The sequence below is a fragment of the Carex rostrata genome, chromosome 9 (assembly GCF_964058835.1).
Source record: "Carex rostrata chromosome 9, lpCarRost1.2, whole genome shotgun sequence".
Lineage (NCBI taxonomy): Eukaryota > Viridiplantae > Streptophyta > Magnoliopsida > Poales > Cyperaceae > Carex > Carex rostrata.
Window position 1 is genome coordinate 2,076,896 of NC_135926.1, and position 53,060 is coordinate 2,129,955.

Genomic DNA, 53,060 nt, shown 5'->3' on the forward strand with positions numbered 1-53,060 from the left:
CTGCCACAGCTCTCTTGAAGTCTTGGAAGACACCACCTCGGCAAGAATTTGCTCAGAGAGTGACGATCGAAGCCACCCGAGTAGCAATTGATCTTGTTTATGCCATGAGAGGTAGGCACCGTTGATGCATGTAGAAGATTGATCTCCTGTGGTGGTGGTGAGGGTGGGGGATGGTGGAATAGAATCAAGAAATCGAAACAGGCCGTAGCAAAGGGGAATAATCTGCGACTGCCATGCTAGATAGTTGTTCTTCGTCAGCTTTGTAGAAATTGGGAGATTGAGAAGAATGACTGCATCATTTGAATTGGAAGGGGTGGATACAGCAGAAGAGGTGTTAGAGGTGGGATCGTTCTCCATTGGAGAAGCTCTGATACCATGAAACGACTAATACCAACAAGAGAGAATCAAGAGATTTAAGAGGAAGAAGAATGAATCTTGTGTCTTTGTATTATGAATACGCAACTATTACAGAGAGGTCTATATGATATATATAGCCAACTAACTAACTAAACCAAGTCTACTAACTAACGCAAGTCAATACAGCTAAATAATAGAACAGCCCTCTAACTATAGTTATCTTATCACTATCCCAATCATTCAAAATTTTCATGCACGAATCTTAAAGAAAAATATTTTTTATGTGCGAATCTCAACAAATTACGGTTGGAATCAGAATAATAGACTCTTGTTATCCTTGTAGAATAACAGCAGATTTATTTCCGTGCAGTGGTACTGTGGTACATCTTATTTTTCTTGTAGTAAAAGTAGTACATCAGCAAAATAAGATTTAGTTATAATAAATTAATTTTAGTGCATTCATTTTTTGAATGTTTTTTGACCGCTTGACTTTAAACCTATGTTACTCGGATACGGCTTTTTAGGCACCGTACCAGTATCTGATACGTATCGGATACCGATACGCGTCCAATACGGCCACGATACGTATCCGATACGCCAGCTGGCGTATCGAATGACGTGGCGTATCCTTAACACTCTGATACGGTCAACGATACCCCACTGAAACAACCGATACGGCTCCATTACACTCGGATACGCCCACTGAACGCCCGATACGCCTTCAGAAGTCTGTGAGCCGCGCATGGACTGGCCATTTTCCCTTTTGTGTGCACACCGCGCGTAGACCAAGTGCAACCAGCAAATTTGGAGCAACAACCAAGCGTAACCAGCACATTTGGAACAAAATTATGTCTCTAGCTAGAATCGAACCAAGGATATGAGGGAAAGCGGACATAGGCCTCAACCACTGCAGCAATTCACATTTTATGTTGTAATATAGTAACTTTTTTATATAACTTATATAAAGTACTTTATTCAAGATTTTTGATACTTAATTTATATAATACAGATGTTGAATCTATAATATATAATAGGCGTATCGTATCCTAGATTTTTGAAAATTGTCGTATCGCCGTATCCGTATCGTATCCGATACGATACCCGTATCCGTATCCATGCAACATAGCTTTAAACTAAATTAATTTGAATTTTAAAATTTTCACATGTAGACGCATCACTCGTAAGTTAGACAGATGTCAACAATTCGGATTTATCATTTGAAACCGATTTAATAAATTTTGAAGTTAAACTTACTAAACACTTTGATGAGCTTAAAAACACACTAGTTCTACTCCATATTTATTTCCACCATTGTACCCATTTCAGCTTATCACAGAGGACATGCATGCCATGACCTGCAAGTTGTCAACTCGAATTATGCTTCTGAGGTACTTCAACGTAGTCGGGGCCCACGGAGTGGTTCCACAGGGGAGGACCCACACGACATCCCCAATAACTTCATGCCTTTTGTATCTAGTAGCTGCCATTATTTCATTGTAGATGGAACAACGATATAAAAATGAAATTGAGAAATTGAGACTAGACCATTATTCCGTTGTAGTGTTCGGCCAACATAAAAAAACATTTATTAAGGTATAAGCATAGTATTAAATGACTATTTAACCTTATTATTATTTTTATATTTTAGCCATCACGCGCTGTTTGTTAGATGAATATAATGATAACATGTACAAATTAGAATTAGCCGAAATTTTTAAATATACAATAACCCCAAAAAAGATAAATCAAATAACCACGTTTTTTTTAAATTATGTGTAATTTTAAGTTTTAGTTATGATATTTAGACGTAATATAACATATATCCTTATTCATGATATATATGAACTAATTCTACCGAAATTTTTAAATGTACCATATCCCCAAAAAAGATAAACCAAATTACCACGGTTTTTGGTCTTGTGGAAAAAACATCGTTATCTGTGTGGAAAGTCACTGGTTTAAAATTCAGGAGCGGTGCGGAGCCAGACTTTCTAGATATGGAGATCAAACTGAATGAGATTTAATTTTACAATATATGTAGTATTTTATTCTAAACCATATATAAAATTGAGTACAAGTACAAAAAAATTGGAAAAAAAAAATATGGGGTCAATTGATCCCATTTCTAAAGAGCAGGTGATTTTTTTTTGTAGATATTAAATAATTGGATGACTTAACTTCTCCAATTTTTATTAATAAAGCTTAAAATTACAATCAGTGACATGATTAGCTTTTAATAAAAAATATATAAAATTAGTTGTCACTAATAACTTGATAAACACTAAATAGAATCAAATTGGAGATAGCATTCCAAATCTAATTTCTAGGACCCCTTCAATCATGCATTCCAAATCTAATTTATAGGACCACTTTTATTATATCTTGTCCGTCGAGTTAAGTGAACCTCGTAGATTAAATTTAAGAATAATTATAAAAATTCCTTCACCCCATCTCCTCATTTATTCCCGCACTCTCTCTCTCTCTCTCTCAATATTAACTTCCTTAACTATCATTTATCCCCCCATTTATTCCGCTAATAATTTTCATTTATTCCCGCATTAAATTATACTATAATTTAATAACAATCCCCGCATTAATTATATTGTCCTCTAATAACAATCCCTGCTAATAAATGTTTATATGTTTATTGATGTTCAAAAAAATATTTATCATTGTTTCTCACAAGTATTTATCATAATGTCTGAGAAGTATTTATCATTGTCTCTGATATGATGATACTTTGATTTTATTAAACATTACTTATTGACAAGTTTAAGAACAGAGTTAAGAAAGTATTTATCATTGTTTCTGATAAGTATTTATCATTTGTCTTTGACATGATGATACATTGATTTGATTAAATATTACTTATTGACAAGTCAAAAAACAAAGTTAAAAAAAATATTTATTATTATTTCTGACAAGTATTTATCATTATGTTGAGAAGTATTTATCATTGTCATTGACATGATGATACATTGATTTGATTAAACATTACTTATTGACAAGTACAAGAACAAAGCATTCATATTTGTATCATCAAGTATTTATTCATGTAACATAAAATATTCATCTAATATATTTAAGTCACAGATGTTTTACTAAAAGTTGCAATTATATCTGAGAAGTATTTATCCATATAACGTAAAATATTTATCAATGTAACATAAGGTATTTATCATTATGTCTGAGAAATATTTATCATTGATGTTTTAATGAAAGTTGCAATTATATCCGAGAAGTATTTATCCATGTAACATAAAGTATTTATATATGTAACATAAATATTTATCATTATGTCTGAGATGTATTTATTATTGGGTGAGGAGATTGTTTATTTAATGATTTCGAGTTGTGCAGGGATAACTGTCAAGTATTTATGAGAGGGTTGTTTATTTAATGATCTCCAGTTGTGCGGGGACAATTCAAAAAAAATAAAATTTTGTGCGGTATTAACTGATGGATTGATTTATTCTTTCATAAATAGAGATAATTGCATAATAAATTAATGATTAATACTTGCAAATTCAACATAAATAATTTGATGCTTCAAGTTAAACACTAACAGCTTACTAACAACTTATTAATGATTGAGCAGTTCCCATAATTTTTTTGAAAGTTTCTACGAAATTTTTTGCAGATATTATTATCAGGATCCTAAACTTAATTAGTTTATGAGATCCCTCTTCCTTCTTTTCCTTCGACACCCAGGACATTTCCTCTTCCTTCTCCGCAGATTAATTTTTCTTCAAAATTCTTTGAAAATCAGCGATAATTAAACTGGTTTGGTCTAAAATCATCCAAGTTAGCCGATTCTTTCGATTTCTGACCAATTCCGTCAAGTTTCAGGACACAAAAATTGCTGAGCTGTGTAAATCGAATGGAAATTATATCACCTCCGACTGATTTCGGTTCAACTCGCTGATTTTTCGAACCATAGTTTGAATTAAACTGTGATGGAGGACTCTATTGTAAGATAATTTGATTTTTTATAGTAGAACAAGAACCTGATAATCTATATCCGATAATTAGAATTTAGGATAGAGCAATTTCTCTGCCAGGACTTTGGGCCCTCCCCTGCGCGTACAAGCTAGGTTTACAAGCTAGGTTGAATATTTCAGTAGCAGCGTACTTCGCATTGTCGGTTCAAGGGTCTAAAATAGTTTAAAGAATTAGAAATAGAACAAAGGCACAAAGAATCACCTTATAACTTGCTATGTATGCAACTGAAAGTAATCTTCTACAGTCACGTGAAGAAACGTGAGACATTTTGCCATTGAAATTATTTATTCCTAACTACTGAGTTTATTTTTCTAAATAGTGGACTGAAACCACCAGATTTCTTAACTAATATTCTTCCTGACTACTGATTTTTAAAATCAAAAGACAAGAGAAGTGCGTAGAAAGAAAACATCGTCGCAGAGCAGATCTGTATCTAAGTCAAAGGTAATTAGCCCACCTTTGTAACTTTTTTTTTTTTATAATATACATTAAAATTGAATTGAATTGAAATATTTTTCTGTTTCTTCCGTCTTATTTTTATTAAAAGTATATATATGATTCAGTTTTCCTTAAAACCACCTGTACTACATAAATTTTTAATAAAAGATGTCTTATGCTCACCAAAAGAATTTGGTAAGCACAATTTCAAAAATCTATCAAATTGACTTCAAATAACGAATTTAAATAGTTAAAATCGATTTACTTCACGAGTAATGCATGTACGAAGATGCAAAATTTTCAAATTTTCGGATTCATATTGTACATAGTCAAAAGTGAAAATCATATTAAAATTCGTTGCATTTTGATTATCCTTTTATGAGAATCAACGAGTGTTGTAAATAACAGTATGTGCATATCAAATGGACAGATATCGTCAAGTGATTAATTGATATGTAACCGATTAATCACAATTTTGCGGATAATTTTACATTTTTCTTAAATTGATGTATACATATTCATAATTTATTAAAATAGATTAATTCAACTCATCAAACTTATATTAATTTAGATTCCTTATTAGATAATAAAGTTTCATTAAATTGCCATTCAGAAAAAAATCAAATAAAACAAGACAAAGCATATAGCGGATTAACCGGACAAATCAGACGATTTGATAAATTAAACGACCCAATATATACCAGACCACGACATAAAAATGACTAACGAAAAGACCTGTGGATCTTGTAATCACAAAAAATGACTAAATAGAAATAAACAAACGATTAAATAAGAATATACGGAAATAATTAAAAATAATTGACCGATTAATTAGAAAAATTCGTAAACATACCTCCACCAAATCTATTTGTATCGGTTTGAACACCACCATCAACTAAATGGCAGCTTAGCCCGTTTTTTACAACACTAAAATCAACAACTTAAGGAACCATCGTCAATATATTGTTTATATAAAAAAAAATTACAAGTTCATGATGTGAATTAAAATAAAGTGAAAATGTCATAATTTTGTGTATATGAGTATACAAAGTGAAAATTATATTCAACGAATTTAGTTCTTGTTCAGCCATTCACTGTTTTCGTGGGAAAAAAAAAATTCACTTGGAGTGAATTTTTTTTTTCCCATGCGCACAGTATTTCGGCCATTCAAATTGAACCCGTTCCCGCCTGACAGCCGAACAGGGCCTTATTGTGATATATGGGTTATAGATTTTGAATTATAAAAAAATTTAAAAGTGAAAACATTTGAACCACTTATATTATAAAACATACCAAACACTTTGGTGAGCTTAACTCCAAAACCCGTCAAATCGGTTTCAAATGACGAATCCGAACCGTTAGAACCCACCTACCTTACGAGTAATGCATTGCATGGATTAAGATGGGTACAAATCGATTTTAATAGTAAAAATTCAATGGTACAAAATCGGTGTTCTTAATAGTACTTCACGCAATTTTGAACCACTGAAAAACAATATTTTGTCTACTTAATAATTTTTTTTACTATTTAGTAAGTATTTTACAAAACTATTTGTTGTTAGACAATTTTGAACCACTAAAAAACAGTATTTTGTAAAATACTTAATAAATAATAATGCATTGCTTGGATAAAATTTTATATTTTTTTTTACTATTTAGTAAGTATTTTACAAAACTATTTGTTGTTAGACAATTTTGAGCCACTGAAAAATAGTATTTTGTAAAATACTTAATAAATAATAAAAAATTTCAAAAAAAATGTAAAATTTTATCTCCGAGCACATTTTAAGATAGATATCATGTTGAACGGTTTGGATTGACTGTTTGGACATTTAAAATTGCAAAATCAAATTGTTATGAGATGCTGTAAGTCGATATCTAACGGTTCTCGTTGACACCCCTAGCTAAGATTTTTTTTTAAAATATAATTTCTTTTAATTATTTCAACGGAACAAGCACGCATTGCGTGGATTTTCAAAAACTAGCCTCCACTGATCCTACAGATCAGTGTAACAAGAAAAACACAACCTACACCGGTCCTAGGGACCGGTGGAGCTAATTTCTCACCCCGCCATTCTCTCGCCATAAAAGATCCGTTCTATACCTTCATCGATCCCTAGGATCGGTGGAGGATTGATATCCAAATTTGAAGTACTAAATTAAAATACCAATGTATACATTAATTTATGAATAAGTATTTTTTTTAATTAAAATCTGAAAAGTTTAGATTATTATTAAATACTTCTTTAGGTATTCCTTATTAATAAGTATTTTCTCTGATTATTATAAATCTGGAATTTTTTTCTTTATTAATACATATTTTCTTCAATTATATAAAAATCTGGAAGTTCTTTTTATTAGTAAGTATTCTATATTTCTATCTAGATATATTATAATCTGAAATTTTAATCTGTAATTAAGTATTTCTTCAAGTAGACAAAAATCTAGAATTTATTAGTATAATGTAAATGTTAATAATTGAATATCGATGTCAAGAATATTTTTTTATATATATTTTAGTTCACTTTCAACAAGCATATAATATAGATATTCCGTTGTTTAAAGTTAAAAATAAATATTTGATTTTCATATTTACTCACAATTATTATATTTGTATATATAGATTTAAAAATAAATCTCAGTAGTTATAAAGATTAGAAATCACTTTCTAAATCATATATAATAATTGAATCAATGTAACCGTCGGGCTTCAAATTTGAATATCAACCCTCCATCGATCCTAGAGATCGGTGGAGGTATAGAACGGGTCTTCTGTGGCGAGAGAATGGCGAAAGAATAGCGGGATTATAATAATTATATGAAACCCCCCACTCCTATCCCCCATCTCTTAAATCCCCCCATACACCTTTTTAGAGGTGTTTTTTTTTCTTTTTTCAATGCCATCCACATTTCTCACGATTTATGAGGAATTTTGCGAATCTAAAACCACGAACGTATTCTACGCAATTTTATCTTTCAAATGGGATCCATGATGACATACTTTTGGACTCATCGTCACACAAGTATTTATACCTCATCGTCAAGCATTTATACCTATACTTGTAAGTATTTATCCCCAATCGTGTTTAACTTCCATAAATTAACTTAACTAACTAGTTTAATTAAATTTATTCAAAACATTGTGGTTTTCCGAGTTTAATTAAGTTCATAGGTGTAAATACTTGAAAGATAATAAATTAATACTTGCAAACTAAGGTATTAATACTTGCATGTCTAACTTGATATAACTATATTGGGGGACCACTCAAACTATTTGGGGAGAAGAATCATACACATTTTTAGAGGTGAATTTTTTTTTCTTTTTTCAACGTTGTCCACATTTCTCACGATCAATGAGAAATTTTGCAAATCTAAAACCACGAATCTCCGCAATCGTGGACCCCGCATCTCCGCATCAACCTTTCCCAATCGTCCCTGCGTCAACCTTTCTCTAATAAAAATAGTTGACCACATAGGTATAAATATTTGTAATACATGATATTAATACTTTTAAATGTCAGCAGTGTTATACGTGTAAAATACTAGGTTTAAATACTTAAATGACGAGGTATAAATACTTGCGTGATGACGAGTTTGAAAGTATGTCACCATGGATCTCATTTGAAAAATAAAATTGCGTAGAAGACGTTCGTGGTTTTAGATTCGCAAAATTCCTTATAGATCATGAGAAATGTGGACGAGATTGAATAAATAAAATTGGGGGGATAATGGGGTGAGAGTGGGGGGGACAATTATCAGGCCCCTTCGGATTATATGTAGATACGGAGCGGATATCCGCTGGATAATCCGGCTCTATTTTCACCCCTATATTTCATCCTTTTTATGTACATGAATCACAGAAATATATATATAGAGAGAGATAGGCTAATGTGCTTTCAGTAGCATATGGGCCGAAATACACACGATCAAAATTTGAAATTTCAAAATCCAAAAAGTCGATCTGAACCGTTCATCATGTTCTCCATATTAATATGTGCTTGGAGACCAAATTTTACATTTTTATGATTTTTTTTACTATTTATTAAGCCACTTTGAAAATCGTTGATCCAACGGTTTTACTGTTTTGTTAAGCCACCGTTGGATCAGCAATTTTCAAAGTGACTTAATAAATAGTAAAAAAATTCAGAAAAATATAAAATTTGGTCTCTAAGCACATATTAATATAGAGAACAAGATGAACGGTTCAGATCGACTTTTTGAATTTTGAAATTTCAAATTTGGATCGTGTGTATTTCGGCCCATATGCTACCGAAAACATATTAGCCTATCTCTCTCTCTCTCTATATATATAGAGTTAGGCTGGGGTGCTATGGATAGCATAGAGGCCTCTATGCTACGGCTCAATATTAGAGTTTTCAAAATCCAAACGGTCGATCCGAACCGTTCATCTTATTCTCCATATTAATATCTGCTTGGAGACCAAATTTTACATTTTTCTGAATTTTTTTACTATTTATTAAGCCACTTTGAAAATCGCTAATCCAACGGTTTTACTGTTTTGTGCAGCCACCGTTGGATCAGCAATTTTGTAAAATACTTAATAAATAGTAAACAAATTCATAAAAATGTAAAATTTGGTCTCCAAGCAGATATTAATATGGAGAATAAGATGAACGGTTCGGATCGACTGTTTGGATTTTGAAAACTCGAATATTGAGCCGTAGCATAGAGGCCTCTATGCTATCCATAGCACCCCAGCCTAACTCATATATATATATATATATATATAATTTTTTAGAGTTGTTTCTCATCCTTTTTATTTTTAAATTTTATTTATCAAGTATTTTTTCTGCTCAACTATCTTGATTTTTTTTTTCTTTTATTTCAGTAATCGTGGTTTGAACCTTTGTAACTACAACATTAATGAAATATGAGCATGATCCTTATTTTTTCTCAAAAAAAAAAACTAAACAGTATGGTTTAACATATATCAAGAATCAAGAGTTGAATTTCTCTGTTTTTTTTATCCTCCAGTCATGATAGCAATTAATTTTACATAATATAAACACTTCAGTACTATGTTTGTGTTTGAAGGTTAAAATTTGGGGTTGCAAAACTAGAAAATTATTTGAAAATTTGTAGTCATTTTAAGTATCGCAATAAAGGCATATAGCTTATATATATGTTTGAAAATTTCAAAATTAGAAACTTATTTGAAAATTTGACTTCAATTAAATTAATTTTAAAATATGTTTGACTGATACAAATATTTAGACTTATATATATATATTCTATAATAACGGTTTAAGGAAATCATATGTTAAAAATATTTTATAAATTAGCTATTATTATGTTGTCAATTTTCGCTTACAAGATCTACATTAAAAAATAAGTTATACAATAAAATATATGCACTTCTAAATTCACAAAATTTCTATATAATATATTTCTCATTTCAAATAAAAAAGTATTAAGAGTAAATAAAGAGAAGTGAGAGCCACGTGTATATTTTGTCAATAATTTATGAAAAACAGTATTTTGTTTGTTAGTTTGAAAAACGAAATACAAACTATACATTTTCTCTGCATGTTACCCTGTTGGGATTCAGATTCTTGGTCCAACTAGAAACAAGAACCAGGGCCTCCAAGAAATGAACAAAACCCGGCCTGTTACAGTCAGCGTCCAAGGCCCTCGTAACCGCACCTACCTACTTCTGTCAGGTCATTAATGGCCCTATTAATACCTCTGAACTTATACAGGAAAAGACTGTCGGCCTGTCAGAATCATCATCTTCAATTCTTCACCGATTGGTAGTTTCTCGATTTGACTTCCCATTTGGTTTCTCCTTACTCATGAATTCGTATCCTCTGAGATATCTCAAACTTTGCGTGACTTCATGTAAAATCCCAACCGTTTAAATACGTTCTGCACGAATCTCAAAGCACACATAATACTGACCCCTACATCACTCCCGAATAGGCACCGGACACGTCGGTCACGCAAAAGTTGAGATATCTCAGAGGATACGCACTCCTTACTCATTGCGAGCGCGGGGGACGGGTCCGGATCTTCTAAAGTAACCCGATCTTTGGGTTTTGGATCGAGATCGTTCGATTTGAATCTGTCGATTGAGATTGCTTCGGTATTCGAATTCATGTCTCGAGATATGTGCGCTCCACTTCGATAGATCATTCGGATTCGAATCGGACGGTCCCGATTTAAAACTCAAAGATTGGTTACTTCACTGGATCTGAATTCCGGGGGGACAACATTCAGATGATTTTTATGGATTTCAAATAGATATCCGTAAAATCGGAGGACCACTTCACAAATTAAGGTACTTCAAGACGACGATACAGACTCACTAAAAGAGCTACAACAATGCATACTTGGATAAAATTCATTTCCATTTTTTGTAGCTCTTCAGTAAATATCTCTATTGGGCATCTAATTGGATATAACTCGGATTGATTGTGACAGGAATTAATTGCATAAGAAAGAAAAAAAAATAGTTACAAATAAAAAAATACAATATTATTCTAATGATTCCTTCATCACTATTGTAATTATTCAATAACTATTTGTATCTACTGACCCAAATAACACTCCCTGCACTAGTCGTCCAAATTTACCCTAAAAAGACGCGCAATTTGTGAATTTAACTTTGAATTCGAATTTGTAAAAAAAAAAAAAACTTCTCTTTATTAACTCCAACCTTCTGAATATTTAGCGCATGAATATTGTGGCTACTAAATTGAAACGCCTTTCAGGCTTTCACCGTCTAGACCTATTGAAGAAGTCCGAGCTAGGGACAATACGCAGCACGCCAACATTATAATTATTAGGCCATCCTATCTCCTATTGAACCTGATGGATATGAAAGTACCAAATGTACCATCGCTCGTCTTTCTGTATTTTCTCAGGAGTTAGGCTGGGTGCTATGGATAGCATAGTGGCCTCTGTGCTACGGCTCAATATTTGAGTTTTTAAAATTCAAACGGTCGATTCGAACCGTTCATCTTATTCTCCATATTAATATCTGCTTGGAGACCAAATTTTACATTTTTCTGAATTTTTTTACTATTTATTAAGTATTTTTCAAAATTGTTGATCCAACAGTGGCTGCACAAAACAGTAAAACCGTTGGATTAGCGATTTTAAAAGTGGCTTAATAAATAGTAAAAAAATTCAGAAAATTATAAAATTTGGTCTCCAAGCAGATATTAATATGGAGAATAAGATAAACGGTTCGGATCGACCGTTTGGATTTTGAAAACTCAAATATTGAGCCGTAGCATAGAGGTCACTATGTTATCCATAGCACCCCAGCCTAACTCTTTTCTCAGTTCTGCAATGACTCATCGGACTGGAGAAAATAATATTGGGTCCACAAGGAACAGAAATAAAGCATGGCGCGACTCAGTTATTGCGTCCGGCCTGCTGACTGAACCCGTGAGGCGTGAGCACAGGAAATCATTGCGTGGACCCAAGTTTTCATCTGATGCTTAATATCCAATAGACCAATACTGAAGGAAGGAACGGCTCTCTCAAAAGGAAAAACATACCGAAGGAACGGATAAATTTACAATCACGTGTATTTAATAATTATTAAATTGAAAAAAATAAATATTTAGATATATTTTTATTATTTGTATGAATCGTGTATCAAATCTGATGTAATTTGAAATCACATAGTTGCCAATAAAAATTTTATAAAATCAAACTGTCCAATTTTTTAATATGGCAAAAAAAAAAAAATTAAGTCGTCAAACTTATGATGTAAATATGGAAAAAAAAATTATCAGACATAAAATTTTGGGTACATATATCAATCTTGATTGGATAAAAATTGGATAAATATTACGGGGATAGGATTTATTTTCGATTGACCCACCGTAATTAATAAGTTATGATATCGGGTAGATCGGATGGTCTTTTCTTTCTTTCTTTCTTTTTTAAAAAAAAACTTGACAGGGCGTGGGCGACTGAATTTTTTTTAGTTATCACGTCAATAATTCAAAATTAAACAACCACCATTTATATCTTTAAATTTGAGTTTTTACTATTTACACACCTTCAAAATGTGCATTAAAATTATTTTGTGCACCGACTGAGAAGTTGCACCAAATTACTACTATTTTTTATTGTTTTTGTTTTTTATTTATTTTATTGGTACGCCACTTGGACTGGTGCACCAACTTATTTTTAGTTTTGTTATGCGTATAATTTGTAGTATAAGGCCTACGGGCCATGGCTGTAACCAAAAAAAAAAAAAAAAATTGTAGTATAAAACGTTGATCAGATTGTGCGTATAATTAGTAGTAATTTGCATACCAACTTACTTGGTACAAAATGTTGCTCATATTGTGCGTATAATTTGTTGTAGTAATTTTTAGTTCAAATTCAGTATAAAATTTTATTTGTTAAATAAGTACGTTTTATTTTCTATAATTATGAGATCATGTATTTATCACCAAATTAATGTTTCATTCTTTATCATCACCGGATAATGAGATCATGGTGTGCGTTTTATTTTCTAGACACCACACAACAGAATAGAACAGGAAAAAAGAATTTAATCCAAAAATTTCAAACTAAAAAAAAAGAAAAAAAAAGACAAGGACAGGTAGAGCAGGTTGTCAATGATAGAATTTGGGTGGAATACTAGAGTGATCTAAATGTGAAATTAAAAAATGTGAGGGTTATTATTCAATTAAACTTTGAGGATTTAAAAGTATCTAAATCTATTATTTCAGTGCATTTCAAATTACATTTAGATCTCAGCCATGTATTAAAATATTTATTAATGTATAGTTATATAAATAAATACATAATAACTTCATAATATTAAAAAGTTAAGCACGTAATTTAAGTTAGTTAACTTATATGACATAAAATAATACTATTTACGTTAAAAATGTTAAAAAGATGCATAATAGATTACAACTACGGGCATATATTTTCAAGAAAAAAAAACCACGAGTATATTCTGCGACTAAGATAATGGAAACTCAATAAGATGAATCTAGTTTCAAGATTCATATACAGATCAAATTTAATTATTTGATACATTTTTAAATTCATTCATGTGGATTCGAATATTAACTTATTAATATTTTTTTTTTAAGTTAGTGGCTTTAGTGTCTATTAACAATTCGTTTGATAAAAAAAACGTATGTACAACAAGTCAAGCGATTCTAATTTCTAAATCTACTCATTTATTCTCACGAGATCCTCTAAATTACTATAATCGTCCATAATCACCTTCTAAATTCTTAGATCTACTATTCTAATCCTACTTATATACATTCATAATCATTCTAATACCTTAATCTCCATCTTGCTCCACGACTAGATTTGCTCTTCCAACTGCCGTCGTACTCTGACGATCGGATCTACTCACCATCACGCTCCGATCAAGATAAAGACAATATGCTATGAACTTCGACGATACTGTGCTTTCGGCTCCGCTCGGTTCCTTCCTCTCTCTCATTCTCCTCTCCACTCAAAGAAGTAGAGCTGAACAAGAGAGAGAAGGGTATGATGCATCGAAGATGTGATCTACAAATATAAACGGATGTAAAATGTGAATTAGAGAGATGGAGGTGTGCAGAGGGAGGGGGGGCTCTAGGATTATCGCTCTTCTTTTCTCTTTTTTTTCAACTTATAAATACTTATTGACAGTCTTCTTTTCTTTTTCTTTTTTTCAACTTATAAATACTTATTGACAGTCTACATTATAGTCTATCGGGTCGTGTGCTACCACATTAAAGCTCTTTATTTTGTTTAATTATTAATGTAATAAGAAGTACTCTGTAACAGATATTAAAAATTCATGTTACAGATCAAGCAAACTATATATAGTTATTAATTTTATCAAGATAATATTAACATCCCGCATACATAATACTGGACTGATAACGAGCTGGTTCGATTCGGGCTTGACTAAGTCTATGGCTCGTTCGTTTTTGACAATGAGCGAGTCAATATTAATATCCGAGCTTAAAAAGTAGCTCGTGGTTCGCTCATTTTGACAACCAGCGAGCCAAACTAACTCTTGAAAACTGGTAGATCAAAAAACCAAATGTATTAAATAATGTAATAGAAAGTCAACTACTACAAATTAACTTTGCAACTAAATTTATGATATATATATTAAAATATCAAAATTTTAAATTCTTACAAACACATTTCACAACATAAATGCACGCATATCAAATTCACACAAATTCATACAAATTTACAAACTCAAATCGAAACCGAGCTAGCGAGTGAGCGAGTTAAGCCCCAACTCAAACTCATTAATTCTAAATCGAACAAGTGACAAACTAGTTCGTTAATAGCTCGGTTCACTAACAAACAAACTGTTAGCGAACGAATCAGATACGCAGTCACTATATTCAATCCACGAACATTTTTGCCACCACTTTGTAATATATCTTTTCATAATTCTAACCATTTGGCTGTGGCATGTACATTCATTAATACGTTTTTTTTTTTCAGACTAAATGAATTTTTATTTTAGCATAATACAGTTTCTAAGAATGAATTTCATATGACAGCCAACAACAATTCATCGTATTTGTGTGATGTACTTGCATTATTTTCATATTCAAGCAAAAGTTCTAGAGAGTTAGTGTGCCTTAAAGACAATCAAATAATTTAAAAAAATAAATTTATGTCATAAAATAAGATATTAAAGAAAATTCACGTAAGTTCATTTATGGATTTTAAATCATTAAAAAATCTGGATCAATTTCGAAATCACATAAAAGAAAATTAAACAAAATTCTTACAAAATTTTGCACAAAAAAAAGGAAAAAGAGAAAGAAAAGTGGACATCTCACAATTAAAATTATGCAAAATTTACTCTTGGCTTTTAAATTTTGATGAACAAAAATAGTTAAAGACCTCTTTTATGTAAAATAATATCTAAATAAAGAATATGATTAAAAAATATGGTATGTCAATATTTACTATCGAAAAAAAAAATTAAGTTCTTCTCACATATATATAAAACGAATTAAATATTCAAAATACTAGTAAAATAAAATAATAGTTTTAATAAGTAGATCTTGTGAAATATAATAAAATGGGTGTATTTGTTTCAATACAAAAAATTCAACTTCAATTAATAGTTTATACTCACTTTTGTTATTGTTGTCTAATTATTTACATGCCGCATTTTTATTTATATGGATTTCAATATTAATAAAAAAATCAGTACAAATTTTACCGATTCTAAAATTAAAAAAAATTTAGATAGTTATGAATTTCACAGGTCTTAACATACATTTTTTTTTCTATTTTATAGAAGATCGTGAAATTTTAGAACGGTATAACTCTTACCGATCTAAAATGTTTATTTTTTATTTTTTTGGAGTTTAGATAGGTAGAATTCTTACCTATTTAAACTCTTTTGATTGTTTAAATCGGTAGAATTTATACCTATGTTGCATGGATACAGTGATACCGCAATTTTTAGAAATCTCGGATACGATACGTCTATTATATATATTATTTTATTATTATATATATATATATTTTTATTTAGATAATCACAACTTAAATTAAATTTATAACCAAAAAATAAAAGCTGAACGGAAGTATCAATTATATTGATCATTTGTTAGAATAAAACACAAGTCATAATTGGTCCGGTCCAGTGGTAGGTAATTTTGATACCCAATTGGAGATCCCAGGTTCGAGGCTCGCAGATGAAAGGAAAAAAAAAATACGCACCCGATCAGTACAAATGTTGATACCCAATTGGACTTGGTCGGTTCATGAGCGGGTCACGACCTATCCTGATAGTCCAGACGTATCCAGCTGTATCGGGTGCGTATCCGTATCTGATTCGCGTGTAATACGGATATGGGACCTAAACTGGCGTATCGGAGTAATATAGATTTATACCGTTTTTTTATCGGTATTGCAACATTATGCTCTTTCGGTTTCTTTTTTTTTTTATTAATTTCTATAAAAAAAAATTCCAAAAAAATGGGTATTTGGATTGGGTTTCGTGCAAAGAGTTTTGGACGAACTTTTTCCGAATCCGAACCTAAACTGTCCGTTCTGCATTAAAATTAGTGTAATAAATGCGTAAATGGATTTAGAAAAATAGAATCGTAAATCTAAACCGTTCGTCCAAATTGGCATGGATCGGACGGTATTAAGACCGACTTGATGAATCTTTGTCCAAAGCCGTTTGGATTTATTGAACTAAAAAATCGGTCTATGCCTTTTTAGGTATTTAATGCTAGCTCAGGCGCATGAATACCTTTCCTCAGAAACAAACCGATCTTGTTTCACGTGACATCATCTCACTGTTCCTTGTTCAAACTTCCACGCTCTGGACTATACGCAAACTCTCCTTCTTTCGGAATTTCATCCATCAGGATTTAGGTCCATGGCGAAACCTGAGCAGGACAGCGACTGGGTCTGGGTGCGGGCACCGTCAGAAGCTGACACAACGGGGCCACACTGGCCGAGCGAACTAGAATCCGACAGCGAGGCAGAGAGACCGTTGAAGGTGGTGTTTTTGCAGCCGGCCAAGTACTGGACGGATGCAGCGCCGATCGGAAATGGACGACTGGGGGCCATGGTTTGGGGAGGCGTCACTACAGAGAAGCTCCAGCTTAATCGTATTTTCTGATCTCTCTCTCTCTCTCACCCACCCACCCACCTACACCCATTTTGACACACACTGACACTGACACACACATACAGTATCTATTTCTTCTTTTTTCTGAGAAAAAACACAATACAGTATCAATATTCAATACTAATGCGAAACCATATAATGCCTACGGGCCTTTTCTAAAAAAAAAAATACGAAACCATATATATGCTGTTCTATCTCTCTCTCTGAATTTCATTTGCTCTTTGGTCTGCACTTTTAGACAGTCTTCAAATTTTAGAAGCATATCTTTTGACTTTTGAATATTTTAAACGACATTTAGAGAGGTGTTCTGTTGGCTCTTTATTTTTAAGTAGGTGTTAATCCCTATGATAGTCCGCTGAAGCGCTGATCGATACTCAATCGTTTACGGTATTTTTTTTTTTTTAGGATATGCCCATAGCGTAGGCATGCATTTACGGTTTATCCTTGTGACCTTGTGGGTCCTGGTTTTAATCATGACTCATCACTCATGCCAATAGGCAATAGCTACTCAATTTGGCTTGATCCGGGTGGCGTTATTCTGAAATTCTTACATGGTTCCGTTATGACGCTATATGGCATGTCTTATCGTGTGGTACCGGGTCTTAACCATAGTGACAAGATATCCGAATTATACCCGCTTAATTCTTTTTTGGGGTGATGCCGAACCGAACACCGAATTATTCGGTTGACCGAACTTTGACCGAATTAAACCCGAATAATTCCCGAATTTTACGAACTTTTCCCGAATTTTACGAATTATTCACGAATTTTTCCTGAATTTTTCCAAGAACAATTATTTTTTTGGTTTTTTATTTTTTTGCTCCCTTGCAGGACTGAGATTTCTGATCCGGATAATTCCGAATCATTCCCGAATTATACCCGAATTATACCCGAATCACGAATTTTTTATCTCGCCGAACCGAACCCGAATAATTCATTTGTCACTATGGTCTTAACCGGAGTTAAGATCTTCCAAAGTAATTCAATTTTTGAGTTTAGATTTCAGATTCGAATCGGACCGTCATATTAAATAAGCCCCATGCGCTCCATCTTAGAGCAGATTGGTCCGGATTCGAATCGGATGGTCCGGATCTTAAACTAAAAAAGTTGGGTTACTCTAGGGGATCCGGACCCGACTTATCCGAAGGATATTTCTATGTCCATACTGTTAGAAATAATTAATCTGGTCAAATAGTACAAAAAATGAGGGTAAAATGTATTTGATATATTCTAGTTAAATTAAGGTCTTATGATTTTTAGGTCCAAATATGGATTGTTCCAAGTCATGTATCTCTTGATTATATGATTTAAAATATATTTAGTACTATTTTACTGGTCTGTGTTGTATTGTGTAGCCAGAGGCTAGTGTCTAGTCTATACTGCTTTGTGTTTTGTTTGCTGTCAACATGCAGCTTGTGTGTTTTGCTTTATGGTGTGCCATGTGTTAGCATCATACTCTAAACTGGTTATGTATTTATCTGTTTTCATTGTTAATTGAATCGGTGATTCATTCAGAATTTCAGATCACTAGTTAAAAAAAAGAGAAAATTGGTTATTTGTCATTCCAAAACCTTCAAATTGTCAAAATACCACTCTAAACTTTGAAATCGTAAAAATGTCACTCTAATTTTCATTAATTTCTAATTTTATCATTTATACTCAATTCTAATACTATTTTTATTAAAAATTAACTGAAAATTACTGTTTTGAAATACATATTTTAGAATTGCACAACCCGGTACAGAAATACGTATTTCAAAACAGTATTTTTCAGCTAATTTTAATAAAAATAGTATAAGAATTGAGTATAAATGACAAAATTACAAATTAATAAAGTTTGGAGTGACATTTTTACAATTTCAAAGTTTAGAGTAGTATTTTGACAATTTTAAGGTTTTGGAGTGGGCATTTTGATAATTTTTCCTAAAAAAAAAAGTGGTCTTTAGTACGTCCAAGTAGATCAAACATGTGGCTTATATAAAAAGTAGTACCAATGTGTTCTGAGTGGATAGAATAGGAGATTGTAAGAGAGAGATATTCCTACACTTTGAGCAATTAATTTTGACTATCCGAGCAAAAAAATAAAAAATATATGTTTGTTTTGCTTTCATCACTATTCTTCCTTTTTTGTAAACATTATTCACTACAAATATAATTTAACAAAATTATATTTATATCTTGATTTTTGGAAACCTTAACAACACAGCAAAATTATATAATCCAATAAATATGAACTATCCAACAAATACTTGATTCAATAGAGCAATTTAATTTACTTAATTATTTTTTGTGCTTGTATCCTTTCTTTTTCTTTTTCTTTTTTCCTGCAAAATTTTGATCTGTTTATTGAAAAAAAATAGCACGCTGCAGGTAGTTTGCCTGGTAGTAAAGAAACAGAAAGATATTCTTGCTTCTATATAAAAGACCAAGCAATTAATATTATAATACTATAATATAATGTTGTTTCATGTTAATATTTTCTTAATATTTTACCTTTTTTTCTTTATCCACTTTGCATAATTAAGATAACAGGGCCATGAAACTTTTGGTTCCCTTTCATACTACTATTTTCCTATGTTAATTTTCAAGTTTCACAAATGATCTTTCCAGGAAATTTTGGGAATCGAGTAAATAAATCCTCTCAACAAAAAGAATAGTAGGAATCCTTTTTCGGCCAACAATTATTGAAAACTCCGATGATTGAAGTCCATTAAAGATAATCTTTTACCGTGTTTGCCTAGGGTTAAGGGTTGAATCAGTTTAAGCTACTCGGAAAATGTTATCCTTACAAAGTAGGTAAGAGTTAGTTAGCTCCTGGTAAATTATATGGCGCAATAAAATAATCCCCCTTCCTCTGTTTGTGCCTCTTAATATTTTGTGAAGAGACTAAAATTTATTTTAAGCAAAGAAAAATGGGACTAGTACAACCTTTGGCCACTGTTAATTTTGATCCATCTTTTTTGAGTATTTAATAGAAAAAAAAAAAAACAATTTTTGGAGTTAACCTGACAATTGCATGTGTAACATAAAAATGTAAATTTAAGTTGTTACGCCCATGGCCAGTCGAAATTTTTACAAATACCCTCCAGAAAAAAATAAACTAAAAGACCACTGATTTATGGGAATTCCAGATTTACCTAAGTCGCCATTTGACGTTGTGGCCTTCATTTTGGGGCAGCCATTTGTCATTGCAGCCCTATTTTTTTTTTTTTTAAGAAAAAAAAGTAGGTTACAAGATTTTATTTTATTTTAGGTTTATTTTGATTTAGTTTGTGTTTCATATATAATAAATTTTAGTCTATGTATTTGTTTTATTTTCCTAAATATATAAACAAGCAAGGTGTACTCTTTTTTCATCAGATAATAATAGAAACTGCATTTCCACTAAAAACAATGTTATTACAAATACTAAATAAACATTCAATCCATTGCTTTTCAACCTGCAAATTTACAAACAAAAATAATTGTTAAAAAATTGTTTCAATATATTATTTTTAAGTTGAAGTTGAATAAAATAAACATTGTATCAACCTCGAGCATCACGAGCAGCTCTCCATGTGCTAATCAGTGTCTGGATGGGGTAGGAGTGACTTACAAAACTGTCAGGGTCGATGCCTCGGAGACGACACACCGAATGAAAACACAATATTCTCTCTAATTGAGGCTTCTGACATGTGCATTACACTGTCTTATCATCCTTGATGACGATCTTGTATTTAAAATTGGCCTTGGTAAACCGGCTAGAATTGTCAGGCATGTATTGGTTTACTTTCTCATCAGTCGCGGTTATCTCGAACTCGTTATAGTTGCCAAAATCCCCCAGCGTTTTCAAAGCATTTGACATCTCGAATCATTTGTTAATAAGCTAGAACAATTAAAAATAAATTAAGAAATGAATTTATTTAAATGGAGTTATTAAAAATAAATGAAGAAAAAACTAGGGGCCGCAACATCAAATAACGGTCTGGTTAAATCTGGAATTCTTAGAAATAAGTGGTCTTTTGGTTTATTTTTTTTTTTCAGAGGAGGGTATTTTTAAAAATTTCGGCATGGCAAGTGAATATCTAACTGTCTTGTTCTTTTGGAAGGGTGACAGAAAACTCACCATTCCTAATGATTAGTTCTTCCACAAAAAGTACTTCTCTCTAGAAAAATAGAAATTAGAAAATACCTCATAGTCACTTAATGAGAATATAAATTTTGGTGCAGATGATACACTATGGACAGGTGAACCGGGAAAATATACAAACTCTAGTGCACCCACAGTTCTTTCAAATGTTAGAAAGCTCGTTGACAATGGGAGGTTTTCTCAGGCTACTGCTGCTGCCTTCGATCTCTCTGGCGAGCATTCTGCTGTATGCTCCTAACTCCCACTGCTTTAATCTATTAAAGTAACTAAATAATTTCCTTGAGGTACAGGTGGCAAGCCTTTGGGTGGGGTAGGGTTATTTTTGGGTGTGTGTCGACTTTGGATGAGAATAAGTGAATAACTTAGGATTCTGGTATATTAGATTTTTCTTTGTTTAGATACCGAGAATGTCAGCTGTGCAGTTTAAATTGGGTTTATTTTTTAAATATTCAATTCAGACCTAGATTTTCAGATGGTTATGACAGAGATATTCCGAATCATATCTATGACTAATTGTTGGTCAGTTTAAATTAGATGTGTAAATGTAGGTTACACTTTTCCAAGTGTACCAACAGCATTTCAGTTTCATCTATTCGTTTGTTGCAGCATTTATTTATTTTCTTTTAATGAAGAACTGTTCAAGTGTGTTATATGCTCCAGTCCGTTCATGTGCAAGTTTTATACTGGCACAAACCAGTCTCATACTCATTGTTTCATTTTCATCTGTAAATTTAGGTGTATCAACCCCTTGGTGATCTCGATCTAGATTTTACTGAGTTAGGCAACTCATACACTTCGTACAGAAGAGAACTTGACCTGAATACTGCCTGTGTTACTGTTTCATACAACATAGGAGAGGTACAATACACAAGGCAACACTTCTCTTCAAAGCCACACCAAGCAATATTCACCAAGGTTTCCGCAAACAAATCTGGCTCTGTTTCCTTTGCTGTATCCTTAACCAGCCAATTACATCACACTATAAGTATTAATAGTTCGAATCAGATCATACTAGAGGGGATCTGTCCGAGCTCAAATGATACACCAGCTGGGATCAAATTCTCTGTCATACTTGGTCTCCAAGTATCAAATGGTACAGTAAAATCTTCAGATGGAAAGACCTTGAATGTCAGTAATGCAGACTCGGTAGTTTTGCTTCTAACTGCTGCCTCTTCCTTTGCTGGCCCCTTTGTCAGACCGACCAACTCTACAGTGGACCCACAATCAGTTGCTCAGAGCACATTTGATAAGATAAAGGGCTTATCTTACTCTGATACTTACCAGTACCATTTGGATGATTATAAGAACTTGTTTCAAAGAGTTACTTTGCAACTTGGAGACGACGCGAATGCAGATGCAGCAAGTAAGTCTACAGCAGATAGAATAAAGAGTTATAAGGATGATGAAGATCAAACTCTGGTTGAGCTTTTGTTTCATTATGGGAGGTACCTGCTTATTTCAAGTTCGAGGCCTGGTACGCAAGTTTCAAATTTGCAGGGGATCTGGAACAAGGATACTGAGCCAGCTTGGGAGTATGTTTCCTCTCTTTCTTATGTTAAAGTTTCATCTTTACCCCTTTAAAACTAAGACATCAGCTATACCCCTGCAAAATGAGAATGCCATGGATGAACGTGAGAAATACTGCACAGACACTTCTAACGGATAAAAGTACCCCTTGCTTATTACTTATTGTTTCTACACAAGCAATGAAGATCATTTTCTATTTTTAAAAAAGAAAATTGTGGGAGCAATGATTATATGCTTTAGGGTGTAAATTCTAAATCTCTTATTGATGGCCAAATGTTAACTTTTTGCTTCTATTGCTTTTCTGTTTAACAATTTATTTTTCTATCCCCTTTCCAGTGCAGCCCCACACTTGAATATAAACCTTCAAATGAATTACTGGCCAGCACTTCCGTGCGATCTTAGTGAATGTCAAGAGCCTTTATTTGACTTTATTTCCTCTCTTTCAGTCAATGGGAGTAAAACAGCCAAGGTGAGATTTATCTTCCTTTTAATGCTACACTATCACTATACATCAAGTCAGACAGTGTTATTTTCAATTAAATCCAGCATGTACTGTATTTGCAAAACTATCAAACATTTCTAATATTTATGACTACACTGATCTTTGGGATTATTTTGGATTACCACTCTAGTTTTTTTTTTTTTGGATGACTCCCCTAATTGTTTTTCCTTTCTTAATCATGGAAGGATACAAAATATCAGACCTAATGCTTCATCAAGAGAAATTGACTAAATATTCTCTCGAGTCTTTTCATAATAACTAAACCAAGTGGGGTTATAAGCAGTTTTATACTTTTATTCAAACTTAAAAGTAAAAAAAAACTAAAAATATAAGTTAGCTTGACTTGATTTAATGTTTGTTTGCAAGCTACACAAAACAGTTCAGTGTTAGTCGTGAATTACGAATTTTGGGTATTAGCTGTACATCATGTGGAATATTTGGTCTAACTCAGACTGCCATAGGAAACTAAAACAAACAATGGAAGAAAGAGTCATTGGGTCTGTAAGGTATGGAGCTGGCAAAATTTGATCAAACCTGAAGGATCCTTCTGAATTACCAGATCCGAGCTAGTACCTTCAAATAGTAAAATAATCAGAGGGAACCACTAAACCGGAACAGCCAGACCTGAGAATTTTGAAAAGTCAAAGGACCCAGACCCCAGCAGATCCAACCTGAGCATTTGAAAAGTCGCACAACTCAAAACCAATCAAACCACAGTTACCTGAAACTGAACCTGATTTTAGCTGACCCTAACCCAACCCGACCCGACCTGACCCAACCCAAACCAATGTATTTCAAGCTCTTTATATCATTATGGTAATGCACCATGACTGTCTAACAGGTCAATTATGAGGTGAACGGTTGGGTGGCACATCAAGTGACTGACATATGGGCCAAAACTTCACCGGATCGCGGGGACCCTGTATGGGCACTATGGCCCATGGGTGGAGCCTGGCTTTGTACTCACATGTGGGAGCACTATTCTTACACATTGGATAAAGTAACTATTTTGTATATCTACACCAATTTACATAGAAGTCCAAAAGCTACCGATAGTTAGGGCATCTTTATGAATTCAATGAGGGCTAACATGTTCATGCCATTTGCAATAGATTGATAATTTCTATGGCATCAGAGATATGGACAATTTTTCTTGTTTTGCAGGGCTGTATGTGAAATTGTTGCTTAGAACATGCACGCGTAAAATATGCAAGAAATTAAATATTTTAGTATATAAATGCACCAAACCAAGATTCGTTTAATATTTTAACGCATTGTTTTAGCCATGACATAGTGTTAAAGCCTCAAAATATTTAATTAAACACCCAAGAGATAACATGTTTGCATCCCAGTACAGGACCTGACTAGGGCATCCTGTAAGAATGTACAATTCTACTCGGCTCGTGAGCAATGCTGGTAGTTGAGTATAACAAATCTACAGGTTCCTTTTGGAATCATTTCTTCGTTTTTTCTTTTCATATTCTCCTTGCGCTGCTACATAAATCTAGTGATGTGCATACTGGCATGCATATGAGCATATCTATTGTAAAACCTTAAAACATCTTAAGTAATGTAGGGCTTCTTGGAGAAGACAGCCTATCCCCTTCTAGAAGGTTGTGCTTCATATTTACTGGATTGGTTAATAACAGGGAGTAATGGCTACTTGGAGACCAACCCATCAACCTCTCCTGAGCATGCATTTATCGCTCCTGATGGAAAGAATGCAAGTGTCAGCTGTTCTACAACCATGGACATGGCAATAATTCGAGAAATATTTTTTAGTGTTATTTCAGCTGCTGAGGTGATGCTCAAAATATTTTTATGCCTGTATCTCTCTATGCATTTAAGAAGTTGAATGGTTCCTTTTTTACTTGTACTGGGATAAATTAATGCTCTTTTTAGTGATTAAGTAGCTGTAATCTCTAAATGTATGATCTGAACTTGAAATTTAATATCTATTTCTGTCTTTCTAATATAGATTCTAGAAAAATCTGAAAGTGATTTGGTTAACAAAATAAAGACTGCGTTACCAAATCTTCCTCCTTATAAAATTGCAAGAGACAGCACCCTCATGGAATGGGTAAACATAGTCTTCATTCAACATTCACTTATTTCAGTTTCTGTTAACAATCTGTTTAATTTTTTATGTCTCACATTTTAACCTATGTGTTGCGACACAGGCAATAGATTTTCAAGACCCAGAAATCCATCACCGACATGTGTCCCATCTCTTCGGCCTTTTCCCTGGACATACCATTACACCTGAGAAATCACCTGACCTTTGCAAAGCAGTTGCTAATAGCCTTCACAAAAGAGGTTTTTGTTTTTTAATCTTTTAACATCTATGGAAGGAAAGTACTTGTAACAATATTCACAACCAAAGCTCTGATGTTTTTTTTCATATCTGCAACCAGCACCAAACTGTCGAAACCAAGATTAAGTTGAGCAAGACAAATTTTTGGGTGGCTTTTGCTTCTTTTTTTTTAAATTTAAATTTAACCAGAAAATCTTCATTTGAAGAATGACCAAGATTTGTCAGATAGCTAACCATATGATTATTTTCTTTACATTATCTGATAGGTCAGCTTCATTTTTACGCATATTCACAATGTTCAGGGTGATAATTGGCAATTTGAAATTTGAAAAGCATTTTCTGTCAATTGCAATGCTTTGTTGACTATAATTTGTCAAATCATACAGACAATGGAATTATTAAGTTAATCTTAAGTTTATGTTATATTCATAGGTGATGAGGGTCCTGGGTGGTCAACTGTATGGAAGATGGCATTGTGGGCCAGGCTGCGTAGCAGTGAGCATGCATACACCATGGTAAAGCGTTTGTTTGACCTGGTGGACCCAGCTCACGAGAGTGACTATGAAGGAGGTCTTTATAGCAATATGTTCACCGCGCACCCACCTTTTCAGATTGATGCTAATTTTGGGTAATCAATTGTTCTAAATTTATCAAGAACTTGGAATGCTTTATGGTCTTATTTGAGAACATAAGATTACCAACAAGTCATGATCTTGCCGGTACTTGTACAGAAATATACAGTATATCAGTTGTAAAAAAGTGGCTACTTAATAAATGAATTACTCTGATTCAGAACTGAAGAACTCATGGGTTGTCTATTCCAACATGGAGTAACATTGTGGGAAAAGGTGACCAGTACTGTAACTATTATGTATGGTAACATAGTTGTAAGTTGTCCTATGCAAATTTGAAGCACATTTATGATCGTAGAATTTGATACCGGTCAGTTATGTTTCTGATACCATGCTTTTATGTGAATGTTGGCTGAATTAAAGCTGTTAAATATGACTTTGAGTGACACATTAATTAAATGTCAAATCACTGTACTGTACAGCACCATTATGTACTAGGCACATTAAAATATTAAAGCTTCTAGGCCTGTAAGAAGGCTTTCAAGAAATTTTTTTGCCTAAAGTTCATATGATGCAAGTCCTTGCAAAAAAAATTAAAAGTTCAATTGTCCTAATGTGGATCCACCACTGAATTTCTGACTGGTTAGTAATGGTATGCACACTGCAAAACTCTTATGGTCACGGACACATGAATAGACTTCGTCCTCATTTAGTAAAATCCGGTCGTTGTCATCTATTACAGTTTCACAGCTGGCATTGCCGAAATCCTTGTACAAAGCACAGAACAGGAGCTGCACTTGCTTCCTGCCTTACCAAGGGATAAGTGGCCCAATGGTTGCGTCAAGGGGTTGAAGGCTCGGGGAAGGGTCACTGTCAACATCTGCTGGAAGAAAGGACAACTTCACGAGGCTCTTGTATGGTGTGATAATGACCAAAATAACCTTGAGAGATTAAGGTACGGGAATCAAGTTGCTCCACTTACCCTTGTGGGTGGTAAAGTTTACAGGTTTGATGCAGATCTGAATTGCTTGAAAAATTGGCCTTTGAGGAAGTGAGCATGGAGAAAATATTTTTGAGAGACTGTGGAATGGAGAAAAACAGTTAATCGTGCTAGTTATGGTCCATGTTAAATATTTAGTTCTCTCTTGTTTACACTTAAATGTTGCTGCTGGTTTCTTGATATGTTAAAAGTGTTTGAATAAGCTGAACTATATGCTGGATTATCATCTTAAAAATGTTCATCATCCTATGTTCCAATCTCTATTCATTTCAATCATAAAGGGTAAGGAAGAAAGCTGGTAGTTGGCTCCTTAATTGTTGCAATTATATGATGTATTAGGCCGGGTAGGCTTTGAAAACCTCTTTTTGGTTCAATCAGAGCCTTCTGTTAGACTGTTAATTGACCTATAGAGTCCTAATTCGGTACTCTCTATAGAAATAATGAATTCTGGAAGCATCAGCTGTTTGGTCCCTGTTAGATGAGTTACCAGCGTTGACTGGTCAAAGTTAGTTATGGGCGTCTCTTTTGTATTTGGATAGAGAGTCTGCTGCCTGTACAAATGGTGTCACTACACCAAGCACTACAAATGGTGGCACTTACACGTTATGTGCCACTTATCTTTTATTTTGTATTAGCTAGACCTGAGCATACTGTTCAATAGAGCAATTCTGCATAAGAAAAATAGTTTGCAGTGTCAGCACGGCTTATAATTAATCAAAGTCATTTTGGTAGTTGGCAATGCCTTGAGTAAGCAACAATTCATCCCGCTTTGCTTTAGGATGTAGCGATGGCATCCAGCCTTACCAACCACCCACTTTCTCCCCCACAAAAAAGAGAGGTACACAAAAAATTAATTAGAGCCTAAATGAAAAAGCGAACGAGAAAATTTAAAAAATATAATCCTAAAAATACAATTTCTAAATTTTAAATGTTCACAAAAAGTGTTATGTATGCGGGCCTGATTCTAGGAGTATGCGGGGGGTGACAGGGGGGCGGCAGCCCCCTGTGAGCGATGTCTGAGACTACGAAGCAGTTTAGCTGGGATAATTTTATTTTCAGAGAAGTCAATTGCATGAAAATCCTTTAACCGACGGTCCAGATTAGTCAAATTACTCATTAAGATGTGCGGTCCAGATTAATCCGTTTTTCGCACCCTTTCAGTGGGTTTTGTATTTTATATATGCATTAAATCTCTCTGTAATTTGTTGTAACTGACTTTGAGAAATAGTGGATTTTGTTTGGCGAGCGGCCGTGGGTTTTCTTCCCCTAGAGGGTTTCCCACGTAAAATCTGTGTGTTCTGATTGTGATTCTCTCTTGATTTTCTTTCTTTCTGTGTTGTGTGATTGCTTTCAGGTACTCGTATTCTCAACAAAAAGTTCCCCAATTAGTTTTATTTTTTTTTAAATTAAAATTAGTATCTGATCTATTGGTTAGCCTAAAGGCTAAAGATAATGTTTTCTATGCGAGAGTAGGATGTATGTTCCAAATCCTCTTTTTATAAATATTTAAAGTTAGACGCTTGTAGAATTAATTAGGGCTACTACCTTATGGTTAGTATGGCTTACTAGAAATAAAATTTGTTTTGACCAAACACCTGTTCCATCTCTAAGTTCTGTTGGTTCTGTCATTATTGCATTAACTTCCTATTGGTGTAAGGCTAGATTAGATGATTCTTATTTTAAATTAACTTTAATTTTGCCTATGGATGTTTCATCTTTGCATCAGGAATGTCCATTGATAATAATGTCGGATTCAGGTACCCCGAGCAGTCCATTGAATTCAGAGGAAACCGACCCTGGTCATGGTTTAGAAGGGTCTGATTTATCAGACTATATTAGGGCTCGAGCTGAAATTGCAAATATTGATGCTGCATTTCAAACTATTGGACACCATGGAATTTTAATCCCCCTCTCTTCCTCTACTGACTCGTCTACTGTGGCTTCTAGCCCTTCTTCAATTGATAGTTCTGCTACTTCTTAGTTTACTTCTACTTACCTTTTATAGTCTTGTGATTAGTCACATTTGGTATTAGTTATGGCCTTATATTTTGTAGTAGTTGTCATTAGTTGCTCTGCACTTGTGTCCCTCTCTTTGTATGAACAATTATGTTTCATTAAATGAAACAGAAAGTTAGACACTTGTTTCTTGTCTTTATCTTACAAAAATACTAAATAGTTATGCACAATCTCATAAATGAAGGCTCGATTTTCAATTTTCCTAGAAAAAAATAATTAAATACTAAATTAACGTGTTAACCTCTTGTAACTTTCCAAAAAATTATACTTTAGTATACTCCAAATTTAAATTCTGACGTATAATTTGAAATATATGTAGTTTTGCCATTGATGCAAGCTAGCTAGAGCAACTTGAGATCCTAAAAACAATAAAGCCTTAGAGTAGGCATGGGTAATCAAATGAAATAAAGTATTTATTTGCATAGAAAGAGTGTTTCTCAATCAATGTTTGATATTACGAACTTAATTCTTGTTTTTCTTGATCCTCAATTAACATTTGGTATTCTGTCAATTCTTTTATTTTTTCATTCTCAATCTCAAGAAATAATATTTTCTCGGAATCAAATTTTTTTTTAAGCGGGTATTGCGAGACAACCAGAAGCAGATGGTAAAATACGAGGTACTTTATTGCTTTCAATTAGAACATCTCTTCCACTTTACATCTCAGAACGCGCATTTCTTTCTATTATATAAGATCTAGAAAAAAATGTGCTTTTCCTTCTTCTTAACCTTAACCTGAAATCAAATAAAAATATTTTATTCATTATATGTTTTTATTTTTAGAAAAAAATATTTTATTCAGCAGAAAAAAAAGAATATGTCATTTCATTTCATAAGCCTCATGCTAACAAACATATTTCCCAATGTAAAATGTGAAGGATGCCAAAAAGAGAAGCTAGGTGCCATGCTTTTGGAATTCGTATCGGATTAATATTTTTGTTTCTTAAGTTCTAATAGTCAATTTAAATTGTTCACGAGCTTTATATAAAAATAATTTTACAAAGTAAATTTTTTATTTTTTTATTTTAAGATAAATAAAAATCGCCAATTTTGAATAGTCTAGATCAAGTGATTAAAATTTAATTAACAAGAATATTTTTGTACGAAACACGTCAAACTGTTTAGTTTGTTTGAACTTTAAAAATAGAGATATTAATTCCTAATACACACCGTTATGCGCTATGCATATTAACATAGCCTAACTTATTAAAATAAAATCTCGGCAATTCTCTCTCCTGAAAATTTGCATTGAATTCGTTTTCCTTTTCTTTTTTTGGCTGACTAAACGAAAAAAAATTGTATGACCCATTTAGTAACGTGTTAAAAGTATGCTGTCGCGGTATTTTAAATGCTTAATTTACATTTATCAGTGGCGTAATATTCAGAGAATATTGATACCTACGTAACAAACAGCGGAGCGTAATCATAATATTTTTCAAATCTATGAACTTACAATTTTCCAATTTTTTTTATATATCTCCGAAAAATAAATAAAATTTTAAAAAATAACCAACTAGCTATTAAAATTGCAAAACTACCCAAGCCGGTTAACCAGTAACCGGACTCAAATCAAATTTCCGGTTAACCATTTCTCGGACCCGTTGAAATAGTCCGGTTAACCATTAACCGGAAATTTGATTTAAGTCCGGTTATTGGTTAACCGGATTTGTGCATTTGTGCATTTGTGCATTTTGCTTTTCTTTCTTTTTTTTTTCTTTTTTTTTTAAAACAGAAATTTTTTATTTTTTGTATTAAAATATTAGAAATGTTGAATATATTTCTTTAAAAATAGATGGAATATAATCTAATTTGATTTATTAGAAAGACTACAACAAATAACTCGGATCAATATTTTTCAGGCCGGATTTTTCGCGGCTGTAAGAAAAATTAATATATTTCTTTATGTGTTATTGGAAAAAAATAAAAATGTTTAGATTATGAGTTATTGATCCCGGTTCAAAAGTCACTTCTAGGTAATCCAGAAAATATTATGATCTTTCTAGTACATTTAATTTATAAAAAGTTGTATCTATTTTGAGAATTCTTTTTGAAAAACAATCATTAAATAAATTAAAGTTTTTGTTTTTTTTCAAAAATAGATACAACTTTTCATAAATTAAATGTCATAGAAAGATCACAATATTTTATGGATTACCTAGAAGTGACTTTTGAACCGGGATCAATAACTCAGAATCTAAACATTTTTATTTTTTTCCAATAACACATAAATAAATATATTAATTTTTCTTACAGCCGCGAAAAATCCGGCCTGAAAAATATTGATCCGGGTTATTTGTTGCAGTCTTTCTAATAAATCAAATTATATTGTATTCCATCTATTTTCAAAGAAATATATTCAACATTTCTAATATTTTAATACAAAAAATAAAAAAATTAGAAATTTCTGTTTTTTTTTTTTAAAAACACACAACTTTTCGGTTAGTGGTTAACCGGTTTTATTTCTCGAGTTCGGGAATCCACTAACCGGACATTTGTCCCAAATCCGGTTATTGGATAACCGGTTTGGGTAAATTTCGAATTTCAGTCGGGATTATGATATTTTTTAAAATTTTATTTATTTTTTGGATATAAATAAAAAAATCTGTACAATTTTCAACTAATTACTCCTTACAATAATCGATATATTGAATTTGAAGAACAAACAAAAGAAAGAAATAACTAAAATAACAATAATATCTAAATATCTTACAACCGCGACTGTATAGCCTTGAGCAGCAACTTGCAACGACAACTTGAAATGACCCTTTTATGTGGAGGATGAGTTAGAATTAGTCTACACTTTTTTCTGGATTAGATTTTAAAAGAGGATATTTGGGTGTAAGTTTTGATTGCATTGCTAGACTTCAGAATTAGGTAGGACTTTGACAGAATTTTACTATTTTAATTCTTAATTGTTTGTTAATATCAATAAGTATAACTTCCTTTTAAGTATGAACGCTTTATATAGGTTTATTCTATAGTCATATCCTGATTAATTACAGAAATAATTAGGTTTAATTTTTTTAAAACTAATAATTTCCGTGTTATATTTTCTATTATTTGTTATCTAATCAAGTCTTGTTATGTACTCTAGTGGATTAAACTTAATTTAATAGAATGAAAATTATAAATTTTGAATACTAAATCTAATTGATGATTAATTATAAGTATTTAGTCCTATCAACACGTCTGTGAATACATTTTTAGATACTTATTGTGAAAAAAATTCTTCTAATTGTTTGTCCAAATAAATAATTTCAGTTTCGGCAAAACTAAAAATATAATCGACTTCTAAAAGTCTTATAGTAATGAAATTCAAACATTATGAAATATAGAAAATAAGTATGAAAATATATCAAACAATTATTGCACACATTATTTAAAAAGGTAAGGTGCGACATTCAACTGAGCTATTTAATTTTACATAAATAGTCTATTCTAATGTACACAAATAAAAATTTACTGATTTTAATAGTATCTTAATCCTTCACCGTCCATGAATCCATGATAAATATCAGTCAAAAATAAAACTTAAATTGTAAGTTATTGTAATGTCTAAATCCCTTGAAAATTTGGATAGGCTATTTTAAAATGATAAGATAACTCTTATTTCTTATTATTATGTTTAATTATGGAATAATATATTGAGATGAGATGACAAAAGTTATCGTCTCATTTTTAAACTAAATTCAGGCCAGTTAATTTGCCAGAAAATTACTCAGAATGAGATTCAATGGACACAATATTTCAAAAATTAATTTGTGAAAAACACACTCGTGATTCGTGAAAATGCACGGAATGATTATGGCCTCCGGGACGTACATAACTAACCGACATTTTTATTTTTACCCAATTAAAAAAATAATTTAATAATAATAACCATGATCAAAGAACATTATTAAAACTACCCAAGCCGTGGAATTTTTCCACGGTCCCAACTTTTTTTTTTTTTTTTTACAAAACAGAATTTTTTATTTTTTGAATTGAAATATTAGAAATGTTGAATATATTTCTTTAAAAATAGATGAAATACAATATAATTTGATTTATTAGAAAGACTGTAACAAATAACTCGGATCAATATTTTTCAGGCCGGATTTTTCACGACTGTAAGAAAAATTAATATATTTTTTTATGTGTTATTGGAAAAAAATAAAAATACTTAGATTCTGAGTTATTGATCCCGGTTCAAAAGTCACTTTTAGGTAATCCAGAAAATATTGTGATCTTTCTAATACATTTAATTTATAAAAAGTTATATCTATTTTGAGAATTATTTTTGAAAAACAATCATTAAATAAATTAAAGTTTTAATTTTTTTTCAAAAATAGATACAACTCTTTATAAATTAAATGTATTAGAAAGATCACAATATTTTCTGAATTACCTAGAAGTGACTTTTGAACCAGGATCCATAACTCAGAATCTAAGTATTTTTATTTTTTTTCAATAACACATAAAGAAATATATTCAGCATTTCTAATATTTCAATTCAAAAAATAAAAAATTTTGTTTTGTAAAAAAAAAAAAAAAAAAAGTTGGGACCGTGGAAAAATTCCACGGCTTGGGTAGTTTTAATAATGTTCTTCGATCATGGTTATTATTATTAAATTATTTTTTTAATTGGGTAAAAATAAAAATGTCTGCATAACCAAGATAGGATATTCTGTTGTTCTAATAATAAAATTTTAATTTGACAAACAACATATGAAACGAGGTTATCATGTCGCATGTTCATTTAGTTAGATAATTGAGTAGAAATAATGTGTTCTTAAGTTCATCAAAGTGTTTGGAACCCGCCTAACTTACGAGTAATGCGTTTACATGTGAAAATTTTAAACATTCGAATTAATTTAGTATAAAGTTAATCAGTCAAAATTAGAAGGTTAATAAATTAATTTTAGTGCATTCATTTTTTGAACGTTTTTTGACCGCTTAACTTTATACTAAATTAATTAGAATGTTTAAAATTTTCACATGTAGACGCATCACTCGTAAGGTAAGCGAATTTTAACGATTTGAATTTGTTATTTGAAACCGATTTGATGGATTTTAAAGTTAAGCTCACCAAATACTTTGGTGAACTTAAGAACACCATAGTTCTACTCTAGATAATTTACCTATCCTAAAACTTTATGGTATTTATATAATTTTGCCAAATTTTGGTGATTTAGGCAAGCATCTTTGTTGATTCAGAAAAGGGATGTTTCCAGTTTTTTAATTACTGGAGACGATAGTTAATCATCAACAGACCGGACAGATCGATAAGACCGCTTTAAATGATGGCACCGCGTTCCCATTTCTCTCCTGTCGGAACTTCCCAAGATTCAAATAAAGAAATCAAAATTCCAAACCCAAAAATTGTGAGAATAATAAGAGTGAGTTCCAAGGAGAGAAAAGAGGAAGCTCGAAGGACACTCATCAATGTCGGAAACCGAATCCACCGTCATGGATCCACCTAAATCCGAGGAAACACCAAAGGAAGAGACCTCCTCCACCGTCACTGAGTCTCTGTCCTTCAACATCTGGCCTCCGACGAACCGTACTCGCGATGCTGTCGTGGTTCGCCTGGTCGAAACCCTAACCACCGACACCGTTCTCTCCAAGAGGTACGGGTCGGTTTCCACGGAGGAGGCTGAGGAATCAGCCCGTTTGATCGAACAGGAGGCGTTCAGCGCTGCTCAGACGGAGCATGAATCCAGATTCGGGTCCGGATCCGGATCCAATTCGGTGGAGGAAGGGATAGAGATTCTTCAGGTTTATTCAAAGGAGGTGAGCCGTCGCATGTTGGAGTTTGCAAAGAGCAGAGCGGAAAAGGCACCCCCCGCGCCAGCTCCGGCTGAGGTTGAAACCGAGTAAAAGATTTGCATCCTTGTAATGGTTCATACTAAGTATGCTCCCACCTCTAGCTTGTGTCTGTTTTATCTATGTATGAAGTCCATCTATCATGCATGTTAGGTTAGGTGGTAGAATTATTGTTATTTAAGTAAAAGAATCTATCTTTCAAATTAATCGCCAGATTGTTTCGTGGGAATCATGAAATGCCTTACTGATGAATTTAATATGGTTTATTTGGAAACTATTTTTCAGCCTATTACTATCAGCTCTTTTGGTTTGAATTCCAGAGCATTATTCAACTTGGATACCTTGTGTCAGTAGATTTATGTTTTGACAATTCAGTATTTTTTTTTCATGATGGTACTATTATGTATTATATTTAGTATTGTGTGAAATTGAGGTCAGTGCAGAATTCTAACCTTTCCCTGAAAGCTAAGTTTTGTTAAATGGAACATTTAAAGCTTTGTCAAGAGATAATCTTTTTATTTTCCCTTCTTTTTTGGAAGGAATGGTTATTTCATCATCAACATTGAAGAATTAGGTATCTCAATGTTGATGACATTGAAGAAAACCACATGCAAGTCATCAACATTGAAGAATTAGGTTACATATCTCATAGTATCCACTACAATTTGAATCCATATCGAGAGAAACACAGATAAGGATATAGTGATGTGTTTACTAGTATTGGTTGTGGTATTTTTAAATAAGAAAGACAATCAATTCAGTAGCCGACAGGGACTTGGGAATTTTTTGGATACATATGTGATTTTCTGAATATAGATACGGATCCTCTCATTACATTTTGTTTTCGCATTGGTTGTACGTAGTTTTAGTTCACATTTTATCTCACATTTCACTTGAAGCTGGAATCCTTTTTGCAGTCCACAAGAACAGCAATGATTTCATCATGCATGATATTGATTTGCTAAAGTATCGAATTCTACATTTTGGTGAAGCAGTATCCACATTAGCTTTTAAAACCTGTTCTCTGCTCTGCAATATATCCTTGTCAGTTATCGTATTATATATGGAATGCACAGCACTAACCATTTTCGTATCTTTGTATATGTATTTGGAACCTTAATTCTTGTGTAGTTGATCTTTAAAGTGAAAACCTTCAGCTAACCTTTGATTTTGATTTACTAATAAGTGAACCATGCATTTACTTTGGTAGCTTGTGCAGATCGAAACATTTCTCTTAGAACAATTTAGTATATACGAATAGTCAAATACTATTTTTTCTTCTAAAGTTTAGAGATATGATTTGAGTGATTTATAAGAAATCACATTCGGTGAATTAAGTCTGTTAATCTATATCCTGCGTTGGTTTTCAACTGTCCGTTCATATTTGATTCGTTATTGCTCGCACCATGTTAGAAGGAGATTTGGTCTACAAGGTGGCTGCCGGAAAATCATGAAATTTGTACGGGGCACAGGTGAATTACAAGTTTCAGCCGTACATTAATGAATCACGGCATATACGGATATACCATAATATAATAATAACAAGACGGAAGTTTCAATTTAAAAAAGAAAGAACTAATCTTTAATTTATCGTGCAAACTTAATATTGAGATTGAATGAACTACACTAATCCTCAATTGCATATATGATCTTGCTCGAGTTCTCATTAGAGTGGGAAAAATGGCACAGTGGAGCCAGCTCCATCACAGATCGATACAGTTACGGTACGGAATAACACAACATGCGTGTTAGTTACATGCCTGACTCGCACGTTCCGTGTTGTTATTATTTGTGTGCCGTGATTATCTTTTGAAACTTTGGCACAACACAGTACAGAACGACATGTGGTCACGCGAGTCACATGTAATTAGAACCATTAGATATTGATTAAAAACTAACTTGAGTTATGATCAATGGTCACGCGAGGCACATTTGGTCATAGCATGTTTTGACATGGCGTGACTCATGTGCTGTGACCACCCCTTGACAGTTTGGGCACGGCACGGCATGTGAAAAATTAACTTCATCACGACATGACATGACATGAAATCAAAGTCACGGTGTGTTAGTCACGTCACATCACGGCACGTTTTTTTCACACTAGTCTCATTTGTCCTTTGTCAAGCAACATCTTTTAATCATTGTATTAAAGAAAAGAAAAAAACTAGTACAAAATAAAAAAAAGTTTGACATTGTCAGTATACCGTTACAGTCAAAAAGTCCACTCGATCCTTATTCACATTTCCACAAAGGACCATAACAATAACCATCAGTTGACAAATATACACAGTAAAAGAAAAAAAAAAAGCAAAAGAAGTATGAATTGTACAAAGCCATGACATAAAAAATATAAGACCTCACTATTCATCCAGTAATTGCAGCTTGGAACCAAAATATTAAGAATGACTTTCTTGAGTTTATCTACAATGCAAAGGAGATCATCATATCTTCCTAACAGCAACCTCCTTAACAATAGACTTGATTTCATGTATAAGTGCTATCTGTTGGATCAGCTGGTTTATCCTCTGTGCCATAAAAAACAAATACAATATTGAAGTCATAAATAACAGCATTCACATCACTTGAAAGAAGCAAATTTAAAGAAATTCAAAATTTCAAAATTTGTCATAATGCCAAGTCTGCTGTAAAAATACTGACAGAGAAAATTCAAGCACAATTCTACATTTTGCTTAGTAGATTTGGCTGGAGGGGATACATTACAATAATAATAACTAAAAAGTTTATTTAGAAAAATTGTTTCATCAGCTCTTCTTCAGATATTGAACCCAGGTATTCGCCTATGCCATATAATAATGCCTCAACATATCTCTGGATCAACAATAAAATATAAAATAAAATAAAAGATTTGGTCTTTGGTTTGAAATATTAAACATAAATTAACCTAATTCACCTGAACATGAATCCACAAAAAACCAAATTATGATATAACATGCTACTGGGCTATATTGTTGAGGATGCATAAATTATGAATGCACTGTTAATGTGCACATATATGTACTGTTGGTAAGACTGAGAATGTCTTTCACAATAACTATATGCATTGTTCTAACTTTTAACAGTAATATAAAGTGCATAGCCTTTCCACAAGAGAAAGTACATGCCAAGGTTCCAAGATATCAAGGCAAATATATATGGTTGATTGATATCAGATAGTTACTAGCTTCAGTTCAAATGTCAGAAAATGGGAAGAAAAAAAAGAACAGAGGGAACCAATAGAAGTAAAATATTTAAACAAGAGATTTGTATAATTCGTTTTCTCTTTTCTAATCACTTGCTTTAGACATTAGCCCAATTATTAGATATAACCATGTTAATTTGGATGTCTTTTTGAAATTTTCAACTCTTCAGTCTCTTTAATGATCTATTCAGGCTTTGTTATAGCTCTTATAAAGTGAAATTATTAGAAAAACTTGGCAAGGAAAGTAATCTTTGATTTGTTAATCCAAATGAAGTAGATGTACCTGATCTTTCTCATGAAGGAGAATCATAAGCAGTTCTCTCTCCCTTTTATCTCTCTTTCTCATGTAAGATAGGATCCCAACTAAACCAAACAGGGTGGTCATGGTCCAAAACCCAATACCCTTACTAGCTATCTTGGATTTAATTACCTCCATGCCAGAGCTCCAAATCTGGCTAACTGAATCCGTTACAGGGCTCCTCACCACAGCCTTCTCATCTGTTCACATGTCAAATTTTTTGGTAATGTCAATAAAGATCTCAGAGTTGAGGAAGAAAATTGATTTTAAATCTGATTGTTTGCAAATCACACTCACAATTGCAAATAACACCTACAATTAGTTATAATTGCAGCGAAGAGCCTAAGACCCCAAAAAAACCTGGGTTTTGGAGAAAACATCCCACCATGGAACTGATTTCAGATAGAAACTCATAAAGTTAACCCTAAACTTTCGTGGTTACCAAACCGAATTATGTCATAGACACGATTGAAAAACTCACCAACAAAGCCTCCACAGAAATCAGTCAAAACTTATCAATACTTAAGACAACATACCTTCTCTGTCACACTAATTCAGCCCCCGTCTCATTGGCAATTTTTATAAAAAATGTTGGAAATCTAATCTAAATGTATATTATGGGATAAATGTTGTGTATTGGCAGATAGACTTAAAAACTAGTGCTATTTACGAAGCAAAAGGAAACAAATTTTCCAAATATAGGTTACTAAGATCATTCAATTTTATACTTGTACCAAATTGAAACCAAACATGAACTTTACATATGTTTGAGATAATCTACAAGCTAAAGGAATATCAAAGTCAAGAACAGAAGCTTTTGATTTCTTCAAAACATACCTATATAGTGAGATTTTAACTCGTTGAATTCAAGAGTTCTCTCTTTAACCTCAAAATCTACAAATAATGCAATTAAAAAAGCGAGGTTATTCTGAATTAGGTCTTGTAAGATTTCTATTGTAATTTGTAACAATGTTTTCTAAAAGGGCGAAATTTGTATAAAAAAACCAGAAGAAAAGGTATGCACATTACCCAAATGATCAGCCATTTCATCATGTTTCGTTTCTCCATCTACCTTCTTCTCCTCATCGGACTGCGGCTCCTGTTCGAAAACGAACGGATCTTTAGTTTGGATTAGGGTTTGACCGTTTTCTAATAACCCCTCATGACGGCTGGGATGAAAAACATCGTCGAATCCGTCGTCACTCGGAGTTCCACCGGAGGCGGCGACGGAGGGTGCGCCATCTCCGGACGGGAACGTGTCCCACCGACCTTCCCCCCACCCGTTCCCGTTCATCCGTGCACAGCAGCTAGAGAAACCTCAGCTTCAGGTTTTATTCGTCGAGAGAACACATCGTGCAAAGGAATGGCTCTCTCTTTTCTTTTAATTTAAATTGTATCTTTGACGAGGTAGCCTGCTCGGTTTTATTATTATTTTAAGCACAGTTAATTTTTTTTTTTTGGCAATCTAATTCTCTCTGGAAAGAATGAAAACGAAAACGATGGTTGCGGTGCCTTGGGAGGATAAACAGCAAAGACTTCTTTAGAGTAACTGGAGGCGGTCCGATGTGCATAGGACCAAATTCGTCCTATTTGATTTGAAGCCGTCTGATTCGCATCAAACTTTGTGTGGATAATATAATGATTTGCGTTGATCAAGTTTGTATGAATTTACTCGGTTCGAACGGTTCCGATCATAAATTAGCTCATGTTTGATTATGGACTAAAGTTAAAGAGGTCTAACTTGGTTATTCCAACTTAAGCCGATATAAATTATTTATGTTTGAAAGTTATACCTTGACTTAAATTATTTCTTATTTGATAAGAATCTGATGGCTTAAGACATGATTTGATATTACAAATTATTTTGTCCTACAAAATTTGTAATAACAATAATAAAACTACTCTTCGTATTTCTTTTTCTTTTCATTTTGATCGAGAGAAATTGTACAAGAAAATAAATTATGTATAAATTAATTCTATATGACTATATCTTAGAGAAGCACATTGTATTTAATGAATCTTATTTAATTAAAGTTATATGCATACTAATTTATTTGTCAAAAATATGTTAGGTTGATGACAAAAATTTTATTATTTTGTAATACAATTTAAAAAATATTTTATTTAATTATTTTTTAAATTGTATATTTTGTTGATTTAAAAAGTTATGCTATTTTTTTTTTTTTTAAATGTTGGTTTTATAATTGATAAAGTTATAGGTTTTCTTATACGTAAATGAAAAAAAAAATTAATTGCTTATTTTATATTTCTTAAAAAGTGATTAAACATAATAAAAATAATGGAAAGTTAGGCTTCACACTCAATTAAAATTAAACCACCTAGAGAGGTGGTTTAATTTAGGCCAATTTAGTTCAGCCTAAAAATCGGTTTATTTCATTTTAGTTCGACTCAATTAAATCACATTTGGTGGAATAAGTGAGACCTAAAGTTCTTATTCCACTGTTTAGTCCACAACCAAATATGACCTTAGTTAGTAAAGAAATGCTATTTTTTTATTTGAAGAAATGCTTTGAGATCCGTGTAGAACATATTTGAACGGTTAAGATTTTTCATAAATATACTCAAAGTTTGAGATATCTCAGAGGATTCGAATTCAGTACGCTACAAAGAAATGCTAACGGTGTAGCGTACTGAATTCGAATTCTCTGAGATATCTCAAATTTGAGTTATTCTGGAAAATCTTAACCGCTCAAATACGTTCTACACGGATCTCAAAGCACGAATAATACTGCCCCTGCGGTATCCACGAATAAGCACCGGACACGTCGGTCAAGCAAAAGTTGAGATATCTCAGAGGATACGCACTCGTAGCGTACTAGCATGTCACTGACATCAAAAGATATCTGGAATTTGCTCATTGGCGAAAATTTTGATAGAAATTAGGAACTGTTAGAATTGGTTGGCCGTAATTTGTTAATTGGAGGAATTTCAATAATTCATTGTACGTATCGATTGACGAACAAAGAAAGTGAGGTGTGATCTCGGTGTTGGATTCATGATGCTTTGTTCGTTGCTGTGAGATACAGCCACAAAAAGGATATTCCAGATTGATATTAAAATTGGCTTGTAAGTAAACTTTTATGTTAGCTTTTTTTATTATGTTTGAAATTAGTATATGCTTGTAAATAATTTTTATTATTATTATCAATATAATATATTGGCGCAAGCCATCTAACCTTAAAAAAAACAAAGATATTCCAGATTGGCCAGGAAAACCAGGTTCTCTAGAATTATTATTAACAATTATCTAACCTCCTATATGTTTAAATTATTATAAAAAAAACATGTTACATGTATAAATTGTACTGTTGTAACATAAAATAAAATAATTGGAGTGTGCAATTTCGTTTCATGTTAAAGAAAATAATATAAAATATAATTATGTAAATATTTTGTGAAAAAAATCTTCAGTGTCTATTAGTTGTTATTTTTCTTGATGCAGTCCAATTCAGCATTTGTATTTTCATTTTAAATATCGTAAGAAAAAGTTACGTTAAATTAAAACCATAGTGTCCAAAAGTTTATTAGTAACTATTTATGTGAAAGAATTCAAAATTGTATTTGTAATCTTTTATGTACCAATTAAAGTCTCGTGAGAACAAATTTGAGTAAATTATTACAGACTGCGTTTTTGTTGATCTTGCTTTTGTAAAAAGTTTGAGCTCTCGAGTGTTTTCGTGAGAAGAATTTAAAAGAATTTGAAAATTACATACATAATTTCCCAATATTTAGATTCATTTTGGTTCGCGTTATAGGTCATTCTAAGAAATAGAAGGATTTCAGGGAATGTGATGCCAAAGAATATCATTTCAGGGTATGTGCTATTACCATGTTTGGTTCGTGCGTGATCGTTGCTTCAGCATTCCAGAAAATATGTTATTCCTATGTTTGGTTCACACATATATTGCTATTGCAATGGCTATCGAGACATGCCTGATTTTTTTTATTTATATTCAAAAAATAAATAAAATTTTAAAAAATATCCAAATCCTGACTGAAATTCGAAAACTATCCAAACCGGTGCTCCAATAACCGGAATAGGCCCTTCTTTCCGGTCAACCAATTCCCAGATTTAAAGAAATGGTCCGGTTAATGGTTAACCGGAAAGGTTATTGATATAGCGCAATTTTAATATAAATTCGGTTAAGGGTGCACCGGTTTTGGTTTTTTTTTTTTTGTATTAAAATATTAGAAATGTTGAATATATTTCTTTGAAAATAGATGGAATACAATATAATTTGATTTATTAGAAAGATTGCAACAAATAACCCGGATCAATATTTTTCAGGCCGGATTTTTCGCGGCTGTAAGAAAAATTAATATATTTATTTATGTGTTATTGGAAAAAAAATAAAAATGCTTGGATTGTGAGTTATTGATCCCGGTTCAAAAGTCACTTCTAGGTAATCCATAAAATATTGTGATATTTCTAGTACATTTAATTTATTAAAAGTTGTCCTTCTAATTAACTCAATACAATATTTATGGTACTCATGTCTACCTGTATACGGCACTGTCACTGCCGCATACGGCCTCGCCTACGGCCTTCTGTCACTGCTGTATGCGATATAGACCACCCCGTAGAGCAGAGCTGCATACCGGTACTACTATTCCCTACGGATTACTTGGATTCGGTTCTTTGCGTATTTGAAATGTTCTCCGACTCTAAGGTCTGCTTGTGGGGGACAATTCTGAGTATCACATGATATAATGTAATTAAACTACTCATAACAATCTAATTAATTATATTCTCCTATTACTCGCTAAGTAATAACCCTAAACTCTATTCATTACAAGTAATAAATAAATTCCTAATTAAACCTTGAGATGCTATCTAATCTATGTCCTGCCAAGGGAGCCCACTGATCTCGAACCCTAGCCTTTGAACCGCGACCAGGCCTCGCTAGCCGAAGTGTTTATAGTACTTACATGTATCCCCTCTCACACCGAGGTACTGTTAGTTTGTAATAATCTAGAAGTCAATAATACGATAATTTATCATAAAGCTTTGTTCATGAATTGGATGATTAATATCATTTTGTTGCCTTGAGTATTATTGAATTTATGGATCATTTCGAGTTCATGACTGAAATTGTGAAACTCCATAATATAGATGATATATACTCTTAATCTTAAAAGGTCACTAACCAAGGTAATTAGCAGAAACACTAATTACCGCTATAAGGTTAGTATGTGGATTAAAATATGGTTAAGTTTTACAAACCATTTGACACGAGATGTCATTTTAATCACATAGATACATGTTCTAGGAACATGGTATTTGACAGACCCCGAATGAAAACATTAAATAGAATTGTGTTCGTGTCATTTATGTTTTTCATTCAGTGTCAAAGTTCTAAAGTATGAGGTATTTATCGTTCCCACTAAGAAATATATATGTGTGATTGCTATCTAACGCTGTCTGTAAATAGCAGTCATAACGGTAGCTTTTCTATATATATAGCTTAGCTGAGGAAGTGATAGTCTACCAAAAGTACTACTTGTCCCTCGTATCTCTATACGAGTCATAGCATCACTGGGCCCCTTGATAGAGTAAGATTATCAGCGCGCGGTATGATTACAAGAGTAATCATATTTGATAATATGCTCAAGATCAAGAAAAGATTAAGTTAGCAAGGATGACACACATCTACCTTGAAACTAATCTGATAGCTATGAGACAGAAGAACAGACACAAGTAAATTGTTTACTGGATCGTGATATTGTACAGTACAGCATCATCTGTGTAATTGGATGGTCATGATGTGTTGCCAGATGCCGCTCATGATTATAGAAGTTAAAATGGTTTTAACTCTGTTTACCAACATAACACAGATCCTATTGGGTCACACCATATAGGAATTAATCGGAGAATCTTATTTTGATTGATTATAAATTGGTTATGATCAATGATAAGATGGTTATAATTAATTATACGTGTTATAATTAAATTATAAATGTTATGTAAAAATAACAAGCAAAAACATTGGTTAATTTATAAACGTGTGTGACACGTTGTATAAAAGTTAACCGGTTAATTTATAAATGTGCAGGACACATTGTATAAATTATCGAAACAACAACAGCAAGAAAAATATATATAATTATTCAGAATAATTATACGAATATTATTTGTGTTCGGGCCGAGGGCATTCGGATCTTTTCAGATTCGACCTTATCCGCATGACACGTCATCGATCCTATCCAGATGACATGTCATCGATACCGAAACAAATAACCGAAAGAAAAATATATATATAATTGTTCATAATAATTATACGAATATTATTTGTGTTCGGGCCGAGGGCATTCGGATCTTTTCAGATTCGACCTTATCCGCATGACACGTCATCGATCCTATCCAGATGACATGTCATCGATACCGAAACAAATAACCGAAAGAAAAATATATATATAATTGTTCAGAATAATTATACGAATATTATTTGTGTTCGGGCCGAGGGCATTCGGGTCTTTTCAGATTCGAGCTTATCCGCATGACACGTCATTGATCCTATCCAGATGACATGTCATCAATCCTATCCACAAGGGAAAAATGGTCATTTCACACCTATGCCACCTTGCATGTGTAGAAGCATGGAGAAGGATGTGGAAGGGTGTGGAAGGGGTATTTTGGTCATTTCACATATAAAAGGATGAGGTGTCAATGGCATATCTTGTAAATAGGCCGAACTTGGAGGGCATTTTGGTCTTTTGCAACCGAATCTAAACACTATAAATAGGGGTGGAAGGGTAGAGAGAGAAATAGATATTCACATATATACATATGCACATTCACATGTATCTTTTCGTGCAGAAACGAATCGGTATTTTCTCTCTTTCTCGATTTCTCTCCCAAATAGTGTTTCGGTTGAGAAAAGAAAGTTATACGTAGTTGACGTATAATCTTGCGGGTTGTTGTGGAGAATATTTACGGGATCGATGAATAGTGTTTTACCGAATTTCGCGGTATGTCAGTTTTGCATATTGATGAAACTGAGCAACCGAAAATTCGTGTTTACGGGTTTTCGTCTTATTCCCGTGAATAGTGTTTTTGCATAATTCCGCGGTTTACGGTATTTCTGGCAGAAGAAATAAACCGCTCTCCGGTTAGTCCTGGTGGATAACCGATAGAGGTATCACACGTGTGATACTCCGAGTCGACTCCTTCCCTGGTGAGGCTCTACTCGCTCGGTCTGCATTCCAACTGTGATTTGGAAACAAGGTATAAATATGTTATATTAATCTATTTAATTTGTAAGTAGATTAAAGTTTTAGAAATCAATCATGGAGTAGATCTGTAAAAAAGGATTAAAAGGGTCCTTGCAATGAAAGACTTCAGAAGGAACTCTGCTTTGGTCTTTCCGGCATATCCCTTTTAATTCACGGCTTGAGTTAGAAGTAAAAATTTTTGTTTTACGTTATTTCCGCAGCTTAAGCCTAAACGGGTTTTGGTTACCGCGAAACCCCAAAAGTGGTATCCGAAAATCCAACAGGTACAACGACTTATAACATCTATTGGTATGTGGATGACACTAGACCATTTGTAGACAGAATTATGTATGCAATGACATATTTCAATAGCATTCTAAGTATAACGAAATTTCAAATAAACATAAAAGAAAAATAAATATTATAGTAAAGAGTAATTAGAATTCATTATATCCATCTCTAGAGAGGAGGAGCTTAACTACTCAAAGCCATGACAAAATAAAAGAAGTAATAAAAGAAAGACATAACCTAGAACCTAGAACACCTCTTCCTTAGAAGACTCCTTCTTCTTCCGCCTTGGACTTCGAGCACCTCTTCTTCTCCACGACTCCAAATATTTCACGCGATTATTCTGCTCTAAACTATGGACTTACACAACTAAAACATGCACACTAATTCCTATTACAAGAGGGGTCTATATAGCCTAGCCTATGGATGAGGAGTCATGGAGAACATGGAGATCATGGGAGATCATGGGTGCCAAATATAGCATAAAATGCTATATTTGGAGCGCTAAACTTAGACTTCAAGGCGAGACAATGCATGTCACATATGGAGATTCGTCCTTCTAGAAGGTTGTTGTCCAACGGCTGAGATTTAATCCAAACTAGACAGTCCACGGATTCAATCTGTGTGCCCCTACGGCATAGGCATTTATGCCGCATGCGACATAGCTGAGGCCGCAGGGCACTGTACTTAGCCGAAGTTCAGTGAATTTCGCCATATTGCATGTTGTGCACTTCGTGTAAGGTGTTTGCATACTTTATGTGTTGCCCTATTTTAACGCTATCTTTAGAATTGGCCTAAATATGACATTTTTGCTCCGTTTTAGGTCTAAATTCGCAACTTTCTCTAAAACCTGCCAAAACAGCTTAAAAACACATTTGCGGTGAATAATTCAGAAAAATAGATACTTTGCATACGCATTTTCACCATTTTCTGTACTAAAAAGTAGTAATTTTCGCTTTATATTTTGGCGTTATCACACCCCCAAGCTATATGTTTTGAATGTTTTCAATTGGTGACATTCTGGTAAACTGAATGTAATAGGTTTTTGTTGTAATTATTTAATAGATGCCTTTTTATGACAAAAAATAAAAAATAAATAAAGAAGGTAAAATACAATGTGAAGTGGCGGAAGAAAGAGGGAAGTTATTTAGGTTTGCACTGGAGAGATGTGCTCTTTCTACTAAAAAATATTAATTATAAAGATATGTCATGTGTCAATCAGATATTGAATAAATTGAATGGGGACATGACAATCCTGTCCACAGGGTAGAGGATTTGGTTCCATGAAAATTAGGGGAAAAAGTTCCCATAGTTACGTGGTAAATAGTTTTTAATATAGTTCGACTATTAACTATTATAAAATTAAATCATATGGTTAAAGATTATTTGAGTGAGCTATAGTAAGATGCATATCATGGATCGATCCGTATATGAGTTTAGAAATATACTTTTCATATAAAAATGTACTTGCAACTCAATTTTTATTTTTTTATAATTTGTTTACTATATTTTTATAAGTAAAAAAACACTACTTTTGCATGGTTCAGAATTTTCAAGTCAAGTGATTTTCTACCTATCTAAACAATAGTTAAAAGCTTCTAAATAAATTATGTAAAATTTGATCAGCAATTTATGAAAATTGCTTTGAACAATTTAAATCGACTATTTGGATTTTTAAAATAATGTTGCATTTAAATGCCATAAATTTTACATTTAAATGCATAACTTGTAAATTCGGTTTGAATAGTTTGAATTCATTCCTTGAAGCCTATTTGATAAATTTGAAATCAGTGCCACAAAGACGATGCCATAGTTGCTAGACTATACCAAGTGTAGAGTTTGCACATGACTCGAATTTGTTATGAGCGGGATTAAAGCCTGTTAGTATACCCTAATGGCAAATGAACTGGGCCAGGTATATTGATATCGCTTACTCTAATAAAAATGTGTTGAATTGTTGGCATTGTTCAATTATTCTTCCTTTCGCTTTAGAACAAGGTGAAACATGATAATTTTGCACCGAATGATTACAAAACAAAATGCCACAAACAAATGAAATGTAATTGGTTCAACTAGTATGCTCACAAGGTAAGCCTGCATTATATCAGATGCAAATGGCTTTCATTTCGTGCACCATATTCTTCAGACACACGAGCTCATACTCGCCCACACAAGCAAGGAGATGAACAAGTCAACAAGGCACCACATTAGTGCTTAGAAAGAAGTATCACCTTCACAAAGAACCATGAACAATAACAGATGAGCTACTAGCAGGAGCAATACAAAAGAATAATTACCTGCACCTCTAATGCAACTTTTCCCCTCTATACCAATCTAACCCAACCAACATCCCCTCAGCTCGTAAGCCACGAGCTTGTACCAGTTGTCAACCCAGCTGGTGCCCAATACCAACCCAGAATACACAAACCCAACACTCAGACTCCAGTACCAAGCGGCCCCCCTTCAGCAAATGCACCTGACTTGGCATCTGTCACAACCGCCCAGTTTGCGGACCGGTGCACTATTCTCGAGGGAATTCTGTCGGAATCTTCACCTCCTGATGCATCATATCCATCACTGGTCGAACGAGACAGATGTATACCCCTCTGAGCTGGCAGGGTCCCGGGTCCCACGCCACCTGGCACCACCATCTCCTCCCCACCAGACGAGGAAATCCTAAATGGGTGTAGATCAGGCGAGTCTAAACTGCTTTCTGGCGAAGACCCAAGACCTGTTTTCCTGCTTGGCTGGAAGGCACTCCTTGCCTCAAGCTGCAGCGGTGCGAGGCTTGTGGCCATCTGTGAGGCTGCATCATTATTTGACATACCAGAGGATATTTTTGCAAGGGGCTCCAGGGAAGGGAAACGGTTGCTGCTTGTACCACCTCTCTTGCTGCTTCTCTTAGTTTGCGGTTCTGCCGACCGTCTCATGACTACTGGCTGTAGGACCCGAGATTTTTTCCGCGCCTCAGCTGCAGCTTTGGAGACCTCTTCCGCATTTAGGCGGGCCAGTGCCCATGGGCTTATTTTGACATGGGGAGGTGGTTTTCTCTTGGTTGGTTCTTCCTCCTTCGTTCTCTTGCCAGCTGAGCTCACTGATGTGCCAGCATCAGGAGGTATAACATCAAACTGCAAAGAGAATAAATTGTGAGATTGTGTACCACTGTAGTATGTTATTATGAATAACTTTTTGAAATGAATTGTCATTTTTCTGCATTTTTTTTTTCTGTTGCTTAAGTTTTTGGGATCATCAATAATGGTCAGTACTAAATGATAGCAAAAGAATCAGGTATTGATGCTAATACTAAGCCAGTGCAACAAAAGGACTTTTTATGAGGATAAATCCATTTTATAAGAATTATACCTGGTCATCAACAAACAGACGGGGAGGGGTACACCAGGATCCACGGTGCAATGCGCCAAAAGAACTAGCACTGCTGAGTCCAGTGAAAGAACTCACTGGAGACATCTGTGGGCTCTGTTGCTGGCCCATGCCACCAGCCTCTTGCTCTCTCAAAGCTATTATATAGTCATATGTGCTTATTCCCTGTATAATATTTAAGCACATCAGTGGTTAAATTCTATCAACTTTAACAGAATTTACATAATGTGATAATTCAAATTATAATTTCCTATAACCTTCTTGATAAGAAGTATATGAAAGAAGAAAAGTTGAGCAAGTGGTAGTGTTGCGACCATAGCAAGCAAGGTGCATGACACCTGAAATTGATTAGGCACCTTTAGAAAATCACACAATGCATCTGATAAAAATGTTCTGTAGAAACGTAACACCTCAAAAAATATTAAAAATCACATAATATAGGTCCAGTGACTGCCAGATCGAATCCAAACCCCAAAGATTATATTCATTGTATGTACTAACTAATTAAATGCTCAATCCATGTTATTGGTACTAACCACCTCTAATGAACAAACCATAAATTTTCTTGCATCTACACCCAAACTTATCTTTCTTAAATTTTCTTTAGAAAAACAATGTCAAATTTCTCACATTTAGTATTCGAATCTAAATCCTTTACATGACACAAGTTTCATTGCACTTCAGGAGAGAGAAAACAGAATTCATTAGACATATGAGCCAACTTGTTAGCATATTCCATTGAGTGCATTGTTCTAATAAATGATCTGACACTTGGGTGTTAAATATCTCAAATAAAAAAGTTGTTGATGCAGTCTACTTTCAAATACTAGAAATCTTGGGTACAAGTCATATCAAAAGCCAAAGAAATTAAACAAAAAAAAAAGACAGACAGATGGCAATGAAGAGATAACTGACCACAACAATAACGAAAGGGACGAGGGAGAAGCTGCTGCCAAGCTTGGAGACAATCTCGACAGAGAATTTGTGGCGGTTGAGGAAGCAAAGGATCAGCACAAGCACCCCCACACTCCATTGCAGAATGAGCTGCATGCGGGCCCAGATTGAAAAGTTTGTGCCTGTCAATATTCACACCAGATTGAAAAGGACATGGAAGTCTGATGCTTTCTACCTTTACCTGTCTTACCCCCATATTTTTAAAAAGTTTATGTTCAATGGAAGGCGCATATCTCTGTTGGGTACATCCGATTTTATTGGTTTTTAAGGCTTAAGGACTAAGCTTCTAATTCGGGCTAAATGATCCTTAATCAGATCCAAGAATCAAGGCTGGCAAAATTGTACTGGTACAGGTATGGTAAAGTGCGTTCAGAAGCAAGCACCTTAAGAGAGAGCTACAGTATGATGCAAAAATAAATTAATGTCAAATACTAAAAATCTTACCAGGAGAAGTGCTGAAACCATAAGGGTGAAAAATCTTCTATAGTTTCTTCTACCTATGCAATTATTCAGCCACTGATAGATAAGCAAAAGAAGCACAAATTAGTGAAATCACAAGTAGCAGCATGTTGAATGATAATCATAAAGCAGATTCAAGAGTAAGAAGTCATACCCTGCAATGATGATCAAAGCCATCAACACACTTGTCACAAACCCTACAATGTTTGCTGTACTTCAACACCTGTATCATAGAAGTATGCCACTCAAATTAAGCTTCTGACATTTTTAGATGATAACTTAAAAGCAGATTATTTAAAAAATAATATATGCCCGTACCTCAACTTCACACAGGCTACAGAAGAATGTGCCATCTTCGCTCATGTGTTCTGACGAGTCTTCGGAAGCATTGCACCAATTGCAGAGGAGATTAAGTGGATAAAATATCAATAGAGGTACAGAAAGGATACTGCACAACCAAGATTTGTTTTCCCCATTAATTTGCAATTTAGATGCTGAGCTCCCCAGCTGTTTTTCACTTCCATGCAATTGCAACATGTGTTTGGCTTTTAGGTACTTCTTTGAGTTGAAAATTCCTGGATCGCCTGGATCAGTGGCAGCGCACCATATATACAGAAATATTACAGATGTAACCTGGAAAATAATAAATGTTGTATCATTTCCATGTGCATGTTGCAAATTCATTGTATTGGCTCAAACTAATTTCTAATAATGCAACTAGATAAAGCTAAACAGCCATGATCAAACTAACATTTATTTCAAATTACAAAACCAAAGAAATAAAAGGCCAATTCAGATAGTATAATCACATCTTTCTCACTCTTCTTTGGGACTCAAAGAGGGGAGGAATATTCGTAATCTTAAATAAAAGATTAACTAAAATTTCCAAGCCACATGCAGGAAGTTCCTTGTCAACTAATTTAAACATTGACTTAATTCTTAAACAAATCATCAGACTTTGGACTGTTAAAAATTCAAACAAAAATAAGGGCTTAGATCTAACCTAAAATGCGGACAGAAGTACAACTTGACCCATAAAATCAGAAAAATGATGGGAAACTGTTAGGTTACCAGAGGAGTGTAAAGCCCCAAGGCAATATACTGCAAAATCTTATTTCCAACAAACGGAACAAAGAATACATAAAAAGCGAAACCCAATGCGAGGAACACCGCTATTGCAACCACCTGAGGGAAGTTTAAAGAACAAAATCAGCGCATTTTACAGAAATTGATGCAGAAACTTGATAGAAACTGGAGAGAGAGAGGCTAACCTGTAAAGGGTGGTAAGGGAGCTGCCAACCATGCTTCCTCATTGTGTAAAATGGGAATGGTAGAAAAGAGGGAAAGAGGAGAGGATCCTTTTCTTTCCTCCTTTGTTTTCTTGCCTGTGGTAAATTTTGAGAAATGTAGCAACGCCGCAGCCCGCAGGAATGGAAGAGAGGGAGAGGGAGAGGGAGAGAGAGAGAGTGAGATTGAAAGCAAGGGTTTGAAGAGAGAGAGAAAGGGGGAACAGAGACCGAGACAGTGAAGCAGGATTTGTGGGAAGGAGTGGCAGCCGGGCTGACTAATCAGTAATCGCTGGTCCGTGAGCGTGATTATAAACAAATTAATAAAATGTAAAATAGAAAGGTGATTTTCTGTTTACATCCTTGGGAAGTTTAAAAATTTGAGATCTCTTGTAATAACTGGAGCCAATGAGGCAATGAAAGGTGATTTTCTGTTTACATCCTTGGGAAGTTTAAAAATTTGAGATCTCTTGTAATAACTGGAGCCAATGAGGCAATGACGACCAAACGTGATCTAAAAGTTGATGACATAATTGCACGAGATTATTTCTTGTATATATTAACATATATGAGTAGAACTTGGGTGTTCATAAGTTCACTAAGTTCTTTGGTGAGTCTAAAATCCGACAAATTGGTTTTAAATGATGAATCTGAATCATTGAAACTCGCCTATCT

At 33.4% G+C, this 53,060-nt stretch overlaps 3 protein-coding genes across 6 annotated transcripts; 1 reads left to right on the forward strand and 2 right to left on the reverse strand.

Moving 5' to 3' along the window:
• Positions 1 to 17,044: 17,044 nt before the first annotated feature.
• Positions 17,045 to 27,707, forward strand: FUC95A (1,2-alpha-L-fucosidase). 2 transcript variants are annotated; one of them, XM_078307958.1, is made up of 10 exons: positions 17,045 to 17,402; positions 21,632 to 21,777; positions 22,287 to 23,083; positions 23,415 to 23,547; positions 24,422 to 24,580; positions 25,157 to 25,381; positions 25,559 to 25,660; positions 25,761 to 25,896; positions 26,327 to 26,522; positions 27,209 to 27,707. In XM_078307958.1, exons 1-10 carry the CDS (start codon positions 17,168 to 17,170, stop codon positions 27,519 to 27,521), a joined length of 2,442 nt encoding a protein of 813 aa, XP_078164084.1. In that variant the 5' UTR covers positions 17,045 to 17,167; the 3' UTR covers positions 27,522 to 27,707. The 2 variants fall into 2 exon arrangements, with proteins under 2 accessions (XP_078164084.1, XP_078164085.1); XM_078307959.1 differs by lacking the exon at positions 21,632 to 21,777 and having other exon boundaries at positions 17,292 to 17,402.
• Positions 27,708 to 37,449: 9,742 nt separating this feature from the next.
• On the reverse strand, positions 37,450 to 40,187 carry LOC144559645 (uncharacterized). 3 transcript variants are annotated; one of them, XM_078308731.1, is made up of 4 exons: positions 39,814 to 40,186; positions 39,622 to 39,678; positions 38,770 to 38,984; positions 37,450 to 37,812 (listed from the first exon to the last, which is right to left on the reverse strand). In XM_078308731.1, the coding sequence occupies exons 1-4, from the start codon at positions 40,076 to 40,078 to the stop codon at positions 37,729 to 37,731; spliced, it is 621 nt and encodes a 206-aa protein (XP_078164857.1). In that variant the 5' UTR covers positions 40,079 to 40,186; the 3' UTR covers positions 37,450 to 37,728. The 3 variants fall into 3 exon arrangements, with proteins under 3 accessions (XP_078164857.1, XP_078164859.1, XP_078164858.1); XM_078308732.1 differs by lacking the exon at positions 37,450 to 37,812 and adding an exon at positions 37,884 to 38,116 and having other exon boundaries at positions 39,814 to 40,187; XM_078308733.1 differs by lacking the exon at positions 39,622 to 39,678.
• An 8,196-nt stretch (positions 40,188 to 48,383) lies between these two features.
• LOC144559453 (DHHC-type zinc finger family protein) lies at positions 48,384 to 52,667 on the reverse strand. Its single transcript, XM_078308478.1, has 9 exons — positions 52,371 to 52,667; positions 52,171 to 52,284; positions 51,418 to 51,732; positions 51,254 to 51,322; positions 51,085 to 51,156; positions 50,602 to 50,730; positions 49,944 to 50,024; positions 49,669 to 49,851; positions 48,384 to 49,433 (listed from the first exon to the last, which is right to left on the reverse strand). The coding sequence occupies exons 1-9, from the start codon at positions 52,410 to 52,412 to the stop codon at positions 48,741 to 48,743; spliced, it is 1,698 nt and encodes a 565-aa protein (XP_078164604.1). The 5' UTR covers positions 52,413 to 52,667; the 3' UTR covers positions 48,384 to 48,740.
• Between the last annotated feature and the right edge of the window lie 393 nt (positions 52,668 to 53,060).

Excerpts from the sequence above, each read along its gene's own strand:
- FUC95A (XM_078307958.1), top strand. The coding sequence starts at position 17,168 with ATGGCGAAACCTGAGCAGGACAGCGACTGGGTCTGGGTGCGGGCACCG. Across the intron at positions 21,778-22,286 it reads TCTCTGGCGAGCATTCTGCT|GTGTATCAACCCCTTGGTGA; the intron begins GTATGCTCCTAA and ends CTGTAAATTTAG. Across the intron at positions 24,581-25,156 it reads ATTCTTACACATTGGATAAA|GGCTTCTTGGAGAAGACAGC; the intron begins GTAACTATTTTG and ends TAAGTAATGTAG.
- LOC144559645 (XM_078308731.1), bottom strand. The coding sequence starts at position 40,078 with ATGAACGGGAACGGGTGGGGGGAAGGTCGGTGGGACACGTTCCCGTCC. Across the intron at positions 39,679-39,813 it reads TGAAATGGCTGATCATTTGG|ATTTTGAGGTTAAAGAGAGA; the intron begins GTAATGTGCATA and ends CATTATTTGTAG. Across the intron at positions 37,813-38,769 it reads TCCTTCATGAGAAAGATCAG|AGGATAAACCAGCTGATCCA; the intron begins GTACATCTACTT and ends TTTATGGCACAG.
- LOC144559453 (XM_078308478.1), bottom strand. The coding sequence starts at position 52,412 with ATGAGGAAGCATGGTTGGCAGCTCCCTTACCACCCTTTACAG. Across the intron at positions 52,285-52,370 it reads TCCCTTACCACCCTTTACAG|GTGGTTGCAATAGCGGTGTT; the intron begins GTTAGCCTCTCT and ends AACTTCCCTCAG. Across the intron at positions 51,157-51,253 it reads GCTTTGATCATCATTGCAGG|TGGCTGAATAATTGCATAGG; the intron begins GTATGACTTCTT and ends CTTATCTATCAG.